This window comes from Aquarana catesbeiana, linkage group LG01 (assembly GCF_042186555.1).
Source record: "Aquarana catesbeiana isolate 2022-GZ linkage group LG01, ASM4218655v1, whole genome shotgun sequence".
Lineage (NCBI taxonomy): Eukaryota > Metazoa > Chordata > Amphibia > Anura > Ranidae > Aquarana > Aquarana catesbeiana.
The window spans coordinates 369,682,696-369,754,784 of NC_133324.1; the positions used below are offsets into that span (position 1 = coordinate 369,682,696).

Below are 72,089 nucleotides of genomic sequence, written 5' to 3' on the forward strand. Positions count from 1 at the left end.
TATATATATATATATATATATATATATACACACACATCCAGGACAGCCCTTGAGAGATGGAGTCCCTCCCATCGACCCAGGAAACATTGCCAAAACAGTTCAAAAGGCAGTCCCTCAGGTCCCTGGCCAGTCATTTACCAAGAACCAAAGGATGGAACTGCAAAAAAAAAACCATACCCATAACAGGTAATGTTAGTACATTAACATAATCAAAAAAAGGGTGGGATTGTGCTGTCCTGGAAGACCACTGGAAAAGGAGTTACCGGTAAGTCCAACTCCAGTTTTCCCCAGTTGTTTTCCAGGACAGCCCTTGAGGATCCCCAAGTACTCACCAGATTTGGGGGGGGGGGGGGGGGAACCACGGCTTGGAGAACTTTTCTCCCAAAAGCCTGATCCTGACTGGACATTAAGTCTAGTCAATAATGCCTTGTAAAAGCTTGACCACGTGGCTGCTTTATACATTTGCTCCGGGGTGGCACCAGCTCTTTCTGCCCAGGATGCTGATAATGCCCTTGTGGAGAGGGCTTTAATACCCCCAGGAGGATCTTTATTTACTGTCTTATAACCCTCTGCTATAGCTAGCCTAATCCACCTAGCTATGTTGACTTCAGAAGCTTTTTGCCCCTTACGTTGTAGGGAACAAAAAGTGAATCTGAGATTCTGAATGGATTGGTTACCCTAAGATTCACCTCCTCACATCTAATAAATGAAAACGCTTTTTTCTGGTCTGAAGCCTTCTGACAGAAAGAAGGGAGGACAATATCTTGTGACCTATGGACATTAGATGCCACCTTTGGTAAGAACCCAGGGTCTGTCTTTAGGATAACTCTACTGGCAGGGCACTGAGGGCAGTGGCGGGAATGTGAGGAGATGTGGGAGTTCATCTACCTGAGGAGAGGGTGCACTTACCTACCTTGTATGTGAGGCAGAGGGGGAGAGCTTTGTCCAGGTGGGGGTGTCTGGTGAAGAAACCCCCCCCCCCCCAACTTACCAGAGGTCTGCCTGCTAGCCGGAGGAAAAAAGCCTGCTGCTTCCTGACACAGCATGATCTCTGAGGAAAGCATGAGAAGTGTTCCTTACCTACTTTTAATCCGCTTCCAACTCATATAAAGCCTGCTTATCACCGTGAGTCGGGGTTTTTAATTTGAAGACGGACGCTGCTGACTGGTCCACCACTCTAAAGGCCCTGGCAGGGTTTTTGCCATCCGCTCATATTACTAATACTTCTGGTAAGAACAATCATAGCTCATTTGGATTATTACTCACATTCAAATTGAACATCCTACCATTTTGAAGAGTTGGACTTTATATCATTATTTTTAAATATTTGCTGATGTTAGGTTATACTACCATCTTACTTTATTTTTAGGATTTTTGTTTAGCGCAGTTTATAATCTTTGTTCTGATTGGTGTTGTCGCACTGTTTACTGCTGCTTATCCCTATATGTTTCTAGCGCGGAATTTTTTGTTACTTACTTTTAGGATAACTCTGTCCTCTAGAATTTGGAGGAAGGGCTCTGACAGAGCTTGGATTTCACTAACTCTGCATGCTGAAGTACTGTCTTGAAAGTGACCAGTCTTAGAGAGGCCTCTGAGATTGGTTCAAAAGGTGACCTCAAAAAAGCCTTTAGAACGACTGATAGATCCCAGGATGGGGCGGTGTTAACGCTAACTGGTTTGCGTCTGGAGATTGCTTTACAGAACCTAGCAATGAAAGGGTCTTCTTGCAACCTTTTCTCTAAGTACACACTTAAGGCCGCTATCTGGACCTTAATAGTACTAAGAGTTAGCCCTTTGTCTATCCCCTCCTGGAGAAACTGTAAGATATTTGCTGTATCCATGTTTACCTCACCTCGGCTGTTCAATTTTCTCCATACCTTCCTGTAAATGGCTTGAGTGACAGGTTTTCTACTCTGTAGCAGGGTCTGAATCACTCAGTCAGGCCCTTGCTCCTCAATATTTCCTCCTCAGTAACCACGCTGAGAGGTTCAGCATGGATACTTGTGGATGAAAGAGGTCCCTGAGACAGAAGGCCTGGTCTGCAGGGAAGCCTCACCGGAGGTTGATTTGTCAACCGTAGCAACGTTGTGAACCATGGTCTCTTGGGCCAAAACAGTGCCACTAAGATTAAACACGTTTCTTCCACCTGAAACTTCGCTAAAACCCTCGGGATGAGGTGAAGCGGAGGAAACGCATACGCTAAACTGAAGGTCCATGGGGTCTGTAAGGCGTCTACTGCCCAGGGCTGATCTCCTGGGTGTAGCGAGCAAAAATTTGGGACTTTTGCATTCTCCTTGTTTGCAAACAGGTCCACTACTGGTTTTCCCCAGTAAGCTGCTATGTAGTTGAACACTTCCGGGTGTAGAGACCATTCTTGATTCGACACTCGTTGTCGACTCAAGAAATCTGCAGCGTTGTTCAGCTCCCTTTTTAGGTGAATTGCAGAGATGGATGCTAGATTGGATTCTGCCCATTGAAAAATGCGACTGGCCACCAGCATTAGTCGATGACTTCTGGTGCTTGTTTATATAAGCTACAGCCGTCATATTGTCTGAACGGACCTGTAGATGACCTTGCATTGTATTCTGAAACAACAACAGAGCCCTGAGGACAGCTGTTAGCTCCTTCCAACTGGACGAGAGAAGCTTCTCCTCTGACATCCACCTGCCTTGTGCCCAGTCTGAGGTGGGCTCCCCAGCCCCAGCTGCTTGCATCCGTAGTTAGATCCAGATCCAGAGAACCCCTTTGTTTAAATTCTCTGTCTCCTTCCACCACCAGAGGGAGCGCTTTACTCTGGTGGGGATTGAAATCTCTTCTTCCAGATCCTTGTCTTTTAATTGTTCCAACAGAAACCTCTGAAGGTCTTAGGTGGAACCTGGCCCATTGTACAGCTGGAATTGCTGCTGTCATAAGTCCTAAGACCGACATCACCCCCCCCCCCCTCACTGTACACTTGGCGCTGCTTTGAAGAAAAGACATTCTCTGGCGCAGATTCAATATCTTTCCTTCCGGCAGGACTATTCTCTGCTCTACTGACAGGATCTTGTACCATATCTTGTATCTTATCCACCCCAACCAATTCAGGCTGAGCTGTGTCAACTCTAGGTCCTGACGAAGTGGTTTCTCCGAATGGGCTGTGAGGAGTAAGTCGTCTAGATATGGAATGATCGAGACTGACGTCTTAACGGAACTAATGCCTCCCTGAGAACCTTGGTAAAGATTCTTGGGGAGGACGACAGTCCGAAGGGAAGTGCTCTGCACTGGAAATAAATTTTGGTGTCTATCTGGATCTCCATCCAAAGAAATTTCTGGCATTCCTTATTGGGATATGCAGATAGGCGTCCCTTAAATCCAGGGTAGCCATGAACACCTTTTTGGAGAAGATTCCTTATCGAGTAAATGGACTCCATCTGGAATTTTTTGTATCGAATGGAGCGGTTCATGATTAGTCTGAACTTGCCAGACGGCTTTTTTACCACAAAAATGTGTGAGAAAAAAAAAAAAAAAAAAAAAAAAAAAAAAAAAAAAGTCCCCCTGTTCCTGAATGGGGACTGGTGTCAATACCTCTTGATCCACCATTTCCCCTATTAACAGAGGTAAGGCCTTGGTCTTTTCTGAGTGTCTTGGAAGCTTTGTCACAAGAAACTGAGGGTGGATCACTGAAATTCTAGCGCATACCCTCTTTTTATAATGTTTAAGACAAACTCGTTTGAGGTTCTCTTTTCCCATTGTGGGAGAAAATTCACTAACCTTCCTCCCACCGGAACCCTGATGTCACTGGGGTTTAGGGTTTGAATTGGGGTGGTTAAAAAGTATGCCCCCTTTCCCTTTTTGTCCTGTCCAGTGCTTTCTGGGTTTGAACTCCTTCTCTGACTTGGAGGGTTCCTTTGAGGGACAAAAAAAGCTCTTTAAAAATCTTTAATGGGAAAGGTTTTCTTTTTATCCGCTGTTCTTTCCAAGGCGGTATCTAGTTCAGGCCCGAAGACTAAGTCTCCTGTAAAGGGGACACTGCACAGGCGTGTTTTAGATGCCGTGTCTCCTCCCCCCCCCCCAAAGTTTTCATCCATACTGACCTGGCTACGACAGAAAGTGCCGCAGTTTTAGCTGTAAATTTTATGGCATCAGTGGAAGCGTCAGAGATGAAACTTGTCGCCTTAAAAATCATAGGGAAGGTTTTCAAGAGCTTCCCCCTAGGCGTGCCTGCCTTTAGGTGTTCTAGTTGGGATAACCAGAACTCCAGATTCCTGGCAACACAAGTGGCTAGAGCTGGTTTTAAGCCTGCCATAGAAGCATCCCAGGCCCTCTTTAGGACTGTCTGTTTTACTGTCCATTGGGTCCTTTAAATGACCCATATCCTCAAAAGCAAGATCAGACTGTTTTGAGACTTTGGACAGAGGGGCATCTAGTTCAGGATTTTTATTCCAGACCGCCTCTGGGCTCTCAAAGGGGAATCTCCTTTTAAGGGAATTTGGTAAGAAGACTTATCTGGCTCGGCCCACTCCTTGCGGACAAGGTCAGAAAGCACTTTATGTATAGGGAATACCTTACCTTTTTCCCCAGAGCCTCATACATTTTATCATGTCTGGTCAATTGAGTTTCTTCCTCATCAATTTCCAGCGTATCATAAATAGCGCTCAACAGCTCATCTACTTCCTCAAAAGACAGCTTGTATTTTGCTGCTTTGTTAGCTACAACCTGATCTGAGTCTGTGTCAGAGGATTCAGGGCTAACCAACACGGGGCTATGCTCCCTGACTGTATGGGGCTCCCCAGAACTGGGTGTTGTACGGCATGGTGAGGGAATCGCAGCTGCTTTACTGGTGGAAGCAGACGTGCCTACATCTGCGATTAACTCGGAGAGATTTAAAGTTTGATGCCATCGCCTCCTTAAAAAGGAACCAAGGAATTTTGCCAAGGGAGAGTCTGCCTCTGTTTTAAGTAAGCCTGCAATACACTGCTTGCATAAGGCTTTGTTAAAGCCTGAGGACAACTTATTTCCACAATTAGGGCACTTTTTGCTGCCTGACTTGTCTTCCCTTGGGGCCTCCTTAGCCTGCAATAAAGAATAAACGATCTTTAGCATCAAAATCCCTCTAACTTTTAGTAGAAAACACCCGTGCTGCCACCACTGCTGCATAAACCCAGGACTGTGAGATAACCACCACCATGGGGTATTATCAATCCCAGCCTTACAACAAAACACCAGAAATAAACACAGTAAGGGCTTGCCCAGCAGCCTGTGTGTTTGGCTGGTGCCTGCATCCACCGGAGTGTCCTGGGGATTAGCCTCCATGGTCCCCCTCTCGAGCTGCGGATCCCGCTGCTAGTCTGGTATGGCTGGACGCTGGTTGGGATTTGTATGCCCAGCGTGGGCTTTTCCCTTCCTCTTTGTGCCTCCAGAGACCCAGAACCGGAAGTCTCGGCACACAGCGATGACGTGGTTCCGCCGGAAATAACCATCTACACCGCTCATGGGGGGGGGGGGGGGGGGGGGGGGGGGGGACGGGACAAGCATCAACCTGCCACTGGCCACCTTGGCACTGGAAAAAGGGGGGGGTATAATGGGTCTGCTCCTGTCAGCCGGATGGTACCCGAGCCCAGAAGAAAAAAAAAAAAAAAAAAACCCCACACACACACCCCAACCAAGGGGGATTAGTGGTACCCGATTTTAAAACATATTACTAAGCTGTCACAAGTGGTGGAGGCGAGGGAGAAAAGTGAAAAATGGGTTAGAATAGAAAATGGTGTGGAGCACGCTTGAACGGTATAATATGGAACCCCTCAATACAGGGTATTGGAGATAACACATGAAATAACAGAATGCACTTAAAATATGTGATTTGTTACACAAACAAGGCAAATGGCAATAGAACTCACCTTTAATTTTTTTGAAAGATAACGATCATTTTACACCAGGGGAAAAAAAAAAAAAAAAAAGCCACCCAAGGACTGTTAAGCTGGATTATAGTTTTAGTTAGAAAGTTGTATGCAGTCCTTCCATCAGGCTCCTTGCCAAAAATTCTCAGCAGCTGTATGTCAATATACCATGGGTCCGAAGTTAGCAGTTCTAACCACGCCATTGAAAATAATCCGTCAGGAGAGACAGCTTGAATGGAGGAGAAGATTTGGATGCCGCACACTGGATGTAGTCAAAAAACTTCACTTTATTGAAAAAAATGGGATCATCAAAACAACAAGACTGTCATGCAGAAAGTACAGGTAAGCTGATGCGTTTCGCACTCAGGACTGAGTGCTTACTCATAAGAGACAGCTTCCAGTGCCAGCTTTTGCCCGAGGAGCCATTTAGGAAGGTTTCAGCAAAAAGCTGTGTGAGCCCTCATTTCCCCAAACTGCATTTTACAGTGTTCATTTTGAAAACATACCTGTTTTTAACAATCCAGTATTTCTTTCCATCTACATCCTCCCCTTCAAATCCATAGCCAACAACCAGAACACCATGGTCTAGCATGTCACTGCTGCATTCAGGGTCATAGTAAATTCCTGCAAGTAGTTTTTAGTTTTACATTAGTACATAAAGTGGTCCTAAAAAAAGTTAGTCAGGTTTAATAGAGCAATACATACCTTCTTTATAGAAGTGGAATGAGTGATGCCTAGAATCAATAGCTACAGAGATTGGACCAACTGATGCCACAGCTTTCTTTAGAGCCTTCTCATCCCCAGAGGCAATTTTCATAAAGCCTGAGTCAGTGGCAGCCCTGTTGGCTGGATCATATTTGCAGGCTTGCTCCTATAAAAAAAAAAAAAAAGAAGATTATGCATCCCAATGTCTCATGACTTCAGGCTACATTAAAACACAACAGGAAGTTATCCATATCTGGAGATCTGTCAGACAGCAGCATTGTAGGAGCAACTGTAGTCAGGTAGTGTTGTGTGAAAAACTACATAGTTGCCCACCCCATTCTAAGACAAGCCATGAAGATGTAGCCCAACATAAGACTTCACATACATTAAAAGTTGACAATAGAGGATGCCAACACTTCCCCAATCCCCATAATAGGTTATTGACCCTAGGCAGAAAATAAAGACCATTAGATCAGAAGACAGCCATAAACCTTAGCCTTAAGACCCCTTTCACAGGGAGCACCTGTGCCGTTAGTGCCGCTTGTTTTTGCAGCTCTTCAGCTGCTAGCGGGGCGGTTTTTAACCTTAAAAGTAAGAGAGTTCCGTTTTGCAGCACTTAGGAAGCGCTGCCCATTCATTGCAATGGGAAAAGCGTTTTGGGACCTCTATTTGCAGTGCTCCCAACCTGCCCTGAAGATTCCGCTTGCAGGACTTTTGTAAGATCCCACAATCACACTGCAATAATGGGAGGGGGTTTTCTGGGACCATTTCTAGCACTGAAGCACCAGAAAACCACCTCAATGTGAAAGGGGCCTTAGTCACAAGGCAGGCATGTTTTAAGTTAGTGGTCCATCCCCCTAAAGTTTCCATTTTGGAAATATTCTGAATTCTCAGGAAAGATTAACTGTCAAGTACCTGAGCTACAGAGCAAGACCTATAGTGAGATGTTGTCTCAAATTACAATGCCAGTCTCAAATTTCCAAGGTAAACATGAAAGTCCTGTAATAAAAGCCAAAACACTACCAGTAAGAATTTGAGTGGACTGCCCCCTCTGATCTCAAGGTAGATCATTTAATTAGTCTTCCTTTCAGTAAATCCAAAATAAGTGAATGTACTCCCAATATTAAAGAAAAGTCCCTTACATCATCAGCAATATATGGATACGACTCCTCAGAATCTATGCCATCATTGTCAAGAACATATTGAAAAGCATATCTCATCAATCCTCCATTGCAGCCAAGATTGCCTTCTGCTGTAGAACAGTCCACAAGATTTTGCTCACTCAAGGACACAAGCTTCCCAGTCTTCCTGAAATGTTGACCTTCCAAAGCACCAGTGGCGCTGAACGCCCAACAGGAACCGCAATCTCCCTGAAAAGAAAGGATATGCAATTTGTAATGCAGCTACTAGGCATTTTATTTCAAGGTCTGCAAAGAGACAGAAACTTAGTTTATACCTGATATTTTACTGGAGTTACATAGCCTTTTTCTCGCCAGTCAACTTGTTTTGGAGCCTCAAAGTTATTTGGTGGCAGGAATGTTGCTCCTCGTGTCATGTTCTGGTTAAATTTGTATCCGTTCATTAGCTGTTTAATTTCTTCTGTAGTCTAGAACCAAAATGGGGTGTGTGAATTACATAAATCTCTATAAAAACACAATTCTACAGTACTAAGGAAGCCATGTTACTAACCACAAAACAGTGAAGACTTTAAAAGACTCTGTAGGAACCAGACTATACGCAGAGACTGCCATTACATGCTGTCAATAGTGATTGTTCTGGAACACTTTACTAAATATGCATCTGTGATAAGCAGATACCCCAATGGAAAACATGTATGACATCTACCTCCACAATGGACATTCACAGTATAAAAGCCACTGCGCAACATCATTAAAGGACCATCTGTTGATGCTAGTTGATTTTGCATATACTGTTAGATAAATGCTGGTGCCACATGAATGCCTATAAACCAATATATGCTCCCTGCTGTTTAACTTTACTTACTTGATCTTTGTAAGAGACCAGGCCTTTAACACTATGGGGTCGATTTACAAAAACCGTGCACAATCAGTAGAGGCGCAACGCACATTTTTCATGTTTACGAAATGGTGTGCCAGGAATAGTGTGCAAATCCCCCATTTACTATAGCGATCTTAGTGCATGGAAGAATGCAATCTGTGCGCCACTATGGGCATGGCATCTTCAATTCAACATTAATAGAAACTGGAGGTGCCAATATTATTGGGTGATGTGAGGAAGTTTATTAACTGCCCAAATATGCCCCTAAAAAGAAAGTAACTTTTTCAGAGCAAGCACGTTTAGAACTGTGCAAGATAAACGCAAGCACTGCGCGTGCACAAGTGGCTCTTAAGCTCATTTGTGGCAAGTGGATCTTGAGCAGTTTGTTCACAGCACGGCCAAAATTTTAGTATATGTCAAGCAACATCAATGCAATTGTGTGGGTTGAACAGGTGCACCTTCAAACTTGACAATTTTTTTATGCTGGCTCATCTTTATGCATTTTTTAAAAGATATTTGCACACAGGTCATGTTAGCATGTTATGTTGCCAACATGTGACATGCACCTTGTTAAGGTTATGTAAAAAGACTCTCGCTCCTCCTAAAAGGGCATTTACAAGTGGGTCATGGCACATCTACATTCCAAATTTGGCACTTAAGATGGTCATGCACTACGATTGGCGAATTTCCGTACAACCCGATATTTTGGCAAAATTAGGTAATAGGAAGAAACACAATTCAAATTATAGGAAATCAAACAGGCTCTTGCACTAAATCTCATTTTTTTAAGATCTGATTGCAGTGTATGGTCACCTTTAAAGATGAAGCTCTGAATTTATTGGGTTTAGAAACACCTGTTCTTTGTAACGCATTTAAATATTTGGGAACCCCCACATTTCAAAGATATATATTAGAACGCAGCAAAAGGGTTAACTGATACCACCAACTAATTGCCTAACAAGACATCCAATAAGATGAAATAAAACAACTGTATTGAGCGTGCGCTATGATCAATGAGAAAACTAGAGTTACCCTAGCATCAGTTGCAGTTTACATATTTGTGTTGCGTGTACAATGATTTTTCCGTCACACCAATTAAGGTGTTAACCAGCACAGCGCATTCGTCTTAGCAAATCACCCTCTATAACCTGTTTTGATCATCATGTGTTCACATGCACTCCTAAAATGCACCAAGCTTCCTATGTGGATTAGTTCGTAAAACAGGATTCTGTATTATAAGTGTGAATGTTACCTGGGTACAACATGTTACTACCATGTCTAACTTTGTATAGATGTGGACATGTGATATCTTTTGCTCACTACCATAAACAAGCTTTTAAAGTTCCTTTGCTGCAACACATTCATGACATCTATGCTGGCACCCAGAATCTTGTGTGTTCCAGGTATGTTTTGTATAGCTTGATCCCACATGCACAGAATCAAATGACCAAGAATAAAGCTGTACATGCACAGCTTTGCTAGACGGAACAGGCAAGCAAGATCATTTTCTTGGATATATAGCATGTCTTTTCTGCAATAAAGAACTGTCTGCTTGCATTTTAAATGAAAACTTTGATACACCAGCTACTCTTACAGTATAAATCCATTGTTGCTCAAAGGTTTCATGTACACTTACCATGTCCCCAAAATGGTTCATGCCAAGGGTGTAAGTGTGTTTTCCTGCAGCAGCTTCCATATTGTGCTTCATGATTTTCCTGAAATTATCCTCAAACACCAACCTTCTCCATGTACCATCATCCTAGAGAGGAAAAATAGGTTTTTTTATAGATTCAAAAAAGCTTTTACTATATATGGACCTACCTGGTGTTCACGCCAGAACCCAACACTGATGTTAAAGTGGTTCTAATGGCAGGCTTTTTACCTTCATGCAGCAAGATAAAACTTGTGCGCAGCATACACGCCATCCCACCAATACTTACCTGAGCCCAATCTTCCTCCAGAAATGTACACAAGAGCCTTAGCTGTCTGGGGGATTCTCCCTCATTGGCTGAGACAGCACTGATGTCAAAGTCAATGAGCCAATGAGAAGGGATGGGGCAGAGCCTCCATGTCTGAATAGATAGAGCAATGGCTCGTGAGCAAGCCTGCTTGTGTCCTCATAGCAAGCTTCTTGTTGTGGGGCAGAGCTCCAGCAAGGGAGCTAAGAGGATCTGGGCTGTTCTGTGCAAAAATCACTGCACAGAGTAGGCAAGTAGAACATGTTACTTTTAAAGTCACTCGAGAGCACACGAGCAGGCTCACTCCCGAGCCTGTGCGCTGTCCATTCAGACATGGGCCCCACCCCCTCCTCATTGGCTCACTGACAGCAGCGCTGTCTCAGCCAGCTGAGACTCATGCACATTGCTGGAGGAAGATTAGGCTCAGGCAAGTATTGGGTTACCGATTGTTACTATGCTTAGCAGCACCAGTTTTAGTAAGTCACCCCCAATTTTAAGCTCAACAAGAAAAAAAAAAAATTGCCCTTCCAGTGGATTCCAGTCCAGGTGTTAGGGCATCTTACAGAAATAGTTTATAATGGTAGTAATCTAAAGCAAGTCTATAGAAGGTAGCAGTTGATTACAAGAGAAGTACATTTATTAAACTTACCTTTTGATATTTTTTATTAAAGAGCGAAGTAAACAAGTTCCATGTTTCATCCAAAGCTGGATCGTGAACAGGAAGTGCAAATACCGATGCCAAGCATAGGGAAGCAACTACAAGTAACATCATGATTTCTAACCTGCAGGTACAAAATACAACTATTAGGCACAGGTAATAGAGATTACAAACACAAAGTCAATAGTTCTGACTAGAAAAGAGGGGTATTGGTGCTTGTGTAGAAGATCAAAGAATGAGTAAAAGTGAGTTTACTACTTGCTCAGAGGCACAAAACACCCAAGCTCCAAGTTATGCAAAGTTTAGGCCGATCACAGTTCAAACTGTAATGAGCAGGCTGAATGTACCCAGTTGAGCGATCAACTTTGCTACAACCAGCCTGCCAGATTCTTGCAATTCTCACTAATAGCTGCTATAGCTGCTAGCGATAGTCACCATCTTCTCCCACCCACGTGTCAGGAGAAGACAAATGATGATTCCCCCCCCCCCCCCCCCCCCCATATTAGCACTGTGTTGATGGGAGATTCATGGTTGCAGGAAAGAGTCAGTGTATGGCTTGCCTTATACCTTTTGACTAGTACAATATTCATTCTGAGAAGCCGTCTGGGTTTAATCCCCCAACCTCCAAAGAATGGAAAACCCAACAGCTGGGTCAACACACAACCTGCCCACCCAATAAATAAAAAAGCAACTCAATCTCCAGTGTAAAACCTTCAGTAGCCAGCTGTAGATGGATGAATTGGGAATTCTAATCCATGTATAGGCAGGAGGTTTACAGAAGTGGGTCTAACGATTGAATTCTGTACAACCACCCTGTTAGACTTTCCCCACATAATTCAGCACTACTGGCAATGTGTATTTTCTACAGTAAAAGCAGCTTTCCAGCCCGGTCAAAATCTAGAACGGGGGGGGGGGGGGGGGGGCGGCACGGGCACACACACTTTTAGATGCATACAAGCAAGATCCTGGCGAGGATATGGCCCTGAAGTACTTGCATGAAGTCTGCAGCAGTGTTCTACCTTAAACATACATAGTAAGCACTTCCATTTGTAGACACAGCTAAGTGTAGGCTCAACAATGACTATAGTGCTGCATTTAGTTACAAACAAAACTGTTGTATGCATATAAACAGGATTAGTGTGAATGAGCCCCAATTACAGATCTGCATGTACTACTACTCTGCACACCTCATTACCAGAATGAATTGTGTACATGAGGAGTGGAGTCATCCCAGCCCATCAAGATGGCTGACACCCCCCTCCCGAGCACTAGATGAATAGGATGGTGCTGGTGGGGGGAGTTTTGCTCCACTTTAAGCCCCCCCCTGGCTATCACATTACAAACATACATCACATGTGACCACAACAAAGCAAACATTTTTAAATTTGTCACCAAAACAGGACTAAAGATGAAATCTTAGCTAGGACCTCTAGGTGGAAACTCAGGGGAGGGTCTAAATCAGTTCTTTTGTAGGAATTTCTAGTGTTGGGGTTTAACCAGCAGGAATAAGGATTTACATACATCCAATCCTCAGGGAAGGGTCATACATTCCTGTATGGGGATACATACACCTTGTGTGTGAAGGTCTGGTCAGCCCAGCTGCATTCTACTATAAACAAGCTTTAAACACCCCACACAATTGAGTTCTTACAGCTGAATAGACTAAAACTGGAGCCGCTGTGCAAAGTAACCAATCAGCTGTCAGCTTTATTTATAAAGCTCAACTAAAACCACCCTGAAGCTAGAAGCTGATTGGACGCCATGTACATCCGCTCCAGCGTTAGAGTAAAGCCTCCCCATAGTGTGAGCTGTGAAGCCTGAACGGCTATGGCCATTCCCCACTACATAGAAGTGCCTGGATTACCAAGAAGCCGTCCTCACTCCCTCATATCATTAGAGAGGCCGCCATGGCCCACCAACAATAAACAAATCACATTCCATACATCCACTTTCTCCGCCATGTTTTCCACATACCTCACAATGGGATCAACTGCATGTATTATCAGGCGCCGGCGCGCTTTTAAAGGGAACTGGTGGCCCTGCCTCCAAAGACGTAAACGCTCTTCCATTGGCCGCTCCCTGGGAACGGGGCGGGTTCTACCCTGGGGGGGGGGCTCACGTGACTGCCTAGCTCGTGACTCTTTGTTGCGTTCAGGAGCGGAGTGGGCGGAGCCGCAGGGAGTGGTGATGTAGTAATAATAGGTAAAAGGTCACATGGTGTCCTGTTGCTGGGGGGTGTTGGGGAAGAAGTATGGACAAAGCAGTGTGAAAAGCAGGGAGGTGACATTGGTCAATACATTGGTCAATAGAAGTCTAAAGCCCCATACACACTATCAGATTTTCTGCTGATTTTGTCCTTCAGATTTACCAAAACCATATAATATGAGGTCAAACCTTAGGAGTTTCAATTTGTATGCAATCAGGCAGGCCCTTGCACTACATGGTTTTGGTAAATCTGAAGACAAAAGTCAGCAGAAAATCTGATAGTGTGTATGGGGCTTAAGTTGTTTTTTTTTTTAGTTTTAATGAAAAGTTCATTTTAAATTGCTATTCGTCAAACAGGATACTCTGGGGACTATTAGGGCCCAATCACATCTGTACATAGTAAAACCCATATTGTGATTTTAATGTGTTGCATTGAATTGTAAGACAACCCTTATGCCTGGCATACACAATCAGATTAGACGAATGATCATCTGTTTTTTTTTTTTTTTTGCACGCTAATCTCATATCGAAAATGAAGCGTTTGCTAAAGTGATGAAAATTCTCGTACGATAGAATAAAAATGTGGAAGTGATGTAATGTGTTGTAATGTATTTGTATTGTATTTTCCAACAACAGCTGTACTAAATGAAAATCATACAATCTGGTATCTTACAAAAAAAAAATTGTGCTCGTTTTATCAGAAAATTTTGTATAAATTGTAATCGGATCTCGAAAGCTGCACACTAACGATCAGATTATCCTACGATCGATTTGAAAGTAGTATTTTTTGTGAGATTTTCTGATCATGTGCATGGCCCATTACTGCATTTTTCATGTGATTTCCTCCAACAGTCACCAGGGATAGAAAAGTGAACATGAGCAATGACAGTTATAGTGAGATATTTTATGTGAGGAGTTTACCCTTTTCATATTTCAAAGTTTGGATAACATAGGGTTGTGGCCTCATTCACACTTGTGCGACTTGGGACTGCAAAGAAAGTAATGTCACCAGCACACAAGGAGCTCCAAAAATGGGTCCAAAACTGGGACTGCAAAGTCGCATGACAAGTCGTACCCCATGATTTCCAATGAGTACCGTTTATATCTGTGCGACTTCAAATTGCAGCGACTTCAAAGTAGTCCCTGCACTACTTTGGACTGACTTTGCTATGATTTGAGGTCCATAGACCTCAAGATTACACAGGAATTGCTTCAAGTGGCACGACTTTCAGGTCAGATAAGTGTGAATGGGGCTTAAATGGAATGGTTAGAAATTAAAGAGGAGCTCCAGTCATGTTTGTGTTTATCAAATGTCACAAGCTACAAAAAGTGTAGTTGCTGACTGATAATAAACACACCCTCACCTGTCCCATGATCCACTGATGCGCCCACCTGAACCCATAGCTCCCAACCATCCCAGGTTCTGCAGGTCCGTCTCGTGATTTCAAGTAAGTCCCAGGGTCCCCAGAGCCCAGTGTCGGGACAAGTTCCAGCACTGGGCTCCACTCAGTAGTGGTATCCCCAATGTGTGCTTTCACACACAGCACCAAGTGAGGATTCCTGACAGAAGATCTGGCCAGCAATCTCTGCTCACCCCCCACCCCAATGCAGTCTTCGGTTGTTAGGACCACCGGCGTCCTAGCAATTGATGACATAACTTGCAGGCCACCTCCCACCTCCCTGCCTTCCACTCCTGATTCCTGCCTCTCAGCGGCTCACAAATGCAGCCCTTTTGACACCTTGTCACACAGAATCACTCCACCAGCTTCTGTGTGTTAGTACCAGACACCCAGGGGGGACATGCCCCATATTTGCTGGTGGGTTCCCCTGGGTCCCTGCACCACAGCCGTCCACATTGTTTTTTTATTAAAGATTTCTGGGCTGGCTTCTTTCTCCGCCTGTCAGGGCTGTAGCATGGAGACGAGTTAAGTGCTGTGAAAGCTGAGGGGGGACTAGTAAGAGAGGAGGAGGAGGGGCATTGGGGAGAGAGCTGCGGGGGGGGGGGGGGGGCATTAGTAAGAGAGAAGGGAGACATGCATTAGTGAAAGAGCTGGAGGGGCATTGGTGAGAGAGCTGGGGGGGGCATTAGTAAGAGAGGAGAAGGGGTATTAGTAAGATAGGATGGGGGCATTGGTGAAAGAGTGGGGGGCATTAGTAAGTGAGGAGGGGGGAATTAGTTGCCGCTAATTTGCGGCAATTTAGCACTAATTAGCGCTAAAACAGTATTCACTATAGCGCTGGTGAGAAAATACTCCCAAAATCGAATTTACTATAGTTCCCTGAAACCAAATAGCCTTGCTCAGCTAAAACCTGGAGTAGTGCACATGGAAATAATGTTTAGAGCATGATATAATTGCCTAAATAGTACTGAAAAATGCGGTATATTATTTAAAGATAATCTGCTTTTAACCGCTTGCCGACCGCCTCACGCAGATATACTGCGGCAGAAGGGCACGCACAGGCAGAATCACGTACCTGTACGTTCCCCTTTAAGAGGCGGCCAGTGGGCGAGCACGCCCGCGGCAAGCTCTGTGAGTCGGGTCGCGGGTCCCGCGGACTCGATCGCTGCGGGGATACCCGCGATCGCCTCACGGGGAGGAAGAACGAGGAGATGCTAATGTAAACAAGCATCTCCCCGTTCTGCCTAGTGACAGTGTCACTGTTCTCTGCTCCCTGTCATCGGAGCAGAGATCAATGGCATCACACACACAGCCCACCCCCCCTACAGTTAGAAACACGCCCCTAGGACACACTTAACCCCTTCACTGCCAGTGTCGTTTACACAGGAATCAGTGCATTTGTATAGCACTGATTGCTGTATAAATGACAATGGTCCCAAAAATGTGTCAAAAATGTCCGATCTGTCCGCCATAATGTCGCAGTCACAATAAAAATCGCTGATCGCAGCCATTTAAAAAAAAAAAAAATATTAATATAAATAACAATAAAACTATCCCCTATTTTGTAAACGCTATAACTTTTGCGCAAACCGATCAATAATCACTTATTACGATTTTTTTACCAAAAATATGTAAAAGAATACGTATCGGCCTAAACTGAGGAAAAAAATAGTTTTTTTTTATATATTTTTGGGGGATATTTATTATAGCAAAAAGTAAAAAATAATGTGTTTTTTTCAAAATTGTCGCTCTTTTTCTGTTTATAGCGCAAAAAATAAAAAGCGCAGAGGTGATCAAATACCACCAAAAGAAAGCTCTATTTGTGGGAAAAAAAGGACGTCAATTTTATTTGGGAGCCACGTCGCACGACCGCGCAATTGTCAGTTAAAGCGTCGCTGTGCCGAATCGCAAAAAGTGCTCTGGTCAGGAAGGGGGTAAATTCTTCCGGGGCTAAAGTGGTTAAACTGTGTGAAAAAGTGATTTCTACACTGAAATATCTTTAAAAGTCTGAGAAGTGCAAAATTCCCCGTTTTGGACAACTAGGTGCCAACACAACTGTGCATGCTCAGACCTGAAAATAGCTCTCATTTTAGCCCCAGTGTCTTTTTTACCCGGCGTTATAGTAAATACCAGAATGAGAGCTAATTAGAGAGCATTTTTTGGAAGTGAAAATCTGCTCTATTCTAGTCCAATGCAAGTTTCAGCCATTGATTCTAATAGGACAATTGTAACTTTCACAAAAAAAACCTTTTAATGTTGAGATAAAATGTATCTCTCTGTGAAATAAATTTTCCTTTGCAACATTGTTGCTTCTACTTAAAATATTTTGATTTTAAAAATACTAGAATGTGGAATGTTTTGATGTTTTGGTAAAATATATTTTTCTCTGTCACTTGCACTTGTTACTCTCCATCTCACAACAATCTTTACCCCAAACTCACACAGGTGTCTTTATAATCCACAAACAATACCATTGCTGATGAAAATTTAAAATGAATCACAATTTGTTGTGCTTTTTATTATTTCCAAAAATTCATGATTTGAGCCCAAAAAATGTGATATGTTACCAACATCAGAAATCAAAATGTAATTCCCAAAAATTTGAGGGTAATATTCTACTCTCACCCACAAAAAAACACCAAATATCACAGAATAAATCAAGAAGAATAACTTTTGTGTAATGTAATTCCATCACCTGTATGTCCAAAGAAATGCAGTATTTATGTGTTTTTATGTGTATTTATGTGTAGTTATGTGTAGGAGGTTCTCACATGTGGCAGCTCCGTGGCTTAGAAGTTAGAACTTCTGCTTATAATCCCTGAGGGTCTGGGTTCAAATCCCAAACATGCTGCTTCATGTAGAGAAGTTGTCTCATCTCCCAGGTCCTATAACTATGTCTAAATGTAGTATTTATGTGTAGGAGGGTTCCACCACCATTGTAAGTCTTTTCCAGATACACTCTTTAGCCAAAGGTAATGGGACGCCTGTCTTTACACACACATGAACTTTAATGGCAGCCCAGTCTTAGTCCGTAGGGTTAAAATTTGATTTGGCCCACCCTTTGCAGCTAGAACAGCTTCTGGGAAGGCTGTCCACAAGGTTTAGTGTGTCTATGGGAATGTTTGATCATTCTTCCAGAGGTGGATTTGTGAGGCCAGACACTGATGTTGGATGAGAAGGCCTGGCTCACAATCTGAGCTCTAATTCAGCCAAAGGGTGTTCTATCGGGTTGAGGCCAGGACTCTGTGCAGGTCAGTCAAGTTTCTCCACCCCAAACTTGCTCATCCATGTCTTTATGGACCTTGCTTTGTGCACTGGTGTGCAGTCATGTTGGAACAGGAAGAGGCTTTCCCCAAACTGTTCCCACAAATTTGGGAGCATGAAATTGTCCAATATGTGTTGGTATTCTGACGCATTAAGAGTTTCCTTCACTGGAACTAAGAGGCCAAGCCCAACCCCTGAAAAACAACCCCACATCATAATCCCCCCTCCACCAAATCATTTGGACCAGTGCACAAAGCAAGGTCCATAAAGACATGGATGAGTGATTTTGGGGTGGAGGAAATTGACTGGCCTGGACAGAGTCCTGACCTCAACACAACAGAACACCTTGGGGATGATTTAGAGAGGAGACTGTAGGTCAGGCCTTCTCGTCCAACATCAGTGCCTGACCTCACAAATGCACTTGGAAGAATGGTCAAACATTCCCATAGACACACTCCTAAACCTTGTGGACAGCCTTCCCAGAAGAGTTGAAGCTGTTATAGCTGCAAAGGGTGGGCCAAATGAGTTTTGAACCCAATACTAATACTGGGGTGCCATTACAGTTCATGTGCGTTTAAAGGCAAGCGTCCCAATACTTAGGCCAATATATTGTATATTGCTTGTGACACTGAGCATGGCTATGGACTTAGGGCTGGTTCACACCACAGAGATGCAGAGAACATGTGTAAGGCTGCCTGGTGGCTAAGTGGGTAGCGGTTCTGTCTAGCAGCACTGGGATGTTGGTTCAATTCCCCAACATGCTAATGCTTGTGTTGAAGTTTATATGTTCTCCCTGTGAGGGTTTCTCACTACAATCCAAAGACATGCTGGCATCATATTTGTCTCCTGTTGAAATAGGTTCTAATGTAAGAACGTTACTTTTGGACTTTAGATTGGAAGCTCATTGCAGCCAGGGACTGATTTTAATGTTTGTTAGCGCTAATCATGCCCAGGGACTTGCACATTTAAAATTGTAGAATTTACACTGCACAGGTACATATGCTTAGAAAACTGTTGCTTTGTTTATGTGGATGCAAATGGACTTTGATCTTTGTCCTGTAGTTGGAGATTGGATGCACATAGCCAAGAGCTAACACAGTTGTGAATAGTATTATGTGTTCCTGCTCATCAGGTGCAATCACTTTAGACACATGAAGAGATAGATTGAAAGATACTGGTGGGCATGTACTTCTATTGGGTGTGTCAGTGTGCTAACAATACAACCTCTCTTATATAAAGGCCTGCAGTAGGGGGGTTCATTTGGCCTGAGAAGGACAGGTTTTTAGCTGTGATTTGTGGGGAGAAGGAATGATATTGTGCCTATTGACAAATGCCCAACTAGGGATATGTGCTGAAATTCTTGTGCATTTTTTCAATCAAAAGTGGGTTTATGTGGCCATGCTGTCAATGTTGTGTGTGTATTTTTCCTGTCTGATCATGCAAACATCATTTGGAAGCATCTGCTGACCTTCTACCCTTTTTGTTTAATCGTGTACACCGAAATGCAGCTTCCAGCAGAACATGGTCACCAATGTATGTGTGGATTGTGGGCTGGTGGTGGGTGTTTTGAATAAGTCTTTTTTAATATTATGTTGGAATGCTTTATAAGAATTACTGTTAAGTATGTTTCTGTAATCTTGCAGATAAAAATGTGATGTGTTGCCCGTTATACACTGAAATTAAAGCTGTGTCCACTCTAAGGTTTTGTTAAATTTTAGATTATAAGCGCCTATAAGCAGGGCCCTTAAAATCCCATTGCTAAATGTAGCACCATATATCCTGTCCAATTTGGTTTTTTTTTTGAAGCTAGTAAATGTACATTTTTTTTTTTTCTGCTGGTAAAATAAAAGTACATTATTGAGCTTTGTTGTGGTGTTTTTTTTCTTCTACTTTTCTTTCTCTTTAGTTTTTGTGGGTGGTGGTCTTGGGAAAGTGCAATATCTCTTCTATCTTATTTCAATATGTATTTGTGCATCAAAAAACTAATCTCTTCACCCTGGTTCACATTGATGCTACTTTAAAAAAGCGCTACTTTACTTGAAGTAGCACAATTTCAAAGTAGCAAGGTCAGCGTGATTTCAGGCGCTACTTGATAGACATCCGTGTGGCTTCATACACAGATGTCTATTGAAGTTGCACCTGAAATCGGCAAAAATAGTGCAGGAACTACTTTAGCAAATTGGTGCGGCACCACAAAATCAGTGTTGCATCAATTGGAACAGTGCCATTGCTGCCAATAGTCATGCGATGTGATCTCTCAAATCGCTCCAATGTAAACCTAGGCTTCTGCACACCTGCAAGTAAATCATAAAGGTGGAATCTTTATCTATAACGTTAGTTCACATTGGTGTGATTTGACATGTCAAAGCGGTGGCAATTGCACCATTTTAATTGGGGCAACTTTGGGGTGCAATTTGTATAGATATCAGTGCAGAAACCTGCACAGATGTCTCTGAAATTCCCCCTGCACATGCAGGAATGAAATTGTGTGATTTCCTCCCCCTGTCAGTGTGAACCAGAGCTCAAACTGGGCCTTTTGTTTTTGTCATTCACCTGCTGCTAACCCAGGGACACCATTTCTTATTGAACACCTTTAAATATCATAAGTAGAAATACAAATTTGCATATCTGCAAATAAACAAAAATAATAAAATTCTAATAGTGGTTGCGATCAAATATTCCCAGCAGCTATCAAAAGAGTGTGGTTTCGCCTTCTGACCCAGAAATAAGTCATTGTAATCACCCGGAAGTTCCTGTGCTGGTCAGGATCTCCATCTAGGTGGACATGGCGAGGTCCCTCTTTAGCAAAGAGGAGGTGCTGCTCATTTTCTGGATAAGGGTATGATATGTACTTGTGCTTAATCAATGTGGGGTGGATGTGGTAGTTAGATTTGGTGTGGGTGGGGTTCATTGATTTGTTTGGCATCCCTACTCATTTGCTTCTGGCCCATGTGCACACATCACTTCCTGCATTTGTTCTGCTGATGTAAATGCAAGTATAAATGAGAGCTCCTTTCTATTAAAATATATATGACTTGTTTCACAGTTGGGCGACTTTGGACCTCCGAGTTGCTTGACAAGTTGTACCCCATGATTCTCAATGATAACTAAGGATGGGCCGAACACCCCCCTGTTTGGTTTGCAGCAGAACATGCGAACAGACAAAAATTTGTTTGAACACGCGAACACCGTTAAAGTCTATGGGACATGAACATGAATAATCAAAAGTGCTAATTTTAAAGGTTAATATGCAAGTTATTGTCATAAAAAGTGTTTGGGGACCCGGGTCCTGCCCATGGGGACATATATCAATGCAAAAAAAGTTTTAAAAATGGCCGTTTTTTCGGGAGCAGTGATTTTAATAATGCTTAAAGTGGATGTAAACCCAGTGTCATCCTTTCTAAACTACTGCCATAGGGGTTATCTATAAGGATATACATGCCTCCTGCATGTATCTTTACCTGTCAAATGTCTCCCCTCTGTCTGTTATTAGACCCGAAAAACTGCAGATTCTGTGGGTGGGTCTGTTGTCTGGAGCTCGGTGGGTGGAGTCGTGATGTCAGTAGACTCCCCGCCCACCTCTACACTCTCCTTGTCAATATGCATTTTCTCCTGTGTATTTCTTACACTGAACTTCTGCTATGATCTCTAACATCCAGTGAAAAGACAGGAAAGTAACCACATGACTTCAGCATGCCAAATCATGCTGAGGTGTGGAACAGCCAATCCTTGCAGAGCTGCTGAAGAAAGAAGTGGGAGTGAATTAAAAAATAATGCATGTGTCTTAGGCTAGTGTACGAGATATGTAAATCACCTGTCACTCACAGCAAGGGGGAGGATTTGACAAAGTTTTTGTCAGTTTGTCAAGATTTCTCTCACTGAACAATAAAAGAGGATTGCTCAGAGATGGATTAACTCTGTGTGACAAGACTGGGCTCAGATTATAGGAAATCTTATACTCTACAGTATGATAAAAAAAAATTCGGGTTTACATCCACTTTAAAGTGAAACAATAAAAGTGTAATATTCCTTTAAATTTCGTACCTGGGGGGTGTCTATAGTATGCCTGTAAAGGGGCGCATGTTTCCCGTGTTTAGAACAGTCTGACAGCAAAATGACATTTCTAAAGGATTAAAAAAGTCATTTAAAAGTGTTAGCGCTAGTGCCGGTGTTTTGCAGAGAAAGTTCCCCCCGGCGGATAAGGACTCCCCTGTACTGTGCAGGCGCAGCGCTTGCACAGTATGAGCCGCCGAATATAGCCGAAGCTGAACACCTGTGAGTCAGCTGTACACGGCGCCTGTAACAGGGCCGCTCGCCACGCTTCAGGCACGACCTCGCTTCGCTCAGCATATTTTTATTCTAACTCTATGTCCACTTGGATGGCGGGGCTTGAACCTGGACTCAGGGCAGAATGTAGTGCGCAGGCGCCATGTAGTGCTGACGATCAGCTGTTCAACTTCGGAGACTTTCGGCGGCTCCGTAGTCGTACGTACTGCGCAAGCGCATGGCATGCGCAGTACGGGGGGGTCCTTATCCGCCGGGGGAACTTTCTTGGCAAGACACCGGCTATTAATGAATTGTCGGTGCCGACAATACACATAAAACCCCCGGACCCCCAGATCCCGCCCCCCCTGTGTGAAATGTATAAAGGACTTGTCCCATGCTGTGTCTGTGTGTTTTTTACAATTTTTGACACTTTTTTTGTGAAATGGTAGGAGTACAATGTACCCGTTACCATTTCACACAGGGGGGTGGCCGGGATCTGGGGGTCCCCTTGTTAAAGGGAGCTTCCAGATTCTGATAAGCCCCCCGCCCGCAGACCCCCACAGCCACCGGGCAAGGGTTGTGGGGATGAGGCCCTTGTGCCCATCAACATGGGGACATCCCCCATGTTGAGGGCATGTGGCCTGGTATGGTTCAGGAGGGGGGGAGCTCTCTCGTCCCCCCCTCTTTTCCTGCGGCCTGCCAGGTTGTGTGCTCGGATAAGGGTCTGGTATGGATTTTTAGGGGGACCCCCACGCCATTTTTTTTTTAAATTTTGGCACTGGGTTCTCCTTAATATCAGGTCTGGTATGGAATTTGGGGGGACCTCCACGCCATTTTTTTTTAAAATTATGGTCCGGGGTTCCCCTTAATATTCATGCCAGACCCAAAGGGCCTGTTAATGCACTGTGGGGGATCCCAGGCCGTTTTTATCAATGAACTTTTATGTGTATTGTCGGGACCGACAATTCATTAATAGCCGGCACTAGCGCTAGCACTTTTAATTTACTTTTTTTTCCTTTAAAATGTCATTTTGCTGTCAGACTGTTCTAAACACAGGAAACATGCGCCCCTTTACAGGCATACTATAGACACCCCCCAGGTACGAAATGTAAAGGAATATTTCACTTTTATTGTTTCACTCCAAGCATTATTAAAATCACTGCTCCCGAAAAAACGTCTGTTTTTAAAACTTTTTTTTGCATTGATACATGTCCCCTGGGGCAGGTCCCGGGTCTCCAAACACTTTTTATGGCAAAGAACTTGCATATAAGCCTTCAGTGAGAACTTTGGATTTTGCAGGTTCGAACCCCTATTGACTTCCACTATTCCAGCATATGTGATCTGACAGGTATTATTGCCGGCAATAGCGCTGCTTTCCATTTGCATTAGCGCTGAGTTTCTGAGAGTAGGAAGTCTTTCTGGCCTTTTTTGAGAGCTATTTTTTGGCACTGCAGGATCATTTTTTGGCGCTATAGTAAATGACCCCCACTGTGTGACAATTACCACATAACCAGTGCACTGACTTCCCGTTCTGCTTCATCAGCTGTTCAGAATGTACGTATCCTCTCCTTAAAATGTGCACACTAAGCGGTGCTGTTACCAATATGCACATTTTATGTTTTTATCAGAAGTCAGCAGCTGAGTTCCCATCTCCTCCCCCTGGCTGCTGACAGCTGTACCTTTATCTGTATTTAAAGCTGAATTTTGGTCAAAATAAAATGTGGGTGCGCCCCCTCATATATAAAAGATATATTGCTTGTTTGATCTGGGGGGCTCTAATAGGAAAGATTACTTAGCACCTGGCCTAAGCCAAGAACACCTAAAAGTACAAATCATAGAAATGTTTCACATTTTTGTAAGAGAGAGGAGAAAGAAAAAAAGAAAAACAAACAATGCTGCTATAAGGAGGTTCTGCTTTAAGATCAGGAAGATCTCTAGGGAGACATTTTAGGAAACTGGGACTGTCCTGAAATTCATGACACATTGTTGAAGTGATTTTAAAGGTAAATCAAAAAACAAACAAAAAAAACACAACATGTCTATATTTACAGTGGCCACGAACATCCTGTTATGGGGTCCCCGTCAGCGATCCTGGCCCCTCCCCTCTGTCCAGTGCCTCCCATGGGGGCACTCGTGCATGCTCACACATGAGCCCCACTGCTGCGTCCATTGACAGAGAGACCCGGCCCCGCTTCCCGCCCCCTCGTCACTAACTTTGATTGACAGCACTGGGAGCCGAAAAGCTCCCAGTGCCCCAGCAAAGCCAGCGAGACCCAGAAGTGAGGAAAGAGAGAGAAGAGCTGCAGACGTGCAGGGCGCTGGATCAAATGAGGGCTCAGGTAAGTAAACTGGGGGGTGAGGGTGGGATACTGACACCTAAACATTTTTTACCTTAATGCAAGGAAGGAATGCATTAAAGGTAAAAAATGTTTAGGCTTTACAACCAATTTATACAGGTGCATCTCATAAAGTTAGAATATCAACAAAAAGTTAATTTCAGTTATTCAATTCAAAAAGCGAAACTCATTTTATATAGATGCGTTACACAGAGTGATATATTTCAAGCATTTCTTTCTTTTAAGTTTGATGATTATGGTTAACAACTAGTGAAAACCCAAAATTCAGTATCTCAGAAAATTTGATTACATAAGACTAATAAAAAAAAAAGATTTTTAATATAGAAATGTTGGCTTACTGAAAAGTATGTCCATGTATAGTATAGTATGCACTCAATAGTTGGACAGGGCTCCTTTTGCAAGAATTACTGCATCAATGCAGCGTGGCATGGAGGAGATCAGCCTGTGGCATTGCTTAGGTGTTATAGAAGCCCAGATTGCTTTGATAGTGGCTTTCAGCTCGTCTGCATTGTTGGGGCTGATTGCATACTATACATGGACATACTTTTCAGTAAGCCAACATTTCTATATTAACCACTTCAGCCCCAGAAGAATTTACCCCCTTCCTGACGTGCGTTTTTTGCGATACGGCACTGCGTTGCTTTAACTGACAATTGCGCGGTCGTGCGACGTGGCTCCCAAACAATATTTACGTCCTTTTTTCCCACAAATAGAGCTTTCTTTTGGTGGTATTTGATCACCTCTGTGGTTTTGATTTTTTGCGCTATAAACAAAAAAATAGCGACAATTTTGAAAAAAAAGCATTATTTTTTACTTTTTGCTATAATAAATATTCGCAAAAAATATTTTAAAAAACATTTTTTTTCCTCAGTTTAGACCGATACATATTCTACATATTTTTGGTAAAAAAAAAAAAATCGCAATAAGCGCTTATTGATTGGTTTGCGCAAAAGTTATAGCGTTTACAAAATAAGGGATAGTTTTATGGCATTTTTATTATTAATTTTTGTTTGTACTAGTAATGGCGGCGATCAGCGATTTTTATTGTGACTGTGACATTATGGCGGACATGTCAGACATTTTTGACACCATTGTCATTTATACAGCAATCAGTGCTATAAAAATTATTATACATTATTATTATTATACAGGATTTATATAGCGCCGACAGTTTACGCAGCGCTTTACAACATTAGGGCAGACAGTACAAGTACAATACAATTCAATACAGGAGGAATCAGAGGGCCCTGCTCGTTAGAGCTTACAATCTAGGAGGGAGGGTCAAGTGATACAAAAGGGTAATAGCTGTGGGGGATGAGCTAATGGAGAAAATAGTGCAGTTGTTAGATGGAAATGCACTGATTCCTGTGTAAATTACACTGGCAGTGAAGGGGTTAACCACTAGGGGCGGGGAGGGGTTAAGTCAGTACTAGGGATGTGTTCTAACTGTAGGGGGGATGGGCTGTGCGTGACACGTCACTGATCTCTACTCCCGATGACAGGGAGCAGAGATCAGTGACACTGTCACTAGGCAGAACGGGGAGATGCTCGTTTACATCAGCATGAGGTGATCGCAGGTATCCCCGCGGCGATCGAGTCTGCGGGACCCGCGACCCAACTCACGGAGCTCGCGGCAGGCGCGCAGACGGCGGCAAATTCAAAGTAACGTACAGGTACATTACTTTGCGCAGCTGTGCCATTCTGCCAACGTAAATCTACAGAAGCCGGTCGGGAAATGGTTAAAAATCTTTTTTTTTGGTCTTGTGTAATATTCTAATTTTCAGAGATACTGAATTTTGGGTTTTCACTAGCTGTAAGCCATAATCACCAAAATAATGAAATGCTTGGAATACATCACTGTATCACTATGTGTAACACATCTATAATGTGAGTCACTTTTTGAATTGAATTACTGAAATAAATTAACTTTGATATTCTTTTTTTTTATAATTCATTTATTTTTCTTTTATATAAACAGGAGAGAAATGAACAATCCTTCTGTATATTACATTCCATTTCTGCACATACAGCCAGACCAAAAATATATAAATAAAAAAAAAAAAAACATGATAATAACTCGTTACATTCCATTCCATCTACTCCTGTCTGTTTCTAATATATTATCCAATAAAGATGGATTAAAGAATGAACCCAAATAAACATAAAGAAGTCACAAAAGAGGAAAAGAAGACAAAGAAATAAGAGGAGTAATCTTCCTCTCTCATTTCCGCCCTCCATGTTGTTACTCCTTGCCGCATCAGGAGGGGGGCACTTCCCCCAAACCCGGCCATAATACTCCAACTACATCTCAGTATTCCGACAGCAGTCCCTTTGTATAGTCCATTTCCCCCTCCTTTCCTTACCCCCCTCCCAAAACAAATAAAAAAAAAAAAAATCTAACTTTCCTCCTCCCCCCCCCATTTAATTTGTATCAATTCGTTTTTTCCCTTCCTCTGAAGAAATAAAACAGTTCCATGGCGACCACGTTTTTAAATAAATTTCCCTTTTTTCTAGTTGTCCAGACTAGATCTTGCATCCTGTTTACTTCCTCTACTTTCCTAAGCCACATACTCACTGTAGGGGGTTGTGCCTGTTTCCACTTCCACTTAAGCATGCTTTAGCTGCATTCACCAAATGACACAAAATAGAGTTCCTATATATTTTCCCCGGAATGCAAAAGGAAAAAGGCTGGGTCTTCCTGTATTTCCACATCGCTAAATTTTTGAATTATCTCCCGGACCTCCCTCCAAAATGTCCTCACTCTGGGACAAGACCAAAAAACATGTAACAAAGTCCCCTGTTCTATCTGGCATCGCCAGCATCTATCTGATGCATTCGGGAAACATTTTTGAAGTTTATCTGGGGTTCTGTACCATTGTGAAATGATTTTATAATTAGTTTCCTGTATTTTGGTACATATTGCTGTCTTAAATATTGAATGTATCATATTAGTTTTTTGTTCCTCCGAAAAGGTCCTGCCCAAATCTGTTTCCCATTTCCGGAGGAAAGGTAACCGATAGTTCTCCGATGGTTTACTCAACAACGCATACGTTCTGGAGACAGCATGCTTTATTGGTTCAGTCTCCATACAATATTTCGCAAGTGGTAACAGATTCAGATCCAGAGGACTTGGCGGTACCCTAGTACATAGATATTGTCATAGTTGTACCGCCGACCAAAAATCTAATTGGAAGGGGCCATTTCTGTCTACCAATTCCTGCACTGTTGGCCATCTACCAGATCTCAGAAAATGCAAAATGCCTGATACAGTCCCCGTTTGATCAGGACGTCAAAAGGTCCTTTTTGTGTTCCTAATATGAATTGCGGGTTCCCCAGTATAAGTACTAAGGATGATTCCTGTGTTGATAACTTACCCTTAAAAAAGAGGTTATAACAAACACGGAGGGTAGGTCCTATTGTTGGGTGTGTCTTAGTTTTAGATGCCAAATCCCTGAAACACCAAGGGGCCCTATACAGTAACTCCCCACTCTGCGCTTGCTCCAATCTTGGCCAGATTTTAAGTTCTCCATGTCGGCACCAATCCAACAGGAGGCCCAGATGTACTGCCTGGTAATATTTATATATATCTGGGACAGCCAGCCCCCCGTTTTGTTTTGGTAGGGACAACAGTGTCCTCCTGATCCTAGGATGTTTGTGTGCCCAAATGAATTTTGTAAATAATATTTGTATATTTCTAAAGAACTTCCTAGGGATTGCAATTGGGACTGCTTGAAGGAGGTACAGAATCTTTGGTAGAATATTCATCTTAATTATATTGCTTCTTCCAAACCAGGAATGTAATCCCTTATGCCATCTCTCCAATAAACCTTGCACCTTTTTTTAACGCGGGCGGGAAATTAAGCTCATATGTTTTAGAAGGGTCCACTGCTATACAAGTCCCTAGATACTTCAGGAATTGATCTGCTCATTTAGTTTCATAATTTGCTTTTAATGACATCATCGTTTCTTTCGGGACAGCTACCGCCAATGCCTCTGATTTAGAGAAATTTATCTTGAAAAAGGATAGTGTACTGTATGTCTCAATTTCTCTAAATAAGTTTGGGAGCGAGATTATGGGATTGGTCAAGAGCATATCATCTGCATATGCTGCAACTTTATGTTAAGTTCCTCCTACCGTTATTCCCAAAATATCCTTATTAAGCCGAATTCTACATAACAGAGGTTCCAGTATCAGTGCAAACAATAAAGGGGACAATGGGCATCCCTGCCTTGTCCCATTCCTTATCGCAAATGGGGGGGGGGGGGGGGGATACTCCATTTACCTTCACTTGAGCTTTAGGTTCTTTATACATGCCTGCAATCCATCTAATCATTTTCCCTCCCAGTTTTATGTGACAAAGGACTGCAAACATGAACCCCCATCCCACCCTATCAAATGCCTTCTCCGCATCTTCCTAGGAACGCACACGGAGTCTTAGTTGAGTTTGCTATATGCATCAAATTCAGGGTTTTGATGGTATTATCCCTTGCTTCTCTTGTTGGAACAAACCCTACCTGATCCTGATGGATAAGGAAGGGTAATTGCTGTTGTAGTCTTAAGGCTATAATCTTACTGAATATTTTTAGATCCGCATTCAATAAGGATATTGGCCTACAACTTCCACATTGCTTTGGATCCTTTCCTTCTTTTGGAATCACCGCTATCATAGCTCTTAATGTCTCTGAATGGAAAGAGGCTCCCTCCCCCAGCTCATTAAACATTTTCACCAGATAGGGTCCCGATATTGATGAGAATAACTTATAGTACTGGGCCGAGAGCCCATCTGGTCCTGGTGCCTTCCCCATTTTTGCTAATCTTATTCCTCTCTGTACCTCTTCTAAAGTAATTGGCGAGTCCAACTCCTCCTGCACACTAGTTGTCAGGCACGGCCTTCCACTTGCTTTTAGATACTCCTCCAGCACTGTTCGATCTGGTGCATCTATATTCAAATTGTAAAGTGAAGAGTAGAACTCGCCAAACACCTCGGCTATCTGTCCAGGCATCCCAACTTCCTCCCCATCTCTTTTCCTCACTGAGGGAATATATATCCTTGCATGCATTTCACGTAATGCGCCTGCAAGTTGCCTGCCACATTTATCGACTCGTAGCTACATTTATGTCCTATCTGTAATTCCATTTTGGCTCTATATTGTAATAGGTCAGTTACTTGTCTACGGGCATTTAATAATTCTCGTTCCACTTCTGCAGTCTGAGCATGTTTATGTTGTGCCTCTAAGCCTTGGATTTTGGACAGTAGCGTAGTTAATTTGGCTTCCCTCTCCTTTATTCTTGCTCCGTGTTTTATCAGTACTCCCCAAATTACTGCTTTATGTGTTTCCCAGATTACTCCCAGGGGGCTATCTGAATTATCGTTCATCTGGAAAAACCATTCTATTTCCCTCTGGACATCCTCCCTTACTATGGGATCCTGAAGAAGGCTTTCATTAAGTTTCCAAAGCCTCGTGGATGTATGGTGTCTGTCTGTCAAGTTGTATTTTAAAAAGATTGGTGCATGATCTGACCATGTGATTAAACCAATAGAGGCCTCATTTACTGAGTGTAATTGTTTGTGTGGTACAAAAAAAAAATCAATGTGAGTATACTCTATGTGGGTTGGAAAAAAAAAGTATAATCTTTTTTTCCCTTGGATGGAATAATCGCCACACATCTACCATTCTTGCCTCTGCCATTGCTTTGGAAATCCCCTTCCTTACTTTAGGTGTCACTGAAGATAATCCTGATGAAGTATCTTCTTTGGGTATCATGGGTACATTTAGATCTCCTCCCATGATCAACTGTCCTTCTTTGAACCCCATGAGTTTTTCTAATATATTTTTAACAAAAATATCTTGCTGGGAGTTTGGGGCATAGTATGAAGCCAGCGTCACTGCCTCCCTACCAATGGTTCCCTTTATGAACAAATATCTTCCTTTTACATCTATCATGGAATCTTTATAATTCCAGGCCACTGTATTCGATATAATAGATACTCCCTTGGTTTTGGATTCAGCGTTACAAGCATGGTACACCATAGAATAATCTCTACTTCTTAACAGAGGAAGGTTATTTTTAGGGTTGTCCCGATACCGATACTAGTATCGGCACCGATACCGAGCATTTGCCCAAGTACTTGTACTCGGGCAAATGCTCCCGATGCTTCCGCCGATACCTGTACAGTCAGCGGTGATCGGCGCGTGGGGGAGTTACAAGCTTCTCCCCCCCGCGGCTTTCAGCTGCTTAGTGACATACAGCGGTGATCTGTGCTTGTAACTCCCCCATACGCGATCACCGCTGACTGTCACCTCATCCTCCATGCCCCCTCCGTTTCGCTGTTCCCCTCCGCTGTGAGTGGACAGAGTCAGCTGACTCTGTCCATTCACATAACTGAAACATTGTAATCTCCTGTGATTACGATGTCTCAGGTTATGGAGAGGAGCCGCTGTCTTCTCTCCATTCATTCTCAGTGCAGCTGAGGCTGCAGAGAAAGGGACTGGGGAATCTCTATCCTCGGTCTCTTTCTATTTTTGTAAAAAATAATAAATGTAAATTTAAAAAATAAAAAACCACTGTCACATGACATTAAAAAAAAAAGTATCGGTATCGGCGAGTACTTGAAAAAAAGTATCAGTACTTGCACTCGTTCCTAAAAAAGTGGTTTTGGGACAACCCTAGTTATTTTCTTTAGTGTGTTTCTTGTATTAATGCAATATCTATATGCAGTCTCCTTAAGTCCTGAAGTAATGTACGTCTTTTTTCCGGGATATTTAGTCCCTTAACGTTAAAGGACATTACAGAAAGGTTTTCCATTTTCTCCTACTCCACCATCAACTCCACAATTCTTGTACCCAAGAAGTAGGTTCTTTCCTCACTAATCCCTTATGAGGGTCTGCGTTCCAAAGATGCAGATGATAGTAAGGGAGATGGGGGGACCCAATTTACAAAAAATGTAAAATAATTCCCTTCCCACTAAAGCGCCTCGAGACGGTCGTTAACCTTCAACCACCCCCCCCCCCCCCCCGAAGATCCCTGAAGAACTACTGCTATTAGCAATTTCCAGATCTACAGTGCTGGCCTATTGGCCTATTGGTTATAGTTGAGCACAGCTGCTCCAGTCCGAGCCTACTCCACCAATATTAAAATAGCGCACTTTGCTTATTCTCTGTACCATTCCCACTATAAATTCCTAGTGAGAAAGAGAAAAAAAAAAAAGAACCCTACCCCTTACCCTACCCCCCAATACTCCCAGTCTCTACTTCCATTCCCTACCCTCCCTTCCCTCCATATTAGTGTCTACCCCTGAGTTTCATTCTTCCCGTGCATTGATCCCATCTCCTCCTCTTCCTGTTATACCTACCTCCTAACCTTCCTATTGTTCTGATTCCCCCAAGTACGATCACTGTACATACAGTGAGAAAAAAATAAAAAAACAGTGATATAAAACATTCCAAATCAGCTTAATAAAATCACACCTTGCTAATTATCCCTTATGTGTTAGGAGGGGGAAAAAAAAAAAAAAAGAGGAAGAAGAAGGGGTATGTTCCCTAAATCCACCACTCCCCCCATTAATTGTCCTCTCTCGCCACCCATTCATTCTTAACCCTCACTCTCTTCCATACTTCAACATCTCCTTCCTTGTTCCCTCCCTCTCCCATCCCCCTATTTTATCTACCCCCCCTTTTTTTATTTAATCGATCAGCGATTTTTATTGTGACTGTGACATTATGGCAGACATGTCGGACATTTGACACCATTGTCATTTATACAGCAATCAGTGCTATAAAAATGCACTGATTCCTGTGTAAATGACACTGGCAGTGAAGGGGTTAACCACTAGGGTGCAGGGAGGGGTCAAGTCAGTACTAGGGATGTGTTTTAACTGTAGGGGGATGGGCTGTGTGTGACACGTCACTGATCTCTACACCCGATGACAGGGAGCAGACATCAGTGACACTGTCACTAGGCAGAATGGGGTGATTCTTGTTTACATCAGCATGAGGCGATCGTGGGCATCCCCGCAGCGATCGAGTCCGCAGGACCTGTGACCTGACTCACTGAGCTTGCGGCAGGCGCCCTGACAGCAGCAAATTCAAAGTAACGTACGGGTATGTTACTTTGCGCAGCCGTGCCATTCTGCCAACGTAAATCTACAGGAACCGGTCAGGAAGCAGTTAAAAATTTTTGTCTTGTGTAATATTGTAATTTTCTAAGATACTGAATTTAGGGTTTTCACTAGATGTAAAGCCATAATCATCAAAACCAAAAGAAAGAAATGCTTGGAATACATCACTGTGTGTAACACATCTATAATATGAATCACTTTTTGAATTACTGAAATAAACAAACTTTGATATTCTAATTGTATGAGATGCACCTATATTTACTGGCCACCTTACTAATACCAGGTTCTTCATGGTAGAACCAACAAGGTGTTGAAAATATTCCTCAGATTTTGGTCCATATTGACATGATGGCATCCAAGAGTTGCAAATCTCCTGTTCAACCACATCCCAAAAGGTGCTCTATTGGATTGAGATCTGGTGACTGGAGGCCATTGGAGTACAGTGAACTCATTATATAAATTGAGATATTTGAGCTTTGTGACATGGTGCATTATCCTGCTTGAAGTAGCCATCAGAAGGTAGGTACACTATAGTCATAAAGGGATGGACATGGTCAGCAACAATGCTCAGGTAGGCAGTGGCATTTAAACTATGCTCAAGTGGTACTAAGGTGGGTCCAAAGCGTGCCAAGCAAATATTCCTCACATCATAACCCTGAACTATTGATACAAGGCAGGATGGATCCATGCTTTCAATGTTTACACCAAATTCTGACCCTACTGTCTTGAATGTTGCAGCCAAAAATCAAGACTTTTTCCTAGACTTGCATTGCCCAATTTTGGTGAGCCTGTGCAAATTGTAGCCTCAGTTTCCTGTTCTTAGCGGACAGGAGCGGCCTTCTGCAGCCCATTTGCTTAAAGTGATTTTTATTTTAAATTAAAATGAGGTTTAAAAACCATGTTATACTTAACTCCACTATGCAGCTCGTTTTGCAAAAAGCGGCCCTAGTCCACCTCTTCTTGGGGCCCCCCAGCAGCTCCTCCTTATTGGATAACACCCTAGGAGAAGCAACTCTGCCCCTCCACCCAGGTCATTGATTTGACTGACAGCAGCAGGAGCCAATGGCTGCATTGCCATCAATATATCCAATCAAGAGCTGGGACCCCATGCAGAGAGGGAAAGCACATCCCTGCTGAGGGAAATATACAGAGCTCAAGTCATACAGGGGGGCCGGTGACTGCCAGAAGTTTCGTAAACCCTTGTGTTTTCACCTTAATGCATGAAAGGTGGGGAAAAAAAAAAAACCCCCACACACATGGGTTTGCAACACCTTTAATGGTTTGAGTTGTGCATTCAGAGATTGTATTTTGCATACCTTGGTTGTAACGAGTTGTTATTTGAGTTACTGTAGTCCATTCTCCTCTGATAAGCATCTGCATTTTCATCCACACATCTGCCACTCACTGGGTATTTTCTCATTTTCAGACCATTCTCTAGAGATGGTTGTGTATAAACACCCCAGTAGATCAGCAGTTCAAAAATATTCAGACCAGCCCTTCTGGCACCAACCACCATGTCATGTTCAAAGCCATTCTCACTAAGTCTAGATGCCTAAACGCATTGAGTCGCTGTCATGCAATTGGCTGATAATTAAAGAGACGTACCTAATAAAGTGGCTGATGAAATATATACATTATTTTGTTGCAATTTTTTTATTGATTTTGTGAGTAAAAGCCATGTACACAGTATATAGCGACTACCTGCCTTCTAAAGCAAAATACCTTTTAGTAGTACCAGTTGTCACTCACTGACTTGCTGCAAAACCACCATGAGCTTTTACAGTTCCTTTCCCAGTTGAAAGTGGACCATAGATTAAGCACCTCTTTCCTTCAACCAGGCATTAAAGGAAAGAAAATTCCTCCCACTGTACCATTGTATTCTGATAGTGGGAGGTTTCCCTGCCATCAAAATACAAAAATATCTGACATTACAACCAGCCTGTTGGGGTTTTTGGTCAGTGGGAGGTTTCCCTGCAATCAAAATACTAATTGTGTACACACACACACACACACTAGTCAAAAGACTGACTAAAACCAAATTTAACAGTGGCTGTGGCACACAGCAATCAGATTGCTTGGGGCTGCACACAAGCAGTGGGAATGTTTCACATCCTCCTGGACGAAGGCCACTCCCACCCAGCCATTTAGTGGCTGGGTGAATACAACTCCCCAGCAATGTTTTTTTCCCCTCTTTGGCCCAAGCCAGAATGACATGGCCTGGGACTTGCAATGCTTCCATCACATCCAAAAGGCTGCATGATCAGGCACAGCACCCAGGGGTAAGGCATAACCCTCACCCAAAAAAAAAAAAAAATCTGGTGGGTGGGGGGAGTCAAGTACAGCATTAAGCTTCTCACTATAGTGGCCCATCAAAATGGCATGCCTTAGACACCATACAACTTGTTTGATTTCCTTTAGATTGACCAAAAATCATGTAGTGCAAGGGGCCTGCCTGACCACATAAATTGACACTTGGACCCCTTTCACACTGGGCGCGTTGCAGGTGGTATTGTGCTAAAAAATACCGCCTGCAAACCGCCCCTAAACAGCCTCCGCTGTTTGTTCAGTGTGAAAGCCCAAGGGCTTTCACACTGAAGCAGTGCGCTGGCAGGACGGTGAAAAAAAAAGTCCTGCAAACCGCTTCTTTGGAGCGGTGTATTCACCGCTCCTGCCCATTGAAATCAATGGGACAGCGTGGCAATACCGCGGCTATAGCCGCGCTGTACGAGGGATTTTAACCCTTTTTCGGCCACCAGCGGGGGTTAAAACCGCACTGCTAGCAGCCGAATGCCGCTGCAAGAACAATGGTACAGCAGCGCTAAAAATAGCGCTGTTGTACCGCCGACGCCCCCACCGCCCCAGTGTGAAAGGGGCCTTCAGGTTTGACCTCATTGTTTTAGTAAACCTGGAGGGGGGGGGGGGGGGGGAAGTATAGTGTGCACCCAGCTTTAAGAAAGTTCAGCCCATCCTTCAAGTACAAACAGGTAACCCTCTCAGCTGCTGTTGCCAACATTTAAATTTAAAAAAAAAAATCCCACCCCCTCAGGAAAAGTTGTGGCATGATGCTCTCAGCATAGTTATAGCAAACTTGAAATTAAAATTTTAAGCTAAAACAATTAACCTCTGCAAATGCCATTAGTATTTAAGAGTCTGAAGTTCAAGGCAGACAAGGTGGTCAGATAAAAATGGCCAAACATACACTAGGGCAATTTATAGACTAGAGGGGACAGATGCGAAAAAAAAAAAAACCCCTACACTTGTCTTGGAACTTGTGCAGTGGATGATTTTATGTTTGCAGTTTCCTTTCCTCAACCCTGCAGAAATTCCATCCCTTGGCCAAGCACAATCTTAAAAAACTTACAGGACAGATTTGGGGGGGGAGCGAACCAGGCATCTGGGTGGTTCCAGACATGAACAAGCAAGCTACATGCTTGTGAAATGCATCAACTGTAAACCCTGTATTTGTCTGGCAAACTTTTTTGACAAGATTACATTCAAGCAAGTTTTGGATTTCCAGTGTGTGGCCATTTGTTGCTTATTCATTGTGGATGGTGGTGAGCCAAGGTCTGCACCTAGTACCCATTTCTGCACCCAAAGCTAGCCTAGAAGCAGTGCATTTCTCCCTGGCTTTCTGCTAGATCAACTAACCCCAAATCACACCCTTGTAACAAGAGTGGCTGCTCTGTATGGGCACTGCTGAATCTAGTCATTACTGCCACATTTGTCAAGCTTTAAACCACCAAAGCAACTCACATTTCCTAAAGGACAAGTTCACCTTGCGTCACTGACCCAAGGCAAGGGGTAAAACACACACACACACACACACCTTAAGTACTGTAATCAAAGTCCTAGCTAGGCAACCTACATTTGCAGCATATTTGAGGTGTCACTTATTATACAGCCCATCAAGCCACACAACTGACAATAGAGTAAAACAGGTTTTTATTTTAAACCATGAGTTTTAAAAAAACAGTGACATTAAAACAGCAAAATTAAAAACCAGTCCAGCTTAGATGCGAGGTCACCCAGAGTAGTCACGATTTTGTAGCATTTAGTTTTAAAGCAACTTGGAGAAAAAAAAAAAAAAAAAAAATTCTTAAGTGGCTCCCATCAAGTTAAACTAAAGGATAGCTGGCATCGGTAGCAATTCCACAATGATTGTCCTTGTCTCTTGCAATGTAGATGTATCCTTTGTTTCCCCACGACTCAGCCCAGCTAAAAAGACAAAAATTGTATTGCAAATGAGAATCGCATGTGTATATTTCCCTTGCAATCTTAACTGCAGGCTTGAAGCAACCGACTGACAAGCATACCAGTTAAATCTGGAGTTTAGTATAAGATGGTTCCAGATTAGCAACAATTACTGAAGCCATATAAAAGTCATCTAGAAGACAGTTAAGCAGTGCTAGTTTACATATTTGCTATTGCTACAGTGCATTTTAACATAAAGACACATTATATGCCATTTCAGTCCTTGGATGAGGTGCCTGCATTAGGTTTTAGCCCCTCCATATTGTCACCTGGTAAACCTGACCACATTTATTCCTCCAGTGCAAGGAGCCATTAAAAACACTGAACACACACGTCTGCCTGAACTCCATTACACAGGTGCTGATGGATTTACAAAAAAAATAAAAACCCTCAGGTGTTAAATAACCATAGAGCTTAATAGGATTACCAATGACACCATAATTCTGGTATCCAGCCATTTTCTGTACTTGCCAAATGTTATCAGAAAGCAAATGCAGAAACACAAGTCACAGGGATGAGGACATGAGAATGTGATGTGCGGAGGGAGGGGCCTGACCGTGTCACTGACAGGATACACAAGGGAGACCGGGAGAAGCCTAGGCAAACCCGCTGAGTGAGAGGCAGCGGTGTTTTCACTAATGACGACCTAGCTCCCCCTAGGAAACCCCACCAGCAATCCTGTAACCAGCCCTTGTGACAGACAGTCACCGGGATTCGGCAGCATGCGGGGGAACTGAGAAGCTGGGAGCTGGCCCCCCCTTCCCCACCCCTACCTGCTCCCCCTCTGTTTGCGGGCTATAGCGGAGCGGTTAAAGATCGCAGACCAGTGTCAGGGTATACAGACATCCGGCCAGACAAGCGGCAAGTGGAAGCCTGAGTCGGGGTGGAATAGCAGTATTAAGGAGTCCCCGAAGGCATAGGACATACGAGAGCCACAGTAGACAGATGAGAGCTTGATCTCGAATCAGCAGCAGGTGGAAAAGCTGGACAAAGTAGAGAAGCAGTAAGCTTCGGAATATGCCACACAGGCATTGCAATATTGAACGGGTGCAAAAGCTGAAATAGCAGAACACTTCGGAATAATCCTGCATAAATCTGCCACTTGTCAAAAACCCATCTACAACACATGTATAAATCCAGGACAGACTGGTAGAGGCCAGTATTCACCTGTACAAAACTGGATATACCGGGAATTATCTGCACAGACTAACCCACCCTTTTTTTTCCTCTCCTCTTTTCGTATGTCTCAGGTAGGACAGTAAAGGTTGGCAAGCAGGGGCATCAGAGGATTAACCATTATGATTAAAAAGCCTGGTACACCTCAGAAATTAGCGGACTAAAATACCCCTGTATACAAGTATTAATCGGTTGGTGGGTTTAACCTGTGGCGGCCTACTTAAAGTGGGGTTCCACCCAAATTTTGAACATTATCTCTATGCATTCTCTTCCTTGCCTAGATGCTGACATGCTGTGTAAAAAAATTTAAATCGCCGTAATTACTTTTTCTAATCTTAGCACTTCCTGGTTTTCCTCCCATGGGAGTAGGCGTGTTTCTAGCCTTTCCCAGACCTCCCACAGTCCCCTGGGAGCTAGTCTCAGGCTTCCCAGCATGCATTGTGCAACAGCCTCATCACAACATCTCTGCTCCCAGCATTCACCGCATCCAGGAAATACATGCTTGTGGGCTTCAAATGCCCACAATGAAGATGGAAACCGCCTTCAGTGAATTTTAAGTTATTCTTTACAACAAAATCGGACACAGGCAGACTTATTACACAGAACATGTGAGTAGATAACCATGAGAAGAAAAGTTTGTGAATGAACTCAAAAAAAAAAAAAAAAAAAAAAAAAGGATAGGTGGACCCCCGCTTTAAGGACACATGGACTTGACCCCATTTCGCACCTATGATGAATATAACTTGGACGCTTTTTTTTGAGGGCTCCTGGAGCCTCTGTGCAAATTGGCAGCTTTGTAAATCCAGGGATACCTATCTAGGTGTGAGGTTTCCAACGATCTCCTAGGAGAAGAGAAAATAGATACTAAAAACAGGGGAACTGAAAACTACAAAAAAAAAAAAAAACCCCAGTATGAAAGGTAGGACCACGAAGGGAAGTGGGAAGGGAAGCCCAAAACCCCTAAGAAAAAAGCAAACACTAGTACGATCAAACAATATGACAAAAAAAGGTCAAGTCCCCAGAGTACAAGACTGGAAGAACCACAACAGGCAAAACAAGAGAAAAGATCTTGCTAAAAAGAAAGGAGATACTCCGGACCTCTCGAGAGAAGATACTTGTATAGAGAGTGAGGTGGAAACAAGTAAAATGGAAGAACCGAATGTAGGTGCCCAGATGCCAACAAAACTAGAAGTGTCAGAGACGTTATTGAGACTAGAAAATTCAATTAAAGGGGAAATTACCGCATTACAAATAGACCTGGGGCAGCTGTTGGCTTGAGTGGAAGAGAGAGGAGAGGACAGATAATCAGGCCCAGGAACTCAGAAAATTAAAAGAGCAAGTGAGATTAACACAGATAAACCAGAGGAGAATCCTGTACAAACTGGAGGACCAGGAAAGTCAAAATAGAAGACAAAATCTTAGAATCCGTGCCCTTCCAGAGGAAAATGGCGAAGATCTGAGGAGAATTATGAACTCAATATTTAACCTGCTGCTGGACAAAGGACCAGAAAAGAGTATTAAGATTGATAGAATCCATCGGGTCAGAAAAAAAAAAAATATATAAAAATTTTTTTAGCAGCGGATCGTCCCAGAGACATTCTTGTGAGATTTCAGAAATAAAAAGAAGAAATATAAAATATGGAGCTTCAAATCTTTACAGATCTTGCACCTGAAACACTTGCTAGGTGACGACTCCTTAAACCGCTCCTAGAGCAAATGCGATTAGTGAACATAAAGTATAACTGGGGATTCTCAGCATGCCTGATAGGGCATAAAGACGGCAGATCCGCAAGATTAAGATTCCCCGAAGATTTACAGGAGTTCTGCAATAGACTAGATAGTCAAGTTCCAGTGATACCAGGATGGGAAGAGGGAGAAAAATGTCATAATGATAGACATGGAGTAACTTTCTGTAAATGCATTAGGGGAAATATATAACAAAAAGGAAATAAAGTGGGTGGAGGGGGGCTGAGAATAGTGACCCCGAGGTTACCAGTGTACGTCCGGTCCTTACACCCCACGGAAGGATCGGGGGGGAATGGGGAAAAAGATTCCTCTCAAATAAATACAGCAACCACTAATAGGAAAACAAAAATTAAGTTCTTGACATACAGTGTTTGCAGACTGAACACACCCACTAAGTGTCAAAAAATTGAGGGAATTAAAATATGGGGCAGAAGTTTGAGTCCTGCAGGAATACAACGTTAAATTATTTTCTAGAGACTTCGACATGGTACTATGCTGATTCATCAACAAAGAGAGCCAAGGGAGTGGCAGTTGGATTAGCCGCAGGGGTTAGGTTTAAATTGGAGGAAAGGATGACTGACCCTGAAGGTAGATACCTTGGAGAAATGGAATGTACATTGGCAGACATATATGCCCCAATAAGAACTCAATAAAATATATGAAAGACAATGGAGAGGTTGATGGATTTTAGGAAAGGTTACATAATGGCTGGAGACCTGAATTTTTGCTTGGATCCTGAAATTGATAGTACGGCCTGTGTACAGGGGATTAGAAATACATCATTAAAAATGATTAAACAGAAAAAGTAGCAACACCAGATACTAAATGTGTGGAGGATCATGCATCCTAATACACGTGATTACACTTTTTACTCCCCTGTACATGAGATGTACACCAGAATAGATTATATAATGGTAGACCATAAAGTATTAGAGTGGGTAACTGATTTAAACATAGAAATAGACGCTGTCCGATCACTCCCCCATAATATGAAAATAACAGGAATACAAAGACCCCCCCTATAATTGGAGATCAAATGAGGCATCACTACAAGATAAGATGCAGAAAGTGCGAAAGGAGATAGAAAATTATTTCCAGATTGATACAAAAGAGATATATGCCACTCTTTGGGAGGCCCATAAGACCTACATTAGCGGCTAACTATAGGGGTGGTAAAAAAAAAAAAAAAGGGAAACCAGATGAGTTCTTAGAAAGAGCAGGGCTCCCCCAAATATCTGAGAGTGACAGGGTTATGTTAGATAAAATCATAACTGAAGAGGAAATCAAGAAAGCACTAAAGATTCTGCCCCAGGTAAAAGCCCTGGCCCAGACTGGTTTCCTACACTCTATTTAAAAAAAGTTTGGGGATATTCTGGTCCCAAGGCTCCGCCAATACATGAATAGTCTGGGGGTTGAGTAAGAAATGAGCAGAGAGGCCATGCCGGCATCAGTCATTTTGAAGGAGGGGAAAGACGGATCAATGTGTTAAAATTAGACCAATATCCCTGTTAAACACAGACACAAAGCTATATGCCAAGGTCTTGGCAACAAGGATGAAGGATGTGATGAAAGATCTGGTCCATCCTGACCAGGTTAGGTTTGTCCGAAGGAGAGGGACAATGGAGTGAGAACATTGCTCCTCCTCCAAAAAGTTAATGGTGGGTCCCCAGGTCTATTCCTGTTGATAGATGCTGAAAAAGCATTTGACAGGGTAGACTGGGGACTTATGATTAAAACATTGGAATCCATGGGATTGGGCCCAAAAATGATTCAGAGGATCAATTATATAAAATAAAAAAAAAAAACTGACCACAGCTATAAAAATCAATGGGGAGTTGTCCCCCTCCTTCGAAATGAAAAAAATGGAAGGATTAGATCCAATCCAGACATAGGAGGTATCCAGATTGGGGATGGGGAGCACAAAGTGGCGGCTTTCGCAGATGATTTGTTGTTCTACATATCCAATCCGAGGAGAACAATGCCAAACCTACTTAAATTATTAATACAATATGGAGAAATATCAAATCAATCTTAATAAATATGAGATCAAGCATAAATGTTAATATGAAGAGCAATACCTGCAAAAAAAAAAAAAAAACTAAGTTTCCATGGAGGGATTCTTCTGATATAGAATATATATATATATATATATATATATATATATATATATATATATATATATATATATATATATATATATATATATATATATATATATATATATATATATATATATTTACACACACAAATTATATTCCATTAGAAGAAAAAAAAAAAAGAAAAAAAAAATTGCCTGGCAACATGTTCCTCCGAAAGAGGAAACACAAATGACTGGCCAGGGACCACCTTTTGAACTGTTTTGGCAATGTGTTTCCTGGGACGATGGGAGGGACTCCATCTCTCAAGGGCTGTCCTGGAAGACAACTGTGGAAAACTAAGTTTCCATGGAGGAGGGACATCAAGACCCCTCTCCTTGATTGGGCGAATCAACACAGTGAAGATAGTTTTGCTGCCAAAGATCACTTACAAATTTCAAATGTTGCCCATTACGTTACCGCCTCATTACTTTCAAGTTAAAACTATTATGAGATTCATTTGGCAAAATAAAAAAAAAAAAAAAAAAAAGCGAGGGAGAAAAGTGAAAAACAATGGGTTAGGAAAAAAAAAAAAAAAAAAGTTAAGTGATAATGCACAATTAAGAGATAAGAGAGGGACAATAGACACTTTGAGTTACAACAAAACAGATATAATGGCGATACCTCCAGTTGAAGGATTTTGTTGAGAATTTGCCCCAACCAATAACAGGGGAGGAATAATCAACATTAGAAAGTTTATGCCTAGTAGGATGCACAAAAAGGGATATTTCTAAGCTATACAAAATATTACTGTCAGATGGGAACTGGAGGTACCGCTAATAAAAAAAAAAAAAAAAAAAAAAAAAGGGGTTGGGGACGAGCTGGGGTCACTTTGTTATAAAAATAACATTGGGGAGATTTTGAATTTAACACATAGCTCTGCCATAGATATCAAAAACAGCTGAAATGAATTATAAGTGCCTGACAAGGTGGTATGTAACACCAGATAAATTGAGCAAATGTCAACCGGAGAAATCCCAGGAATGTTGGAGAGGCTGTAAGGTCACAGGAACTATGGCCCACCTGTGGTGGACCTGTACCAAAAACTAACTATTGGAAAGAAATTCTACAACTGATTAAAGAAATTACGGGAAAAGTAGTATTAGAAGATCCGTGGACATGTATATTCCATGGAGTAGAGGGTTCAGAGAAGCAATATAGGGAATCACTACTACCCCATTTATTGAATGCGGCAAAAAGTCTTATACCAAAGAAATGGTAGGAGGAAGGAAGCCCAAAAATTTGGGAATAGGTTAACGCAGTTAATCTGATGCCTAATATGGAATGCTTAAGATTCAGTGGGGAGGAGGAAAGGGAGGGGAGGACGGAAGAGTGGAAATGTTGACAGAATTTTAAGTTGAGGTATATCGAGGTTAGGACCAATGGAGACTAAAGTGAATAAGCAGTGATAAAAACAAAAAAACCAAAAAAAAACCCCCCACACACACACAAAAACAAATGCAGCCACCCAAGGCCTGTTAAGCTGGATTATAGTTAGAAAGTTATGCAGCCCTTCCATCAGGCTCCTTGTATTGCCCAGGTGAGTCCTTGCCAAAAATTCTCAGCAGCTGTATGTCAATATACCATGGGTTCGAAGTTAGCAGTTCTAACCACACTTTTGCCTGAGGAGCCATTTAGGAAGGTTTCAGCAAAAAGCTGTGTGAGCCCTCATTTCCCCAAACTGCATTTTACAGTGTTCATTTTGAAAACATACCTGTTTTTAACAATCCAGTATTTCTTTCCATCTACATCCTCCCCTTCAAATCCATAGCCAACAACCAGAACACCATGGTCTAGCTTTTTACTGCTGCATTCAGGTTCATATTTAAAACTACTTACAGGAATTTACTTAGTACATAAAGTGGTCCTAAAAAAAGTTAGTCAGGTTTAGTAGAGCAATACATACCTTCTTTATAGAAATGGAATGATTCATGGTTAGCATCAATACCTACAGAGATTGGACCAACTGATGCCACAGCTTTTAGAGCCTTCTCATCCCCAGAGGCAATTTTCATAAAGCCTGTGTCAGTGGCAGCCCTGTTGGCTAGATCATATTTGCAGGCTTGCTCCTATAAAGAAAGAAGATTATGCATCCCAATGTCTTATGACTTCAGGCTACATGAAAACACAACAGGGAGTTATCCATATTTAGAGATCTGTCAGACAGCAGCACTGTAGGAGCAACTGTAGTCAGGTAGTGTGTGAAAAACTACATAGTTGCCCACCCCATTCTAAAACAAGCCATGAAGATGTGCCCAAAATAAAGACTTCACATACATTAAAAGTTGACAGAGGAAGCTAACACTTCCCCAATCCCCATAATTTGTTACTGACCCTAGGCAGAAAATAAAGGCCAGTAGATCAGAAGACGGCCATAAACCTTAGCCTTAAGACCCCTTTCACAGGGAGCACCTGTGCCGTTAGTGCCGCTTGTTTTTGCAGCTCTTCAGCTGCTAGCGGGGCGGTTTTTAACCTTAAAAGTACTGTTTTGCAGCACTTAGGAAGCGCTGCCCATTCATTGCAATAGGCAAGGCGTTGTGACCTCTATTTGCAGTGCTCCCAACCTACCCTGAAGATTCCGCTTGCAGGACTTTTGTAACATCCCACAATCACACTGCCCCAGTGTGAAACGACAGTGCAATAATGGGAGGGGGTTGTCAGAGACCATTTCTAGCACTGAAGCACCAGAAAACCACCTCAGTGTGAAAGGGGTCTTAGTCACAAGGCAGGTATGTTTTAAGTTAGTGGTCCCTCCCCCTAAAGTTTCCATTTTGGAAATATTCTGAATTCTCAGGAAAGATTAACTGTCAAGTACCTGAGCTACAGAGCAAGACCTATAGTGAGATGGTTGTCTCAGATTACAATGCCAGTCTCAAATTTCCAAGGTAAACATGAAAGTCCTGTAATAAAAGCTAAAACTACCAGTAAGAATTTGAGTGGACTGCCCCCTTACATCATCAGCAATATATGGATACGACTCCTCAGAATCTATGCCATCATTGTCAAAGACATATTGAAAAGCATATTTCATCAATCCTCCATTGCAGCCAAGATTGCCTTCTGCTGTAGAGCAGTCCACAAGATTTTGCTCACTCAGGGACACAAGCTTCCCAGTCTTCCTGAAATGTTGACCTTCCAAAGCACCAGTCGCGCTAAAGGCCCAACAGGAACCACAATCTCCCTGAAAAGAAAGGATATGCAATTTGTAATGCAGCTACTTGGCATTTTATTTCAAGGTCTGCAAAAAAGCAGAAATGTAGTTTATACCTGATCTTTTACTGGAGTTACATAGCCTTTCCACCAGTCAACTTGTTTTGGAGCCTCAAAGTTATTTTGAGGCAGGAATTGTTGCTCCTCGTGTCATGTTCTGGTTAAATTTGTATCCGTTCATTAGCTGTTTAATTTCTTCTGTAGTCTAGAACCAAAATGGGGTGTGTGAATTACATATCTCCATAAAACAATTCTACAGTACTAAGGAAGCCATGTTACTAACTACAAAACAGTGAAGACTTTAAAAGACTCTGTAGGAACCACACTATATGCAGAGACTGCCATTACATGCTGTCAAAAGTGATTGTTCTGGAACACTTTACTAAATATGCATCTGTGATAAGCAGATACCCCAATGGAAAACATGTATGACATCTACCTCCACAATGGACATTCACAGTATAAAAGCCACTGCACACCACCATCATTAAAGGACCATCTGTTGATGCTAGTTGATTTTGCATATACTGTTAAGATAATTGCTGGTGCCACATGAATGCCTATAAACTACTATATGCTCCCTGCTGTTCTTTAACTTTTTGACTTACTGGATCTTTGTAAGAGACCAGGCCTTTAACACTATGGGGTCGATTCACAAAAACCGTGCGCAATCAGTAGAGGCGCAACGCACATTTCATATTTAAAAAACGGTGTGCCGGGAACAGAGAGCAAATCCCCCATTTACTATAGCAATCTCAGTGCACAGGAGAATGCAATCTGTGCGCCACTATGGGCATGGCATCTTCAATTCAACATTAATAGAAGATGGAGGTGCCAATATTATTGGTTGATGTGAGGAAGTTTAACTGCCCAAATATGCCCCTAAAAAGAAAGTAACTTTTTCAGAGCAAGCCTGCAAGTATGTTTACAACTGTGTGAGATAAACGCAAGCACTGAGCATGCACAAGTGGCTCTTACGCTCATTTGCGGCAAGTGGCTCTTGCGCGGTTTGTTCACAGCACGGACAAAATTTTAGTATATGTCAAGCAACATCAATGCAATTGTGTGGGTTGAACAGGTGCACCTTCAAACTTGACAACTTTTTTTATGCTGGCTCATCTTTATGCATTTTTTTTTTTTAAAGGATATTTGCACACATGTCATGTTAGCATGTTATGTTGCCAACATGTGACATGCACCTTGTTAAGGTTATGTAAAAAGACTCGCTCCTCCTAAAAAAGGCATTTACCAGTGGGTCATGGCACATCTACATTCCAAATTTGGCACTTAAGATGGTCATGCACTATGATTGGCGAATTTCTATCATGGCAAAATTAGGTAATAGGAAGAAGCACAACTCAAATTATAGGAAATTAAAACAGGCTCTTGCACCAAATCTTTTTTTAAGATCTAACTGATTGCAGTGTATGGTCACCTTTAAAGATGAAGATCTGAAAATATTTATAGGGTTTAGAAACACCTGTTCTTTGTAATGCATTTAAATATTTAGGAACCCCCACATTTCAAAGATATATATTAGAATAGGAATGAGATTCGCATCAAAAGGGTTAACTGATACCACCAACTAATTGCCTAACAAGACATCCAATAAGATGAAATAAAACAATTGTATTGAGCGTGCGCTATGATCAATGAGAAAACTGCAGTTACCCTAGCATCAGTTGCAGTTTACATATTTGTGTTTAGTGTACAATCAAGGCGTGAACCAGCACATTTGTCTTAGCAAATCTCCCTCTATAACCTGTTTTGATCATGTGTTCACATGCACTCCTAAAATGCACCAAGCTTCCTATGTGGATTAGTTCATAAAACAGGATTCTGTATTATAAGTGTGAATGTTACCTGGGTACAACATGTTACTACCATGTCTAACTTTGTATAGATGTGGACACGTGATATCTTTTGCTCACTACCATAAACAAGCTTTTAAAGTTCCTTTGCTGCAACACATTCATGACATCTATGCTGGCACCCAGAATCTTGTGCGTTCCAGGTATGTATTGTATAGCTTGATCCACCATGAACAGCTTTGCTAGACTGAACAGGCAAGCAAGATAGTTTTCTTGGATATATAGCATGTCTTTTCTGCAATAAAGAACTGTCTGCTTGCATTTTAACTGAAGACTGATACACCAGCTACTCTTACAGTATAAATCCATTGTTGCTCAAAGGTTTCATGTACACTTACCATGTCCCCAAAATGGTTCATGCCAAGGCTGTAAGTGTGTTTTCCTGCAGCAGCTTCCATATTGTGCTTTATGATTTTCCTGAAATTATCCTCAAATACCAACCTTCTCCATGTACCATCATCCTAGAGAGGAAAAGTACTAGTTACTTACCGGTAACTGTCTTTCTGGGAAATCTTCCAGGACGGCACACCTGAGAGATGAGAGGCTCCTCCCGACAGGAAACACAATCAATCAACAGCTGTTTTAAGTCCACACCCTTCCCCTTGATCCTCAGTTTGTAGAGAAGTAACTCCTGAACCTGTTTCACAAGGGAAATCATTCTTCATAGGTACTCACCTTCTAGTGTTCTAAAATTTTCCCTCCTCCAACGGGTGGGAAGTAGGCCTGCCGTCCTGGAAGATTTCCCAGAAAGACAGTTACCGGTAAGTAACTAGTACTTTTCTCAAGTCATCTTTCAGGACGGCACACCTGAGAGGATAATCAAGCAGCTCAGGCCTACCTTTAGGGTGGGACCACTGCAAGACCCTCTTGGCGAACCTCGGTTCTGCAGTGAGCTTTACCTTCACTCCATATGCTTGATGAAGGTATCTTAGCTGGATCATGCGGCTGATCTGCCGGTCTACTCCACTGGTGTCCCTGCCTTCTCTGCTTCGGATGCAGGATCTAGGTGGAGTGGGCTCTTAAAGATGGAATCAGAAAACATGTTAAACTTGTAGATTATCAATGTTGCCTGTCACACATCTAACAATGGCCTATTCTGCCTATAGGTGCTGCTTAGAACCACTAAAAAGGATTAATCGGAGAGCTGTGTTGTAAGACAAGGACACTACATTGATCAATAAGGGAGCCTGTTTTAACACAACCCTGTCCAGGGAAATAAAACTGCCAAAAGGGGGGCCCCTGACAGACAACCTTTTTTGTTCATTTTTATCTTTACGTCAGCAAAGACTGAAGGGAAACCTACTTAAGGGAAATAGATTAACAAAAACTTAACCCCTGGGTTTAAGGCATGCCCAATCTATAGTTTTACTTATGCCTGAGAGCCTACTCAGGAGATTAACATCCGTAGCAGGATTAGAACACTCATACTGCTACATCTAGTTTTGCTAGAAGGGCAAAATGAAGGCCATGCACCGAGCTGTAACCTATTTGGTCGGGTATACATCTTTATACTTCATCTTCAGGCCATAAAAAACTCCTCTGAACCGAACTTCCTAAGTTCTTATTACAGGGCGACTCATTATCGCCTTCCTCCAGTGACCCATAACTCTACCGGGCTTCAACCCTAGGAAATGGCTCTGGCATCCCTGAAAGTAAGGGGTCGAGGCTTTCTGACATGACATTTGCAGCCAGAACTCCTGGCCCTTCCACGGAAAAGAAGGCTGAAATACAAAAGGTGATACATGTATTATTAATATCACAAATAAAAAGAAAAAATCATAGATTGTGGACATAGCACAATAGATTTAAACAGAAAGGACACAAACAGACAAAAATGTTGTGTATCTGAGTGTGACTAGCTAAACCAACATATCAAACATGGGAAGAGACCCAAATCTGAACCTCACAGTCTGGTTTTCTGATGTGCGGCCAATATGTAAACATTAAGACACAAACACACCTTAAATGCTGCGCATTTCTGAAGTGCAGCTAGCTCATAACTGGTAAATACAGAAAGGACGGGAACCCCCTTTTACAATGGTGTTTTACTGATGTACAGCAAAACAAGGCCTTAAAGAGAAGACAGAAAGACCCAAACTTCTATGTTGCGTATTTATGACGAACCACCAAGTACAGTTATAAGACAATCCTTTCTGTTATGCAGTTCTGTAGTGCAGTTACATAGAACCAACACAGAAAGAACACAAGCAACCTACAGCATTGGGTTTTTCTGAAGTGCCATAAGGTAAGGCAATATAAAACAAAGCACCAACAAGCTTCAATGTTGAGTATTTCTGCTGTGCAGCAACATAAAAACAAAGAAACAGACAGCCTTTACAGGTGCGATCTTTCTGGTCTACTGCAAAATAAATGCAATAACTCCACAATGAGTATCCCTGCTGCGTAGCAAAACCTCAACAGGAGGGACAGATAAGCTTAGGGTTCCCACACCCGTGCGACCCAACCTGCCACTTGGGACTGCAAGATGCCTGAGAAGTCATACTATGGCTTCCAAAGGGTACCATTCGTGACTGTGCGACTCCAGGTCGCAGCGTCTCCAGCAGTCCCTGCTTACGGAACCACAGACCTCAAGATTACACAGGTCGCAGGAAAAGCAGTTTTCAGGTTGAACAAACAAGGGGTCCCCATGCTGTGGCTCCCTGGAGGAGTGCAGCCAACAGCCCCCTACTGTGTATACCTAAGAAACAGCAAGGAAGATCAATGAGAAACACCACTTACTGCTGTGCCTTTCTGATATACAGACGATAAGGCAGTAAATATAGGACATACAGGACACAAACAATGTTCAATCTTTGTGTATGTCTGATGTGTAGCATATACCAATACTGAGCAGAGATGCCATCACGCTCAATGTGTCTCCCTGCTGAGCAGCAAAAACAAAATCAGAAAAAGACAAACAACCTTCACTGTTGTGTCCTTTCTGATATGCAGCCAATAAGGCAGTAAATGTAAGACATAAAGGACAGACAACCTTCAATCTTGTATGTGTCTGATGTGCAACAACAATTTTGAATAGAGATAGCACATCCATATTCAAGTGATTTGGCATGCGACTCAACATGTCAAATCGCATGCCTAAAATCGGCAGCCATTGCCGTTAATAGCACTGTCTGAATCAGTACGGGCCACTTTGTGGTGCTGCACTGATTACCAATGGCAGTATGTGTACTACCCCAGGCACAGGTTCAATTTTGTATTTTCCAACAAAATCAGGACCATCCACCTTCACTGCTGCCTTTCTGATAAGCAACCAATAAGGCAGTAATACAGGACCCACAGACAGACCTCAGTCGTGTATATCTCTGATGTGCAACTAACAATTCTGAATAGAGATAGCACATCCATCTTCAAGTGATTTGGCATGCAACTCAACATGTCAAATCGCATGCCTAAAATCGGCAGCCATTGCCGTTAATAGCACTGTCTGAATCAGCACGACGCCACTTTGTGGTGCTGTACCGATTACCAAAGGCAGTATATGTACTACCCCTGGCCCAGGTTCAATTTGTACTTCTGTTATGGAGCCCGACAAATCAGGACCATCAATCTTTCCTGCTGCCTTTCTGATAAGCAACCAATAAGGCAGTAATACAGGACACAAAAACCCCCAGACAGAACTCAACCTTGTGTACGTCTGATGTGCAGCAATATAACACTTACGAGCAGAGATGTCTTTACCAGACTCAATGATGTGCGTTTCTGCCGTGTGGCACAAAACCAGAAAGTACAGACCACCTTCCCTGTTGTATTTTTCTGATCTGTAGCCAAACAAAGCAGTACCTTTAGGACATAAAGGACACCCAACAAGCTTCAGTGCAGTGCATTTCTGATGTACAGCAATATACCCCTTATGAGCAGAGATGTCACAAATCTCAATGTGTATTTCTGCTGTGCCACCAAACACCCCAGCAAGGACAAACTTTCACTACTGAGGTCTACTGGTGAGCAGCCAAGGAGTCATGGTGTATCCCTTTATGAAATAACCAAACAGGGGCAATTCATTTCATAGGCCTAGCCTGGGCTGTAGATACTAATCCTTCACCACCAGTGAAGGAACCAATCCTAAAATGGTTGGACACCTTACTATAGTAGCTGTTGTCCTACCTTACCTCCGTAGATTGAGCAAACGCTAGCCAGCTCATACACGGGTGGGGCTGATTAGTAACTAAAGTCTCAATGAGCCCAGCCCTAGAGACCAATTTAAGACCCCTAGAAAGGGTGGTTACCAATTTAGCCTGGAGGTAAATAGCCACCTGCAGGCCTTAAACAAGCAATCATATAGCCATCTAGCTCTTGCATATGTTTGCACAGAAAATCCTTATTCAAAGGATATAGGAAAACGATTTATGGTAAATCGCTTTTAGATCTGTCATTGAGTGGACTGTAGCCCAAACCAACAAAAAGGTTTTTTTTTACCCCCTGCATTAAAATATAACCACAATGTAAGAGTGGAGTGGGAGGTTGGAGCTTATGAAAAGTTACCCATAGCAAGCAACCCCCAAAAGGAGGATCTGTCACAAGGGAACCCCTACTGTGCCACACAGAAGCTTGGTCCCTGCAACATTGTTGAAAGTTAGGTCAGCTTTTAAGCATCTTGGAGCAACTTCAGATTCCTAGCAGCTGGGCTAATAGGGCCAGATAACCTAGTGCACCTGCTGAGCAAGGGAGCTTACTCCTGAATCCTTCAACCATTGCACCATTAATAATTTGTTCAGTGGTATACCTGGCCAGTAAGGAACTCTTTGTTCTACCAGGTCACCCCCTTTGCTATATTCACCCCTACTAATGTACCACAACCGGGTATGTAGGGAGAGGCTGGCAACCTACTATTGTGATAACCACAGTGTCTCTGCTATAAGAGGGAGCTGTGGCTGGTGGTTTTTAGCAGTAGCTTCTGGGCTGTTTTGTTATGCAGACCCCAGGCCCTGCACCACTCAGTAAATATAGGTGGAAGGGGAAAAAAAAAATGCCTTACCTACCTCTTTCCCATCTGAGGTGGTTTAGGCACATTCGCTCCTCTGCATCACTTGTCCACCATACAGCATCATTGATGTAAGAGGGAGCTGTGGCTGGTGTTCTTAGCAAAAGCTTCTGGGCTATTTGAATCCAGACCCCAGGGGAGATGATCTCAAATGCCCAGAAACCATCTGGCTGGGATTGGGGATTTTTGACTCACCGTTGCCGTCTTCCCCCTTTTGCCACAGCCACCGGGCTTGCTTTTCCATCCTTATGGTCCACACGCAAGGAGGATAGCCGCCAAAGTGCCCCCCCCTCCAACTGCTGTCCCTTTAGGGAGCTGCAAGGTTAGGCTGTGTCCTGCACTGTACCAGTCAGTATATACACATGGGGGGGGGGGGGCAATGCCATACGTTCCTCATTCCCATCTGTGGTTTAGGCAGACAATTACCATAGTGAATTGGTGCCTCCTCGAAAGGAGGATGTGGGCGCCTGCTCCTGCTGACTCTCAGCTTTCCCTTCTGGGTAAGAACGTGGGTCGTTCAGGCGGTGCCCTCCCCAGCAGCCCACGCGAGCTACCAGGGGCCCAGAAGTCAGGGGATACGATCCCCCTGGAAAGAACCGACGGCCAGCACCCCCGTCTGAACGGACGCCCGGACAGGTAAGGGGGGAGACAGGATAAGGGCCCCTGAAGTTCTGGGTACACCACTGTACCCAGGGGCCTTCAGCTATCAGGGGGGCTTTCCCAGTTTTTGCTGCCCCCCCCTGAAGAAAGGATAGGGGAACCCCCCGGGAAGGATAAATATATCCTGCCAGACCCAGAGGCTTCCCAGGCATTTGGTCCAGCTCCCAGGGGGAGACCACCAGCCCCAGGCTTCGGTCATTTGGAAAAAACAAACAGTTTTGCTGTGTAGGGAGAAACACAATCAAAAACTGAGGATCAAGGGGAAGGGTGTGGACTTAAAACAGCTGTTGATTGATTGTGTTTCCTGTCGGGAGGAGCCTCTCATCTCTCAGGTGTGCCGTCCTGAAAGATGACTTGAGAAAAATAGGTTTAGCCATTTTTATAGATTCAACCAAGCTTTTACTATATATGGACCTACCTGGTGTTAACTCCAGAACCCAACACTGATGTTAAAGTGGTTCTAATGGCAGGCTTTTTACCTTCATGCAGCAAGATAAAACTTGTGCGCAGCATACACACTACCCCTCCCCAATACTTACCTGAGCTCAATCTTCCTCCAGCAATGTACACAAGAGCCTTAGCTGTCTGGGGGATTCTCCCTCATTGGCTGAGACAGCACTGATGTCAAAGTCAGTGAGCCAATGAGAAAGGATGGGGCAGAGCCTCCATGTCTGAATAGATAGAGCAATGGCTCGTGAGCAAGCCTGCTTGTGTCCTCATAGCAAGCTTCTTGTTGTGGGGCAGAGCTCCAGCAAGCAAGGGACCCAAGAGGATCTGGGCTGTTCTGAGCAAAAATCACTGCACAGAGGAGGCAAGTAGAACGTTACTTTTAAAGTAACTTGAGAGCACATGAGCAGGCTCACTCCCGAGCCTGTCCAGACATGGAGGCTCTGCCCCACCCCCTCTCCTCATTGGCTCACTGACAGCAGCACTGTCTCAGCCAGTTGAGACTCATGCACATTGCTGGAGGAAGATCAGGCTCAGGTAAGTATTGGGTTACTGATTGTTACTATGCTTAGCAGCACCAGTTTTAGTAAGTCGCCCCCAATTTTAAGTTCAACCAGAGGGGAAAAAAAAAAAACCCTTCTAGCGGATTCCAGTCCAGGTGTTAGGGCATCTTACAGAAATAGTTTATAACGGTAGTAATCTAAAGCAAGTCTATAGAAGGTAGCAGTTGATTACAAGAGAAGTACATTTATTAAACTTACCTTTTGATATTTTTTATTAAAGAGCGTAGTAAACAAGTTCCATGTTTCATCCAAAGCTGGATCGTGAACAGGAAGTGCAAATACCGATGCCAAGCATAGGGAAGCAACTACAAGTAACATCATGATTTCTAACCTGCAGGTACAAAATACAACTATTAGGCACAGGTAATAGAGATTACAAACAAAGTCAATAGTTCTGACTAGAAAAGAGGGGCATTGGTGCTTGTGTAGAAGATCAAAGAATGAGTAAAAGTGAGTTTACTACTTGCTCTGAGGCACAAAACACCCAAGCGCCAAGTTATGCAAAGTTTAGGCCGATCACAGTTCAAACTAATGAGCAGGCTGAATGCACCCAGTTGAACGATCAACTTTGCTACAACCAACCTGCCAGATTCTTGCAATTCTCACTAATGGCTGCTATAGCTGCTAACGATAGTCACCATCTTCTCCCACCCACTTGTCAGGAGAAGACAAATGATGATCCCCCATATTAGCACTGTGTTGATGGGAGATTCATGGTTGCAGGAAAGAGTCAGTGTATGGCTTGCCTTATACCTTTTGACTAGTACAATATTCATTCTGAGAAACCGTTTGGGTTTAATCCCCCAACCTCCAAAGAATGGAAAACCCAGCAGCTGGGTCAACACACAACCTGCCCACCCAATAAATGGCAATTCAATCTCCAGTGTAAAACCTTCAGTAGCCAGCTGTAGATGGATTAGAATTCCCAATTCATCCATGTATAGGCAGGAGGTTCACAGAAGTGGGTCTAACGATTGAATTCTGTACAACCACCCTGTTGGACTTCCCCCACACAATTCAGCACTACTGGCAATGTGTATTTTCTACAGTAAAAGCAGCTTTCCAGCCTGGTCAAAATCTAGAACGGGGGGGAGGCCCTCATTCACAGAAAAAAAAAAAAAAATATATTGATATATACACTTTTCTTTTAGACGCATACTAGATCCTGCCGAGGATATGGCCCTGAAGTACTTGCATGATGTAGACACAGCTAAGTGTAGGCTCCCCAATGACTATAGTGCTGCATTTAGATACGAACAAAACTGTTGTATGCATATAAACAGGATTAGTGTGAATGAGCCCCAATTACAGATCTGAATGTACTACTACTCTGCACACCTCATTACCAGAATGAATTGTGTACATGAGGAGTGGAGTCATCCCAGCCCATCAAGATGGCTGACAGCCCCCCCCCCCCCCCCCCCGAACACTAGGTGAATAGGATGGTGCTGGTGGGGGGAGTTTTGCTCCACTTTAAGCCCCCCCCCCTCCCGCTATCACATTACAAACAGTCATCACATGTGACCACAACAAAGCAAACATTTTTAAATTTGTCACCAAAACAAGACTAAAGATGAAATCTTAGCTAGGACCTCTAGGTGGAAACTCAGGGGAGGGTCTAAATCAGTTCTTTTGTAGGAATTTCTAGTGTTGGGGTTTAACCAGCAGGAATAAGGATTTACATACATCCAATCCTCAGGGAAGGGTCATACATTCCTGTATGGAGATACATACACCTTGTGTGTGAAGGTCTGGTCAGCCCAGCTGCACTCTACTATAAACAAGCTTTAAACACCCCACACAATTGAGTTCTTACAGCTGAATAGACTAAAACTGGAGCCGCTGTGCAAAGTAACCAATCAGCTGTCAGCTTTATTTATAAAGCTCAACTAAAACCACCCTGAAGCTAGAAGCTGATTAACGCTGGAGCGGATGAGCATGGCGTCCAGAGTAAAGCCTCCCCATAGTGTGAGCTGTGAAGCCTGAACGGCTATGGCCATTCCCCACTACATAGAAGTGCCTGGATTACCAAGAAGCCGTCCTCACTCCCTCATATTATTAGAGAGGTCGCCATGGCCCACTAACAATAAACAAAGCACATTCCATACATCTCTTCCCGCTCTCCCCGCCATTGTTTCTACACACCTCATAACGGGATCAACTGCAGGTATTATCAGGCGCCGGCGCGCTTTTAAAGGGAACTGGCGGCCCTGCCTCCAAAAACGTAGACGCTCTTCCATTGGCCGCTCCCTGGGAACGGGGCGGGTTCTACCCTGGGGGGGGGGGGGGGGGCTCACCTGACTGCCTAGCTCGTGACTCTTTGTTGCGTTCAGGAGCGGAGTGGGCGGAGCCGCAGGGAGTGGTGATGTAGTAATAATAGGTAAAAGGTCACATGGTGTCCTGTTGCTGGGGGGTGTTGGGGAAGAAGTATGGACAAAGCAGTGTGAAAAGCAGGGAAGTGACATTGGTCAATACATTGGTCAATAGAAGTCTAAGTTGTTTTTTTTTTTTTAGTTTTAATGAAAAGTTCATTTTAAATTGCTATTCGTCAAACAGGATACTCTGGGGACTATTAGGGCCCAATCACATCTGTACTTAGTAAAACCCATATTGTGATTTTAATGTGTTGCATTGAATTGTAAGACAATCCTTATGCCTGGCACACACAATCAGATTAGACGAATGATCATCTGTTTTTTTTTTTTGCACGCTAATCTCATATCGAAAATGAAGAGTTTACTAAAGTGATGAAAATTCTCGTACGATAGAATAAAAATGTGGAAGTGATGTAATGTGTTGTAAGGTATTTGTATTGTATTTTCCAACAACAGCTGTACTAAATGAAAATCATACAATCTGGTATCTTACAAAAAAAAATTGTGCTCGTTTTATCAGAAAATTTTGTATAAATTGTAATCGGATCTCGAAAGCTGCACACTAACGATCAGATTATCCTACGATTGATTTGAAAGTAGTATTTTTTGTGAGATTTTCTGATCATGTGCATGGCCCATTACTGCATTTTTCATGTGATTTCCTCCAACAGTCACCAGGGATAGAAAAGTGAACATGAGCAATGACAGTTATAGTGAGATATTTTATGTGAGGAGTTTACCCTTTTCATATTTCAAAGTTTGGATAACATAGGGTTGTGGCCTCATTCACACTTGTGCGACTTGGGACTGCAAAGAAAGTAATGTCACCAGCACACAAGGAGCTCCAAAAATGGGTCCAAAACTGGGACTGCAAAGTCGCATGACAAGTCGTACCCCATGATTTCCAATGAGTACCGTTTATATCTGTGCGACTTCAAATTGCAGCGACTTCAAAGTAGTCCCTGCACTACTTTGGACTGACTTTGCTGTGATTTGAGGTCCATAGACCTCAAGATTACACAGGAATTGCTTCAAGTGGCACGACTTTCAGGTCAGATAAGTGTGAATGGGGCTTAAATGGAATGGTTAGAAATTAAAGAGGAGCTCCAGTCATGTTTGTGTTTATCAAACGTCACAAGCTACAAAAAGTGTAGTTGCTGACTGATAATAAACACACAGGGGGTCATTTACTATAGCGCCAGGAAGTACTGGGCACTATTGCAAATAATAGCTCCCATTTTAGCCAAATAAAATTTCAACAGGCGAATGTGCGAATTAGCACTATTAGTGAGGAACACACGTTAGTAAATTCTAAATCAGCGCTAATTAGCGCTTCCGCGTATATGCAAATGCCAATTCCTACCAAGTTGTTATATAGTACTGCACTGTAACTATGATCCATGTATGTGAAAGAAACATTTTTATGTGAGATGTGCTCTACGTCGTGTGCATCTATTGAAGTATGTTGCAATTAGTATTCCTAGTTTTCTTACTTCTTTTGCTAACAAATGCAGTTATGAATGATTATTACATAGTAATGTCTGCTATTCTGTAAAGTTACATGTATTAAACATTTAGGTTACCTATTTGTTGTATGTTGTTTTTTATTTTTTTAATTTAGGTGACTATAAAGCGGTAATTATTTATATTCATTCTTTAACCACTTGCTTACTGGGCACTTAAACCCCCCTCCTATCCAGACCAATTTTCAGCTTTCAGCGCTGACGCACTTTGAATGACAATTGCGCAGTCATACAACACTGTACCCAAATGACATTTTTATTATTTTTTCCCTACAAATAGAGCTTTCTTTTGGTGGTATTTGATCATTGGTTTTTATTTTTTGTTAAAAAAAAAATGTAAAAAAACTCAATTTAAAAAAAAAATAAAAATTATATTTTATTATAAAAAATTTAAAACAGGTAATTTTTCTCCTTCATTGATGTACGCTGATGAGGCGGAGCTGATGGGCACCAATAGGCGGCAGTGATGGGCACTGATGGGTGGCAATAATGGGCACTATCAGTTACACTGATAGGCAGCACTGCTAGGTGGCACTGATTGGCACTACTGGTGGGCATTGATAGCTGGCACTTGTGGGCACTGATAGGTGGTAGTTGTGGGCATTGATAGGTGGCACTGTGGGCACACATGAGGCAGATGTGCCTCTTCCACTTCGGGACCGATGTCCTTCGCATCCGAGTTGGTGATCGGCTTTTTTTTCTACTCACGCTGTCAGCGTGGGTAGAAAAAAAAAAGCAGATTACCGAACTTTTGTTTACTTCATGTGATCAGCTGTCATTGGCTGACAGCTGATCACATGGTAAGGGGCCGGGACCTGCCCCTTACTTGGATCGGTGATCACCCGAGTCTCAGTGACTCGGTGATCACAGCGCGCTCGGCGCGCTCCCTGTAGGGCGCGTGCAGAGCGCGTGCACAGGGGAGGCCGTCATATGACAGCCTCCCAGGAATTCAAGTCCGCGCTGTGGCCGTCATTCGGCCACAGCGCGGATGTCAAGTGGTTAATCATACTACACTATTATGCAGGTCTCGTACTTAGCACAATGGCTTAGTGGTCTGCTCAGATGTCTCCACAGCACTCACTGTACAAATTCAAATACCATCCACCAGCTGTGTTTATTTTTTCAGTGCACAAGCGAATTAAAATAAACAAACAAAAAAATGTAATCTGCCCTTTAGCTAGTGTGTGGTGTTTGGAATTTCACACCATAAGACCCCTTTCACACCGAGGGCGTTTTGCAGTCGCTATAGCTTTAAAAATAGCGCCTGCAATCCGCCCTCAAACAGCTGCAGCATTGTCTCCAGTGTGAATGCCCGAGGGCTTTCAAACCGGAGCGCTGCACTGGCAGGACGTCAGGAAAAGTCCTGTCAGCAGCTTCTTTGAAGCGGTGAAGGAGCGGTGTGTTTACTGCTCCTCCACCGCTGCTCCCCATTGAAATCAATGGGGCAGCGCAGGGATACCGCCGGCAAAACGCTGCTATTGCGGCACATTGCGGGTGGTTTTAACCCTTTCTCGGCCACTAGCGGAGGGTAAAAGCGCCCTGCTAGCGGCCGAAATGTGCCGCTAATCCTAAAAATAGCGGTGTTTTACCGCCGACGCTATGGGCGGCTCAGTGTGAAAGGGCTCTGATAGTATTGAATACTTACATATCATTGCATGCATTTGAAGAGTTAATAAAATAGAATCAGCAAAATTTAAAGTGCATTGGCTAATTGGCATTCACCTATTTTCAGCATATGCTGCTTTGGCTAATTGGCTAATAGTCATTTTCCTTTTTTTCACCAATTCAATCTTTTAGTATCTCTCTGTGGAATTTGAACCCATGAGTTCTTCAAGGTAGAAGTGCTGACTACTAGCCTATTAGGCGTAGCACAGTCATACATAGAAAATACATTTACTAGCGTTTGATGTTTCTTATCCCCGAGCAGGGCCGATCCTAGGGTCACCGGCGCCTGGGTGCAGAAATATTTCTGGCGCCCCCACATGGGCGTGGTCATCTTACCAACTCCTCCCCTTTACAAATGTTTCTATGGCAATGACTCAAACACAGAGATGCTCCCCTAAGAAGTCTTTGTTACCCTGGGAACCTCCTGTGATCTTTTAATAAAGAAAATACAGGAAGAGGGTACACTAATGAGACCTGGAGGGGAGTCTCTCTGATGCACACAGAGAGGGCTTCTGTTAGAGAGTCTGTTAGAAAGAGCCCCCAGATATAGTACAGGAGATGATCAGAGACTGCAGACATAGTACAGGAGATGATCAGAGACTGCAGACATAGTACAGGACATGATCAGAGACTGCAGACATATTACAGAAGATGGTCAGAGACTGCAGACACAGTACAGGAGATGGTCAAAGACTGCAGACATAGTACAGGAGATGATCAAAGACTGCAGACATAATACAGGAGATGATCAGAGACTGCAGACATAGTACAGGAGATGACCAAAGACTGCAGACATACTACAGGAGATGATCAGAGACTGCAGACATAGTACAGGAGATGATCAGAGACTGCAGACATAGTACAAGAGATGATCAGAGACTGCAGACATATTACAGGAGATGATCAGAGACTGCAGATATACTACAGGAGATGATCAGAGACTGCAGACAGGATATAAGAGATGAGCAAAGACTGCAGACATAGTACAGGAGATGGTCAGAGACTGCAGACATAATACAGGAGATGATCAGAGACTGCAGACATAGTACAGGAGATGATCAGAGACTGCAGACATAGTACAGGAGATGATCAGAGACTGCAGACATAGTACAGGAGATGATCAGAGACTGCAGACATAGTACAGGAGATGATCAGAGACTGCAGACATAATACAGGAGATGATCAGAGACTGCAGACATAATACAGGAGATGATCAGAGACTGCAGACATAATACAGGAGATGATCAGAGACTGCAGACATAGTACAGGAGATGATCAGTGACTGCAGACATAATACAGGAGATGATCAGAGACTGCAGACAGGATATAAGAGATGATCGGAGACTGCAGACATAGTACAGGAGATGATCAGAGACTGCAGACAGGATATAAGAGATGATCAGAGACTGCAGACATAGTACAGGAGATGATCAGAGACTGCAGACATAGTACAGGAGATGGTCATAGACTGCAGACATAGTACAGGAGATGATCAAAGACTGCAGACATAATACAGGAGATGATCAGAGACTGCAGACATAGTACAGGAGATGACCAAAGACTGCAGACATACTACAGGAGATGATCAGAGACTGCAGACATAGTACAGGAGATGATCAGAGACTGCAGACATAGTACAAGAGATGATCAGAGACTGCAGACATATTACAGGAGATGATCAGAGACTGCAGATATACTACAGGAGATGATCAGAGACTGCAGACAGGATATAAGAGATGAGCAAAGACTGCAGACATAGTACAGGAGATGGTCAGAGACTGCAGACATAATACAGGAGATGATCAGAGACTGCAGACATAGTACAGGAGATGATCAGAGACTGCAGACATAGTACAGGAGATGATCAGAGACTGCAGACATAGTACAGGAGATGATCAGAGACTGCAGACATAGTACAGGAGATGATCAGAGACTGCAGACATAGTACAGGAGATGATCAGAGACTGCAGACATAATACAGGAGATGATCAGAGACTGCAGACATAATACAGGAGATGATCAGAGACTGCAGACATAATACAGGAGATGATCAGAGACTGCAGACATAGTACAGGAGATGATCAGTGACTGCAGACATAATACAGGAGATGATCAGAGACTGCAGACAGGATATAAGAGATGATCGGAGACTGCAGACATAGTACAGGAGATGATCAGAGACTGCAGACAGGATATAAGAGATGATCAGAGACTGCAGACATAGTACAGGAGATGATCAGAGACTGCAGACATAGTACAGGAGATGGTCATAGACTGCAGACATAGTACAGGAGATGGTCAGAGACTGCAGACATAGTACAGGAGATGATCAGTGACTGCAGACATAATACAGGAGATGATCAGAGACTGCAGACAGGATATAAGAGATGATCGGAGACTGCAGACATAGTACAGGAGATGATCAGAGACTGCAGACAGGATATAAGAGATGATCAGAGACTGCAGACATAGTACAGGAGATGATCAGAGACTGCAGACATAGTACAGGAGATGATCATAGACTGCAGACATACTACAGGAGATGATCAGAGACTGCAGACATAGTACAGGAGATGGTCAGAGACTGCAGACATAGTACAAGAGATGATCAGAGACTGCAGACATAGTACAAGAGATGATCAGAGACTGCAGACATAGTACAAGAGATGATCAGAGACTGCAGACATAATACAGGAGATGATCAGAGACTGCATTTCCTATGAACGTTAGTAGATAATGGCCGATCGGCCCTCTCACCTGACCCAACGATACAGCGATGGTTCCTCTGATCAGGAGTCCCCTCAGTACAGACCCCCCTCCACTAAGTATAGACCCCCTCCATCAGTGCAGAACCTGCACTAAGTATAAACCCCTCCCTCAGTACAGACCTTACTCAGTACAGACCCCCCCAGGAAAAACCCCCCTCCATTAGTACAGACCCCCCCCCAGGACAGACCCAACCCTCCATTAGTACAGACCCCCCCAGGACAGACCCCCCCTCCATTAGTACAGACCCCCCCAGGACAGACCCCCCTCCATTAGTAACGACCCCCAGGACAGACCCCCCTCCATTAGTACAGACCCCCCAGGACAGACCCCCCTCCATTAGTACAGACCCCCCAGGACAGACCCCTCCTTTATTAGTACAGACCTCCCCAGGAAAGACCCCCCTCTGTTAGTACAGACCCCCAGGACAGACCCCCTCAATTAGTACAGACCCCCCAGGACAGGACACCCCCCTCCATTAGTATAGACCCCCCAGGACAGACCCCCCCATTAGTACAGACCCCCAGGACAGACCCCCCTCCATTAGTACAGACCCCCCAGGACAGAGCCCCCCTCCATTACTACAGACCCCCCAGGACAGACCCCCCTCCAATAGTACAGACCCCCCCAGGACAGAGCCCCCCCTCCATTACTACAGACCCCCCAGGACAGAGCCCCCTCCATTAGTACAGACCCCCAGGACAGAGCCCCCCCTCCATTTCTACAGACCCCCCAGGACAGAGCCCCCTCCATTATTATTATTAGCGGGTAACCAGCGGTGCGGAAGAACACAGCAGATGGAGAAGATGGCGGCGGCAGGAGAGACGGCTCTGGGAGATTACAGCTCGGGGAGAAGATGGAGGAGGGAGAGACAGCGTCTGGAGAAGATGGCTCAGGGAAGAAGACAGCTCGGAGCTATTTTACAATGAAGGACTTGTCAAAAACCGGCTATTGATTGTTTTACATTTCACCGCTTTTTTTGGTGAATGGGTAGGGGTACAATGTACCCCATACCTATTCACATAGGGGGGCAGGATCTGGGAGCCCCCTTGTTAAAGGGGGCTTCCAGATTCTGATAAACCCCTTGCCTGCAGACTGACAACCACTGACCAGGGTTCTCGGGAAGAGGCCCTTGTCCCCATCAACATGGGGAAAAGGTGCTTTGGGGCATGTGGCCTGGTAAGGTTCAGAAGGAGAGGGTGCTCACTCGTCCCCCCCTATCCTGACCTCCAGGCTGCATGCTCGGATAAGGGTCTGGTATGGATTCTGGGGGGCCCCACATCAAATTTATTTTACATTTTGGTGTGGGGTTCCCCTTAAATTTTGGAATTCCATACCATAATATTATTGAATAAGTACATACAGTACCATTGCATGCATTTGAAGAGTTAAAATATGGAATAAACCAAGCTGATGTGCATTGGCTACTTATGCTACTGAATACAAGGCACACTTACAAGAGGTGATGTTGTCAGTGGGATTTGAACTCATGGCTTGAACATTTGGGGGCAGCAGGGTATACTGCTATGCTACAGAGCTGAGCACATACCTACAGAGAAAATACATTTACTAATGTTAGATTCCATACAATAATGTTTTGCATTTCAGGCATTAATATTATAGTAACAACTATGCTCATGCTGATGTGGCATTGGCTAATAGGAATTCGCCTCTTTTAGCATATGCTGCTGAGTCTAATGCAAGCTTTCAGTAGGTGATACCATCTGTGTGATTTTTAGCCATTTGAGCACAACTATATTGAGAACATACGTTTACTTGTGTTTGATGGTGGGACTACTTTATATTCTAGGTATAATAGTACTCAACACAGTGACTTAGGCCCCTTTCACACTTGTGCGACCTGAAAGTTGCGAGATTTTGATGCGACTTTAAGCAATGCCTGTGTAATCTTGAGGTCTATGGATGCAGGAGTCGCGGGGAAAGGCACGCAACTTTCCCGCGATTTTGCATCAGCAATTTTGCTGCGATTCCAGGGAATGCCTGTGTAAACTTGAGGTCTATGGACCTCAACTCGCATCAAAGTCAGTCCAAAGTAGTACAGGGACTACGTTGAAGTCAGTGTTACTTGAAGTTGCACAGATATGAATGGTACACATTGAAAATCATGGGGTATGACTTGTCATGCGTCTCCGATGTCCAAAGTCGCACAAGTGTGACTCAGCCCGACTTTGTGAGCGATTATAGAGACATCAGTGCACTTTCCTGCACAGATGTCTAGTGAAATCACATAGGTCCCAACTGTTCTCCTTTAAGAAGGTGTCCTATGCCTACCTACTTTTGTTAATAGGTGTCCCTTATACCCATCTCAAAAAGTTGGGAGGTAAGAAATCGCCACCCCTGAAGTCGCCCAAAGTAGTGCAGGAACTATTTTTGGGAATCGTGGCGTCGCACCAATTCGGACAGTTCCATTGCCGTCAATAGGCGCCGATTTGGCCTGCAATTTGACATGTGAATTCAGAGCTATGTGAACATGGGTGAAGTTGCATAGATATTAGAGCTGCACGGTTCTGGCCAAAATGATAATCACAATTTTTTTGCTTGGAATAAAAAGATCACGATTCCTCGCGACATAAAATCTTTCACATTATCCCAAAAAAACTGGGCTAACTTTTTTTTTTTTTAAATTCATTAACCACTTCCCGCCCGGCCTATAGCAGATTGACGGCCGGGCGGTGGTTCAGTTATCCTGACTGGGCGACATATGACGTCCAGCAGGATAACGTGGGGGCGCGCATCGCGGCAATCGGTGGAGCGGTGTGTCAGTCTGACACAGCGTTACCATATGATCAGCCGTGTCCAATCACGGCTGATCACGATGTCAATAGGAAGAGCCGTTGATCGGCTTATCCTCACTCGCGTCTGACAGACGTGAGTAGAGGAGAGCCGATCGGCGGCTCTCCTGGCAGGGGGGTTCTGCACTGATTGTTTATCAGTGCAGCCCCCCCCTTGGATGCCCGCACTACACCACCAGGGAAGCCTCCAGGACCACCAGGGAGCCGGGCAACATGTGGATGGCCAGGTATGTACCTCATGGCCATCCACATGTGCCCAATGTGCCCAATCTGTGCCAATCAGTGCCCACAAATGGGCACTGACTGGCACCATTTTAAATCAGTGATGCCCAGTAATGCCACCCATCAGTGTCAACAGTGCCACCTATCAGTGCCCATCCGTGCCACCTATCAGTGCCCATCCGTGCCACCTATCAGTGCCCATCCGTGCTGCCTATGAGTGCCCATCAGTGCCACCTATCAGTGTCCATCAGTGCCACCTATCAGTGCCCATCAGTGCCACCTATCAGTGCCCATCATTAGTGCCTGTCAGTGCCACCTCATTGGTGCCCATCAGTGCCGCCTTATCAGTGCCCGTCAGTGCAGCCATATCAGTGCCCGAATAAAACGTACTTATTTTCAAAAATTTTTAACAGAAACAAAGAAAAACTTTTTTCAAAATTTTTGGTCTTTTTTTATTTGTTGCACAAAATATAAAAACCGCAGAAGTGATCAAATACCACTAAAAGAAAGCTCTATTTGTGGGAACAAAATGATAAAAAATTTGTTTGGGTACAGTGTTGTATGACCGCGCAATTGTCATTCAAATTGTGACAGCGCTGAAAGCTGAAAATTGGCTTGGGCAGGAAGGTGCCTAAGTGCCTGGTATTGAAGTGGTTAAAGTAATTTTTTCCAAAAAAAAATTGCATTTGAAAGACCACTGCGCAAATACAGTGCGACATGAAATATTGCAACAACCACCATTTTATTCTCTAGGGTCTTTACTAAAAATATATATATAATGTTTGGGGGTTCTAAGTAATTTTCTAGCAAAAAAAAAAATGATTTTAACCTGAAACCAACAAATGTCAGAAAAAGGTTTAGTGTTTAAGTTAAACTTTCCTCACTTACACACAAGTCTATTTCATTGACAAATTGTTACAATGTTTCTAGTTAAGTTCACTGATAAAGAATTCTTGGCAGACTGCCCGGTTTTTCTATTCCTTTCTTTTGATGGCTGTGGCTTCAGAAGAGCAGAGAGAATTCTTTGTATAGCAAGAATCGTGAAACTCTTTTTTCAAGCTCGCAAAGGGGAAAAAATCACGATGACAATTAATCGTGCAGCTCTAATAAATATGAATGGAAATCATGGGGGAGAACTTTTCATGTGACTCTGAGGTCCAAAGCTCCATGAAAAGTCACCCAAGTGTGAAAGTAACCTAATGAGATTAATTGATAACACCTTTGAATAATGCCCCATTTGCACTTGTGCGACCTTAAAATTGCACAGTTTTGCCATGACTTGAAGCAATGCCTGTGTAATCTTGTGGTGTGTGGACCTCAAATCGCATCAAAGTCAAACCAAGGTAATGCAGGGACGAATTTGCTACACTTTCAGGATGCACAAGTGACAATAGGGCCAAATTCAAAGGTATTATCCTTGAATCTCATTCACACTGCTGCGACCTGAAAGTCACACTATTTTGCTGCCACTTTGCTGCTGCAACTTGGCCCCAACTTCTGGGAATGCCTGTGTAATATTGTACCCGATATACCTCAAGTCACATGAAAGTCACACCAAAGTAGTACAGGGACTACTTTGAAGTTGGTGCGACTTAAAGCAGCACAGATATGAATGGTTATCATTGAGAATCATGGGGTACAACTTGTCATGCAACTCAGAGGTCCAAATTTGCTGGAAAATTCGGCCAACTGTGAAACAAGTCATATATATTTTAATAAAAGGAGCTCTCATTTATACTTGCATAGTCCTTACTGATTTACATCAGCAGAACAAATGCAGAAAGTGATGTGTGCACATGGAGCGGAAGCAAATGTGTGGTGATGCCAAACAAATCAATGAACCCCACTCACACCAACTCTAACTACCACATCCAAACCCACATTGAGTAAGCACAAGTACATATCCTACACTTACCCGGCAAATGAGAAGCACCTCCTCTTTGCTAAAGAGACCTCACCATGTCCACCTAGATGGAGATCCTGACCAGCACAGGAACTTCCGGGTGCATACAATGACTAATTTCTGGATCAGAAGGTGAAACCACACTCTTGATTGCAGCTGCGAATATTTGATCGCAACCACGATTAGTGTTTTTTATTTTCGTTTATTTGCAGATATGCGAATCTGTATTTCTACATATATTTGAAGGTAAACTTAAGGGAGTTTGATAAGAAATGGTGTCCCTGGGTTAGCAGCACGTGAATTACAAAGACAAAAGGCCCAGTTTGAGCCCTGGTTCACACTGACAGCGGGAGGAAATCGTTCAGCTGAACTCACCCAATTTCATTCCCGCATCTCAGTCCCGACCTTGGGGGCAACATCAGAGACATCGGTGCAGGTTTCTGCACTGATATCAATACAAATCGCACCAATTACAACAGTGCAATTGCCACCGATTTGACATGTCAAATCGCACCAATGTGAGCCAGAGCTGACACATTCAAACACTGCCTATCCACCAGCTGAATTCATTACCTGCAATTCTCCACAGCTGTTATATATAAAGATTTCACCTTTATCACTTACTTGCAGGTGTGCTGAAGCCTAGGTTTACATTGGAGCGATCTGAGAGATCAAATTGCATGACAAGTCACAGCCCATTAGCGGCAATGGCACTGTTCCAATCGATGTGACACCGATTTGCAAAAGTAGTTCCTGCACTACTTTTGCTGATTTCAGGTGTGACTTCAATAGAAATCTGTATGAAGCCACACAGATGTCTGTCAAGTAGCACCTGAAATCGCGCTGACCTTTCTACTTTGAAATCGGGCTACTTCAAGTGAAGTAGCCCAATTTCAAAGTAGCATCAATGTGAACCAGGGCGAAGAGACTAGCTTTTCTGGTGCACAAATACATATAGAAATTATAAGATATAAAAAAGATATTGCACTACCCCAAAACCACCACCCCCAAAAATGACAAGAAAGAAAAGAAAAGAAAAAGAAATAAAAGAAAAAAAACACACACAACAAACAAGCTCAATAATGTACTTTTATTTTGCCAGCAGATTTGTCTAAACCTTAGAGTGGACACAGCTTTACTTTCAGTGTATAACGGGCAACACATTTTTAATGTAAATCAAACATTAGTAAATGTATTTTCTCTGTAGGTATGTGCTTAGCTCTGTAGCATAGCGGTATACCCTGCTGCCCCCAAATGTTCAAGCCATGAGTTCAAATCCCATTGACAGCATCACCTCCTGGAAGTGTGCATTGTACTCAGAAGCATAACTAGCCAATGCACATCAGCTTGGTTTATTCCATATTTTAACTCTTCAAATGCATGCAATGGTATGTACTTATTCAATAATATTATGGCATGGAAGTCCAAAATTCAAGGAAAAAAATGTCATAGGGTCCCCCCAGTACATACCAGGCCCTTCGGTATGGACTTTAAGGGGAACCCCACACCAAAATGTAAAATAAATTTGATGTGGGCCCCCCCAAAATCCATACCAGACCCTTATCCGAGCATGCAGCCTGGAGGTCAGGATAGGGGGGGACGAGTGAGCACCCTCCGCTTCTGAACCTTACCAGGCCACATACCCCAAAGCACCTTTTCCCCATGTTGATGGGGACAAGGGCTTCTTCCTGACAACCCTGCTTAGTGGTTGTCGGTCTGTGGGCAGGGGGTTTATCAGAATCTGGAAGCCCCCTTTAACAATATGAATAGGTATGGGGTACATTTTACCCCTACCCATTCACCAAAAAAAGCAGTGAAATGTAAAAAAATCAATAGCCGGTTTTTGACAAGTCCTTTATTGTAAAATAGCTCTGAGCTGTCTTCTTCCCTGAGCCATCTTCTCCAGACGCTGTCTCTCCCTCCTCCATCTTCTCCCCAAGCTGTGTTCTCCCAGAGCCATCTCTCCTTCCGCCGCCTTCTTCTCCATCTGCTGTGTTCTTCCGCACTGCTGGTTACCCACTAATAAAAAAAAACTGATCTTCTTCCGTGGCGGTCTTCCTCCGCTGTGTTGTCACCCGCTGTGTGGCGTCTCTTACATAGCCATGGAGCGGACTCTCCGGGTGACATTATCGGATGGCCACAGAAGACCGCCACAAGAAGAGTGGCTTTTATTTTATTAGTGAGTAACCGGCTGCGTGGAAGAACACATCAGCGGGAGAAGATGGCGGCAGCAGGAGAGACAGCTCGGGGAGAAGAAACATCAAACACTAGTGAATGTATTTTCTATGTATGACTGTGCTATGCCCAATAGGCTAGTGGTCAGCACTTCTACCTTGAAGAACTCATGGGTTCAAATCCCACAGAGAGATACTAAAAGATTGAATTGGTGAAAAAAAAGGCAAATGACTATTAGCCAATTAGCCAAAGCAGCATATGCTGAAAATAGGTGAATGCCAATTAGCCAATGCACTTTAAGTTTGACTGATTCTATTAACTCTTCAAATGCATACAATGATATGTAAGTATTCAATACTATTATGGTGTGAAATTCCAAACACCACACACTAACTAACAGGCAGATTACATTTTTTTTGTTTGTTTATTTTAATTCGCTTGTGCACTGAAAACATAAACACAGCTGGGGGATGGTATTTGAATTTGTACAGTGAGAGCTGTGGAGACATCTGAGCAGACCACTAAGCCATTGTGCTAAGTATGAGACCTGCATAATAGTGTAGTATGATTAAAGAATGAATATAAATAATTACCGCTTTATAGTCACCTTAATTAAAAAATAAAAAACAACATACAACAAATAGGTAACCTAAATGTTTAATACATGTAACTTTACAGAATAGCAGACATTACTATGTAATAATCATTCATAACTGCATTCGTTAGCAAAAGAAGGAAAAAAACTAGGAATACTAATTGCAACATAATTCAATAGATGCACACGACGTAGAGCACATCTCACATAAAAATGTTTCTTTCACATACATGGATCATAGTTACAGTGCAGTACTATATAACTTGGTAGGAATTGGCATTTGCATATATGCGGAAGCGCTAATTAGCGCCGATTTTGAATTTACCAACATATGCTTCTCAATAATAGCGCTAATTTTCATTCGCACATTTGCCTGTTGAAATTTTATTTGGCTAAAATGGGAGCTATTATTTGCCATAGTGCCCAGTACTTCCTGGCGCTATAGTAAATGACCCCCATACTGTCAGTACTTAGTGACTGTGTCCTTCACATCATATGACCAAACAAATTAATAATACAGAGCACATCTTAATAATCATGCAAATATATCAAAAGACAGTCCACTTATCCCTCTTCCAATATCTCCCAGCTTCTTCCTCCCCCATCCCTTTCACATCAAAAAGATAAACAATATACATCCTAGCCAAAAATATCCTTACCGCATCTTCTACAGAAATTAACCTCTTCCTTCCTACCCATATATTTCTAACATCCCACATTACTTCCTTGTAGACAACAGAAAAGCACCACACCTTCCTGGGTGCACTTTTCTCCAATCGCCACAAACCCAGAACCACCATTTCCTCCCTTACAAAAACCGCCCCCACCACCTCCCTCAGGAAGCTCTTCAACTTTCCCAGCACTTCTTTAGCGAAGGCACAGTTCCAAAACACGTGGAACACGTCCTCCACTCCCCCACAGCCCTCCCTTGGACACAACTCCGATCTTACCAAATCTCTACTTTTCAGAAAACTAATGGTCATCAGACACCCCATAAAGGTCATCCAGGATCTGTGCCGGCCACCTGCTCACCCCTGTCATTCGCCCGCTCAGTCTCCTGCTCCTCCGGTTCTCGGCTCACATTCTGCCCTGTAAACCGCCATCTCTGCACAGCCTCCGCATACGAGAACATCTTCCTCGCCACTATTTTCGGACAGTTTCTGACCATATGCTCCCCTGAACCACACAGGTCACATTTTTTTCCTTGCACTCCGCTGCATTGTGTCCCGGCTTCAAGCACACTCTACAGCAAAGCTTAGAAGGGCAGTCCTCACGAATATGTCCATACTGAAAGCACCCCCTGCAGTAACGGGGTTGCCCAGAATAGAAAACAGTACACCGCTCCCCAGCAATGGTAAATGCCGGGGGAGGGTGACACATGCCACAAAAACCTGATGCGTCCCTCCTCATGCGTACTTTAAAACACAGTTTACCTCTATACATGCCATACCGGTTATAAAGCTTCTCTCCTCGGTCAGCCCCCACACAATACTGCAACAAAAATTGTCTCACCAATTCCGGCTCCAAAAAATGATTATTACAATGTACAGTCATGGTCTTCAATCCAGGATCAAACAATAAACTGACGTCCATCTTCTTAGTTAGCAAATTTCCTCCCAGAAACGCCTTCACCCAATTCTCATATGCAGCTTGGCAGGTATCCTCAGTATGAAAAGAAACATCGTATTGACCACGGACCACAAAATCTTGGAGAGCAAATATATCACTGACCTGTAAATTCAGCAACTTCTGTAAAACATCCACAGCGATCGTCTTCAGACCCACTTCACCACGATATTCAGGCCTTACCTGGATTCTCATAGAATTTCTCAAACGCATCGGACCTCACGACATGGCGATGCCCTTTTTTGGTTCCGCTTTTATTTGGCCTCTCGTTTATCCGGGGGTCCCCCCAGAACACCCCCAACTCAACACCTAGGCGAATATGACACCCGATCGTAAGTCAGGAGGCCGAGCAGCACTCCGTAAGAAAGATTCTGGCCTGGCCCTCCTTCTCCCCCACAAATCACAGCAAAAAACCTGACCTTCTCAGGCCAAATGAACCCCCCCCTACTGCAGCCCTTTATATAAGAGAGGTTGTATTGTTAGCACACTGACACACGCCCAATAGAAGAATAGAAGTGCCTTTCGTAAATAACCTCC

The 72,089-nt window shown here is 43.2% G+C and overlaps 1 protein-coding gene and 1 pseudogene across 1 annotated transcript in view; both read right to left on the reverse strand.

The window, feature by feature from the left end:
• The window catches only part of LOC141146744 (procathepsin L-like), an 18,602-nt gene extending 5,055 nt beyond the window's left edge, over window positions 1-13,547 (reverse strand). Inside the window, exons 1-7 of the mRNA XM_073633269.1 lie at window positions 13,191-13,547; window positions 11,208-11,340; window positions 10,237-10,359; window positions 8,038-8,187; window positions 7,724-7,951; window positions 6,582-6,747; window positions 6,383-6,500 (exon numbers count right to left, since the gene is read on the reverse strand). Of these exons, the coding sequence (XP_073489370.1) occupies window positions 6,383-6,500; window positions 6,582-6,747; window positions 7,724-7,951; window positions 8,038-8,187; window positions 10,237-10,359; window positions 11,208-11,340; window positions 13,191-13,285 (1,013 nt within the window). The 5' untranslated portion in view covers window positions 13,286-13,547. The remainder of the gene's footprint in view (window positions 1-6,382; window positions 6,501-6,581; window positions 6,748-7,723; window positions 7,952-8,037; window positions 8,188-10,236; window positions 10,360-11,207; window positions 11,341-13,190) is intronic.
• Window positions 13,548-36,832: 23,285 nt separating this feature from the next.
• LOC141146747 (procathepsin L-like) lies at window positions 36,833-56,582 on the reverse strand (annotated as a pseudogene).
• Between the last annotated feature and the right edge of the window lie 15,507 nt (window positions 56,583-72,089).